General features: G+C 50.5%; 4 protein-coding genes across 5 annotated transcripts; 2 read left to right on the forward strand and 2 right to left on the reverse strand.

Moving 5' to 3' along the window:
• Nucleotides 1-5,577: 5,577 nt before the first annotated feature.
• LOC136535977 (uncharacterized) lies at nucleotides 5,578-24,696 on the forward strand. The gene is made up of 5 exons (XM_066528421.1): nucleotides 5,578-5,768; nucleotides 5,854-6,259; nucleotides 6,440-6,584; nucleotides 7,167-7,558; nucleotides 24,601-24,696. Exons 1-5 carry the CDS (start codon nucleotides 5,578-5,580, stop codon nucleotides 24,694-24,696), a joined length of 1,230 nt encoding a protein of 409 aa, XP_066384518.1.
• A 3,235-nt stretch (nucleotides 24,697-27,931) lies between these two features.
• Nucleotides 27,932-28,288, reverse strand: LOC136535978 (uncharacterized). The gene has a single exon (XM_066528422.1). The coding sequence runs from the start codon at nucleotides 28,286-28,288 to the stop codon at nucleotides 27,932-27,934; it is 357 nt and encodes a 118-aa protein (XP_066384519.1).
• A 13,869-nt stretch (nucleotides 28,289-42,157) lies between these two features.
• LOC136515279 (receptor-like cytoplasmic kinase 176) lies at nucleotides 42,158-46,902 on the forward strand. Of its 2 annotated transcripts, none has more exons than XM_066508920.1 (6): nucleotides 42,158-42,522; nucleotides 44,588-44,913; nucleotides 45,058-45,193; nucleotides 45,307-45,449; nucleotides 45,537-45,660; nucleotides 46,306-46,902. In XM_066508920.1, exons 1-6 carry the CDS (start codon nucleotides 42,459-42,461, stop codon nucleotides 46,767-46,769), a joined length of 1,257 nt encoding a protein of 418 aa, XP_066365017.1. In that variant the 5' UTR covers nucleotides 42,158-42,458; the 3' UTR covers nucleotides 46,770-46,902. The 2 variants fall into 2 exon arrangements, with proteins under 2 accessions (XP_066365017.1, XP_066365021.1); XM_066508924.1 differs by lacking the exon at nucleotides 42,158-42,522 and adding an exon at nucleotides 43,294-43,371 and having other exon boundaries at nucleotides 46,306-46,901.
• Nucleotides 46,903-51,251: 4,349 nt separating this feature from the next.
• On the reverse strand, nucleotides 51,252-55,207 carry LOC136515291 (expansin-A7-like). Its single transcript, XM_066508931.1, has 3 exons — nucleotides 54,946-55,207; nucleotides 54,458-54,782; nucleotides 51,252-52,078 (listed from the first exon to the last, which is right to left on the reverse strand). The coding sequence occupies exons 1-3, from the start codon at nucleotides 55,094-55,096 to the stop codon at nucleotides 51,769-51,771; spliced, it is 786 nt and encodes a 261-aa protein (XP_066365028.1). The 5' UTR covers nucleotides 55,097-55,207; the 3' UTR covers nucleotides 51,252-51,768.
• Between the last annotated feature and the right edge of the window lie 15,142 nt (nucleotides 55,208-70,349).

Raw genomic sequence — 70,349 nt, forward strand, 5'->3', positions numbered from 1 at the left:
GAGGAAAAAATCAAAGGTAGAGAAGGTCCTTCGAAGGTGTCGGGTCTTCCTTTTCCCTTGAGCCTACCCTGCTGTCATGGTAGACAACGCTAGGGATAGCATGCTTCACTGATCCTGATAGGGCCGGGCTCTGGCTTTGTTTCAGCAAGGGGTCATGTCCCATCCTCCCTCGGTGGACGATACGGTGTGTTAGGGTGTCGAGCCATGACTCTACGGGGAGTAGATAGGGAAGTGACTATACGCCCATTACTGTTGATGACATGAGTTCTCTCTTGGACTATAGTGGTTGTCATATGTCTGTGTTAGTATCCACGCCCGAGGGCTGATGACGGTGCCTACAACACTGTAGGATGAAAGTCAGCGCCTACAACACTGTTCGGGCTCTGCCATGTCTAGGAGGGCTTAAAGCGCCTGTCCCATCGTATCCTGATGGTACCTTCTCGTAGGTGCACAAGGCATGGTGTCGGCGTTTTGGAACCAGGGGTCCCTCAACCAACGAGTGAGTTTGTGCTGCGTGCCCCTAATCTCGGATGGTGATGCAAAGAGACACAAGGTTTATATTGGTTCAGGCAATCGAGGCCCTACGTCCAGTCTGAGAGATTGATCTTGTATTCCTTGCACCGGAGTGCTCGTAGTAGGGGGTTACAAGCTAGGTGAGAGAGGGGGCTAGCCCCAGGTCTCGGTGAGGGTGGTGTGAGCTGCTTGAGGCGTTGTTCTCAAGCAGCGTAGTGTCAAGTTCTATCGGTGTGTTTGTCCTCTTCCGGTCGCCCCTAGAAATGGCCCCGGTGCCTCCCTTTTATACTCTAAGGGAGACCTGGGACCGTACATAGATTGCTACATAGCGCTTCTGTAAATGGGGTGGCGTGTCCGAGCCCTGTAGCCGGCCACTGTCGTGGTATGGTCGATGGAGTGGCCCTGTCCTTGTCGTGCAGAAGTGACGCGCCGGTCATACTCGATCTTGTGCGTCGTGGGGCTCCAGTATAGCTTGATGCAGGACATGGCGGGCGACGTGCTGGTCACCGTGCAATGACGTCATAGGGAGCAGCGGCCCTGCAGACGCCGAGGCCGAGCCATCGTGGGGGGCTCGATGGACATGGATCCTCAAGCTGCCGAGGCCTTGGGGGAGTTATTGGACCTGGGTACTGATTCCGAGGCCACAGTAGCCCAGACGTGGCTCCCCATGCTGCGTTGTCCTTGGAACAGGAGTTGGCAGCACAGTGAGGCATGGGCGTCCGCCACGTGCATGGTGGTCAGTACAGTGGCGGGTAACCCCTGCCCAGTCCGGGCGACGTGCGGGTCATCGTGTGATGACGTCGTGGGGAGCTGTGGCTCTGCAGGTGCCGAGGCCAAGCCATCGTGGGAGGCCCCGACGGACGTGGGTCCTCAGGCTGCCGAGCCCCTGAAGCAAACTGCCGAGGCCTTGGAGGGAATTATTGGTCCTGGGTACTGATTCCGAGGCCACAGTAGCCCAGACGTGGCTCCCCATGCTGCGTTGTCCTTAGAGTAGGAGTTGGTAGCTCAGTGAGGCATGGGCGTCAGCCATGTGCATAGTGGTTAGCACAGTGGCGGGTAACCCCTGCCCCGTCCTGCTTCCTGTCCCGTCGGCCACTCTGCTGTACTGTGCCGAGCGTGCGGCCGATGTCAGGGGCAGCAGTTGGCTGAGTTAATGCGACACGACGTTTTGTCAGAGGGACGGGAGAAGGAAGAGGCAGCGGAGTGCTGCCGAGCCCGCCTCGCGCGAGACGGAGGGTCAGTGGCCCGGCCGAGGCCTTTGGCGGGGAGTCGCTCGAGGTCAGTGGTGAGGGGGCCTCGGGCGAGTCGGAGAATCGGCCAAGGCCAGCGGTGAGGGGGCCTCGGGCGAGTCAGAGAACCGGCCGAGGCCAGCGGTGTTTAGCTGGTTTCGATCTTTACGAAGTCTATGCAGTCATTTTTTGGGTCTTGCTTAGGGTACCCCTTCTCACGGCATCCGACAGTAGCCCCTGAGCCTTGGGGGGAGTGAAGGTACTCCCCCTAAGGTTCTAACGAGGATTGGCTCTCGACAGTTCCTGTTGGGATGGTGTTTGTACTCGAGGCTTTGGTGGGTGCGCGCGAGCGCACCCACCGGGTGTTGCCCCCGAGGCCCTGGAGGAGTGATTTCACTTCTTCAGGGGCTTTTTTCTCCTTCGAGTGAGAGATGTTTGCCGGGCCCATGGGTGCGAGTTCGGATCGCAGGGCCTTGACGATGCTGCGGAAAAAGCCCCTCAGCCTCCGCTTGGAGCGAGAGGGCCGTCAGGGGTTCCCTCGGCTTTTTGTACGACCCCCGTACTTCTTTTTCGCTCGGAAGGAGGGGTGGAAGATGCCGCGCTACCCTCGGTGGGCGTGAGCGTCGGCATTTCCGGTGAGCTGTTATCGGGTAAGTCCGAGTGGAGGCCCATACCCCGTTTGCTGGGGGTCGGCTAGCGGTCCGGGGACGCGCTCCAAGAGTACCGGTGGGTTTCTCTAGTGGGTGCCGAGGCCATTCACTGGGCCTCGGTGGCTCGGTGCCTCCCTACGGTGGGATCCCATTCGGAGACCTCCTTGCCGGTCTCGGACACGACACAGGGTGCGCCTGTACAGGCTCGCCCGTAGTCGTCCCTAACTCTTTTGCCCTGGGGCAGCTGTCGAAACCCCCCGGGGGGGGTCCAGCCTTCGAACCCCTGGACCGTAACGGGCTTGGGTCGCTTTTGTCTTTATCTTGGACGTAGAAAGAGCCCCCGAGCCTCCGCATGGGGCGAGAGGGTGGTCAGGGGTCCTCCCGATTGTTTTGTCCGTCCCCCGCACGTCCTTTTCGCTCGGACGGGGGGCTGTTTGCCGAGCCCACTCGTGTGCGAGCTTGAGCCGCTGGGTCTCGGCAAAGTTGCAGGAGGAGCCCTCGAGTCTCTCGCGTGGAGCGAGAGAGCGATCAGAGGTCCCCCTGGCTTTTTGGTTCGCCCCTCGCGCGTGAGGGTCTGTCTGCCGAGCCCCCCTCGGGTGCGAGCCTAGGTCGCGGGGTCTCGGCGTCTTTAGCAGAGGGAGCTCCCTAGCCTCTGCACGGAGCAAGAGGGCCATCAGGAGCTCTTCTGGCTTTTTGAACGACCCTCGCGCTTCCTTTTCGCTCGGAAGGAGGGTTTGTTTTGCCGAGCCCCCTCGGGTGCGAGCCTAAGTCGCTGGGTCTCAGCAATGTTTTTTGCAGGAAGAGTCCCTTAGCCTCTGCGCAGAGCAAGAGGGCCATCAGGGATTCTCCTAACTTTTTATTCGACCCTCGTGCTTCCTTTTCGCTCGGAAGGAGGGGTGGAATGTGCCACGCTACCCTCGGTGGGCGCGAGCGATGGCAGTTCCGGTGAGCTATTATCAGGTAAGTCCGAGTGGAGGCCCGTACCCCGTTCGCTGGGGGTCGGCTAGCGGTCCGGAGACGCGCTCCAAGAGTGCCGGAGGGTTTCTCTAGTGGGTGCCGAGGCCGTTCGCTGGGCCTCGGTGGCTCGGTGCCTCCCTACGGTGGGATCCCATTCGGAGACCTCCCTACCGGTCTCGGACACGACACAGGGCGTCCCAAGCGTTTCGCTTGCTTGGGCCTCGGCCTCGTATAGGCTCGCCCGTAGTCGCCCCTGACTCTGTTGCCCTGGGGTGGCTGTCGAGACCCCTAAGGGCCCAGCCTTTGAACCCCTGGACCGTAGCGGGCTCGGTGCCTAGTTCCTTTGCCTGAAAGGAATCGGGGGGGTTATTTCTCTCCCTATGGCTAACAATGGCAGGCGCGTCTTTTGAGGCGACTTTTTCGGGGTAGCAAAACGGCGCCTGCTGCTGCTGCGGTTGGACACGATGTGGTGTCAGCCGACGGGACGTATCTGCACGCACGATTTAACGAGGGGGGAGTGGGCGCGTGGGCGATAAAACCGGATCTGGATAACCGCGCCGGATCTTTTGGGGAAAACTTCCCCGATTTCGTCGCCCGGCGGTTTCGTCTTGTCCCTGCATAAATATGCAAAGAACCTCGCCCTTCCCTTTCTTACCTTTTCCGCACTCGTCTTTGCTGCCTTCGTGTCGTTGCTGAGAGCTTAGAGCGCCGGGGAGGAGAAGGGGAAAGGCGAGAGACTGAAAGAGAGAGGGAGAGAGATTACCGTCGTAGCAGCGCCCTCCACCGTGCAATGGCTGGTGGTCCCGTCATCCTCCCGGCGGATCCCTGGGAGCGGTCCGACGTCACCAAGGAGAAGCTGCAGTCGCTCGTGGAGGCCGGTCTTCTTCGCCCGATCACCGACCCTGACGAGCCGGAGTGGATTGCTCCGGGGAACGAGTCGGAGCCGAGGCCGCGCGACGGCTACGTGGTGAGCTTCGTCATCTTCCACGAGAGAGGCCTCGGGTCGCCGGTGGACAACTTCATGCGAGCGCTCCCGCACTACTACGGTGTGGAGCTTCACAATTTCAGCCCCAACTCCATCGCGCAGGCGGCCATCTTCGTCGCCGTCTGTGAGGGGTACTTGGGGATCGCTCCCCACTGGGAGTTGTGGCTCCACTTGTTCCGAGCGACGTTCACCACCAAGCCGGGGGGGACGAGGGGGGCTCGGAAGGTGCAGAGGGCCGGCGGCTGCACTCTTCATGTACGCCAAGACTAGCAGTCCCTCTACATCCCGGCCCAGCTGTCCTCGTCCAACCGTCGTTGGTACGACGGCTGGTTCTACCTCCGCAATGACGGCGGAGGACTTCCCCCTTATACCAGGCGGGTTGTAGAGAGTCAACCAGAGAAATGGGGATACGGCGTCGTCAAGGCCGATCAGCCTAGGCTAGAACCGCTCTTGAGGGCCTTGGGGAAGCTGCGTGACCACGGTCTTTCGGCGGCCGTGGTCATGGCGGCTTTTCACCGCCAGAGGGTGTTGCCGCTGATGGCCCGGCGGCGGCGGCTGTTCGAGATGACGTCGGGTGATCCGATCGCTGGTGTCAAGATGTCCGCCTTCGCCCTTACCGACGACGAGACCCTGCGTCGGGTGAGAGAGGCGGCAGACGGGAAGCCGAAGATTGACGATTTGATGCCGTTCCCGATGCGCCCATCGCGGGGGTATGTCTCGCTGGTAAGTTGGATGTTGTCGAGGCTTTCGCGGCCTTCTTGTTTTTCGTTTTCCTTTTTTCTTTTTTGTCTGTTGTCTTACTTCGTTGTTCCCATAGGGGATAAGAGACGTGCGAGGCTCCCCACCGCCCGTTCCCGAGGACGCCCGGCGGCGGTCCGTGAACAGGGCGCGTGCCGAGGAGGAGAAGAAGAAGAAAGATGCCAAGGAGGCAAAGCGCACGAAGAAGCTCCTTGCGCGCGAAAAGCTGGACGCCCGTTGCCGGCGTCAGAAGCTCGACGGTCTCCCGTTGGAGCCGTCTCCCTCGTCGTCGATGTCGGATTCTTCGGGCGACGGCGACGGGCGCGAGGTGGGGACGGCCTGCTTGGAACACCTCCCCGACATTAGGGAGATGGTGCCCGGGGCGCCGGCAAGGAGCCTGACGCTCCCAGGAGGAGGAGGTGTCCCGGGGCCGGTGGCGGCTCGTCCCGGGGCCAAGGCCGACACACCCGAGGCGTGGGTGTTGGAGGAGCGTGCCGTCAGCCCGATGGGTTCGACGGTGGAGGTGGAGCCGGCGACGATGGGGGCGACCCCCTCGTCTCTGCGAAGGGTCGAGGAGGTGCCGGGGCCCGATGGAGGCCAGCTGGCACCGGTGGTCACCGAGGCCGCGCTGCTGCCACCACCGCCGCCGTTGCAGAGGAGGCTGGCGGTGTCGAAGCGGCTGCATCCCCGTTCGCGGTAAGCGTTTTTTCTGGTGGAGTACGTAGTACTTCTTGTTTGCCCCTCGGTCGCGTGCTGACCTTGGGAGTGTCTTTGCTTCCAGCCAGACGCATCTGGTGGAAGATCCTCCCTTGGCGCCCCGTAAGGCGCTCAAGGTGAATGTTAGCTCCTCTGCCCATCAGGCAGCGGAGGCGCAGGCTGGCGTGCAGCGTGGCGCGGCGTCGGGCGGGGCCATTTCGGAGGAGGCGGCTGCCCAGGAAAAGGGTGCCGAGGCAGCCACGGAGCGAGGGGAGGAGGAGGAGCCCACGCCTCGCGATGTCGCGGGTCTTGGGGCGAAGGAGGCCGGGGCGTCCATTATTGCCGAGGCCGTTGAGGGTGAGGCCGGAGCCCCCGAGACCTCTGAAGCCAGGGCGGTGGACGCCGGGGCCACCGAGGTAGAGATGGCAGAGGCCAGAGCCCCTGGGTCCGTCGAGGCTGAGGCGATGGAGGTGGAGACGGAGCAAATTTCGGTGCCGCCCCTAGTTCAGACAATCTCGTCTGATGATTCTTCCTGAGGGAAGGAGGCGACGGACGTCGAGGAGGCCAGTACCACGGAGCAGCCGGTCCCAGATCCCACCGAGGGGAGTTCGACCCTTGCCTGGCTACGGCCCGAGCCCCATGGGTGGAACTTCTCGCGTGTTTTTTGGCAGAACCAGGCTGATCCCGAGGGGGAGCCTGTGTTCGCCCTTGAAGATATCGCAGAGGGGGGGCGGTGGGATACCCTCGAGCAGTACCGCCAACTGGCAGTGCGGTCGCTGCAGACGGCGATGACTATTATGGGACGGGACTTGCCCGGTGTTACCCAGGTAAGTACCTTCCTCTCCCGTGCCGAGTTGTTTTCTCTTCGAGTCCCCTCGCAGTGTTTTGACGCGCGTTTCTTACCTTTATAGGAGCTCGAGACCCGGTCCCTTGGGAAATCGGTGTTCCTACGAAGGGAGAGGGATATCTGGGACCAGCTCCGGTGGTAGAAGGGCCTACTCGCCGACGCCCAGGGGCTTTTGTCAGCGCGGAGTGCAGAAGTGGAGGACCTCCGCCTTCGTTGTGCTGACCTTCAGGCCGAGTTGGTCACGGCTAAGGGGCAGGCTGCCCCCTTGGAGGCGAAGATCAAGGAACTGGAGGAGGAGCGAGACTCCTTCAGGTCTCGGGCCCAAGAAGCGACGGCCTCTACGAAGGCCATAGCCGGGCAGCTGGGTGCGGAGCAGAGCGAGCATCAGGCGACGAGAGTCGCCTTGGCAGAGGTTACCAAGGCGGCCGAGGCCTCTCGGGTCGAGGTCCTAGCCTGGAAGAATAAGGCCGAGGGTAAGTTCCGCTGAACCGTGTTCCTTGTTCCATTTGTTCTGGTTCGCGTTTGACTCCTGACCCCTCGTTGCGACGTAGATCTAAAAAAAGAAGCTTCCCAGGCGGCTGAGGCCTCCGTCACAGCGCAAGCGGCGCTGGATGCTGAGGTCCGGGAGCATGAGGCATTACATAGCGCTGTCCGTACCGCCTGCGAGGCCCTGGACGTCGAGGAGGTCCAATCAGCCAGCTCCCTTGGGAGCCGCCTGATTGCGTTGAGCGGCCGTGTCCGCGAGAGGCTCCAGGGGGCGTTGCACACGGGTGTCAAGCGCGCCCTGGCCGTCGTCTCTTCGCACTACGCCATCAACCTCGAGGCTGTCAGCGACGGCTATGTGTTGCCAAAAGATGATAAGGAGGCTGATGCGGAGGTCGTGAAGCTGTTGGAGGCGGCCGAGGCACCTGGCACGGCGCTGGCTGGTCTGTTTGAAGAAGAGGTGGTCCCTCCCGCGCCGGCCACCGATCCTTGAGCTTTGACCTAGGCCAAAAGGGGCCATGTAACCGGATTGAGTTAGTTGCTGTATCGTGACGTTTTTGTGGCTGTTGAGGCCTTTTAAAGTATTTGCGTATGTGCGTCTTTTAACCGTTTTATGTTCTACTTCCAAGCCTGTGCCCTCTGTCTCGATCTTGGGAACCCGCAAAGAAATCCCTCGGGACTTAAGTCATCCTTCGGCGAAGGGTGGTGAGGGAGCTGCCATAGCCTAGAGGCGTAGGCCGTTCTCACGACTCGACCGGCCCTTTGGCCTCTAGACAAACTTTTGGTCTTTTGGGTTTCTTGTGAAGGTCCCGTCAGAGCGCGAGAGAGTTTGGCGTAGAAGTTTTTTGAAAGACCATTAACAAACGGTGTTCGAGACTTAGGGGGTTTCGGGACTTAGGGGGTTTCCCCTTTTTAGCCCCCGAGGGAGGCTCGGCTTTGCAGAGGCAGAGCCGTGTCTCCCTTATAGCGCTATCGTGACGTCGAGCCCCGCCCTCTGCATAGAGCCTCCTCGGAGCCTACGCTGTCCTTTGGGTGAAAAGGGTAGTGAGGGAGCTGCCGTAGCCCGGAGGCGTAGGCCGTTCTCACGGTTCGGCCTTTTCGCCTTTGAGGCGATCGTAGGGTCCTTAGGTTCTATACAATCGATTTGTCTATAACGGGGGGGGGTTCCTCGAAAGATTATAACAACTAAGAACGCCTCTTTATTGTATTTCGAGGAACAATGTAAACAACGTTTGGAAATTTAAGAGTAGAAATGACGTAGCTGTTCTATGTTCCAAGCATTTGTGAAGATTTCGCCCTTCTCGTTGGCCAACTTGTAGGTCCCGGGCTTCAACACTTGAGCGACGATGTACGGCCCTTCCCAGGGTGGGGTCAGCTTGTGGCGGCCCTTGTTGCTCTGCCTCCGTCTCAGCACCAGGTCGCCCACCTTCAGGTCTCGGCTTTGGATGCGCCGTAGGGCTTGCTGGTACCTGGCTGAGTGTAGCAGCACGATGTCTCGGGCTTCCTCCAGTTGGTCGAGGGCGTCTTCGCGGGCAGTGCGGTTGCTTTGCTCGTTGTACGCCTGTAGCCTCGGGGAACCGTATTCTAAGTCAGTGGGGAGGATGGCCTCGGCTCCATAGACCAGGAAGAACGGTGTGAATCCCATGGCTCGGCTTGGGGTATTTCTTAGGCTCCAGATGACTGACGGGAGTTCGACAAGCCATTTCTTGCCAAACTTCTTCAATTGGTTGAATATTCTTGGCTTAAGGCCTTGTAGGATCATGCCGTTGGCACGCTCTACTTGGCCATTCGTCCTTGGGTGCCCTACGGCCGACCAAGCCACCCGGATGTGGTGGTCGTCGCAGAACGTCAGGAACTTGCGTCCGGTGAATTGTGTCCCATTATCAGTGATGATGGTGTTAGGAACCCCGAACCTGTGGATGATATCGGTAAAGAACAGCACCGCTTGCTCGGATTTGATCTAAGCGATCGGACGAGCCTCGATCCATTTGGAGAATTTGTCGATAGCTACTAGCAGATGGGTATGGCCCCCGGATGCCTTCTGCAGAGGCCCAACCATGTCCAGCCCCCACACAGCGAATGGCCATGTGATGGGGATGGTTTGGAGGGCTTGGGCCAGAAGGTGCGTCTGTCGAGCGTAGTACTGGCATCCCTCGCAGGAGCGTACTAGCTTCGTGGCGTCGGCCATCGCCGTTGGCCAATAGAAACCTTGGCGGAAGGCGTTACCTACGAGCGCCCAAGGCGCCGCGTGGTGCCCGCAGACTCCCGCGTGCAAGTCCCAAAGTAAGGATTGGCCAGCCTCGATGGTGATGCATCGCTGGAGAACACCAGATGGGCTATGCCTATACAACTCGTCGTCGCAGAGGGCGTAAGTCTTGGCGCGTCGCGCAAGCCGTCGGGCTTCGGTTCTATCAGCGAGCAGTTCTCCTCGAACGAGGTGATCAAGGAAGGGGACTCGCCAGTCCGTTCCTTGGTCGACCTTGGGAGGCTCTACGTCAATCGCCATGGCCTCGAGCTCGGCGGGCGAGGTCTCGGTGGCAGAGGGGGCCTCGGGCCCTACGGTGGGCTCGGCCGATGGGCCCTCTTCCATCGCTGAGGCGTAGTCGACGGATGGCTTGTGGGGGTCTCTGGTGAAGACGTTCAGGGGGACCGGGGTCCGTGCAGACGCCATCTTTGCTAGTTCATCCGCGGCCTCGTTGAACTTTCGTGCAACGTGGTTGAGTTCGAGACCGTCGAACTTGTTCTCCAGGCGACGTACCATCGCGCAGTACGCCTTCATTTTGGGGTCATGGCAGCTTGACTCTTTCATCACCTGATCGACGACGAGCTACGAATCACCCCGTACGTCGAGACATCGTACTCCAAGTTCGATGGCAACTTGCAGGCCGTTGATGAGGGCCTCGTATTCGGCGACATTGTTGGAGGCGGCGAAGTGAAGCCGGATCATGTAGCGCATGTGTACTCCAAGGGGCGAGACCAGGAGCAGGCCCGCGCCAGCCCCAGTCTTCATCAGGGACCCATCGAAGTACATGGTCCAGCATTCTGATTGGATCTGAACGGGTGGCAGCTGTGTGTCGGTCCATTCGGCTACAAAGCCGGATAGGACCTGTGATTTGATCGCCTTTCGAGGCGCAAAGGACAAGGTTTCCCCCATGAGTTCAACAGCCCACTTGGCTACTCTACCCGAGGCCTCCCGGTTTTGGATTATTTCTCCCAAAGGAAAAGATGACACCACAGTCACCGGGTGGGACTCGAAGTAGTGACACAGCTTGCGTCGAGCCAAGACTACTACGTAAACCAGCTTCTGGATGTGGGGGTAACGCGTCTTAGTTTCGGAGAGCACTTCGCTGATGAAGTAAACAGGTCGTTGGACGGGTGGAGCATGTCCCTTCTCCTGCCTCTCGACTACTACGGCCGCGCTGACCACTTGGGTTGTCGCGGTGACGTAGAGCAAGAGGTGCTCGCCCTCGGCGGGCGGTACCAGGATGGGGGGGTTGGTCAGCAGTGCTTTGAGCCTGGCGAAGGCTTCCTCGGCCTCGGCGGTCCAAGAAAAGCGCTCGGACTTTCTCAAGAGGCGGTACAGGGGCAGGCCTTTTTCGCCGAGGCGTGAGATGAAGCGACTTAGGGCCGCAAGGCATCCCATGACCCTCTGTACTCCCTTGAGGTCTCTGATTGGTCCCATGCTGGTTATAGCTAAGACCTTCTCTGGGTTGGCCTCAATGCCGCGTTCCGAGACTATGAATCCCAAGAGCATGCCTCGGGGGACCCCGAACACGCACTTCTCGGGGTTGAGCTTGATGCCCCTCTCTCTAAGGCATTTGAAGGTCACCCTCAAGTCATTCACGAGATTTTCGGCCTTTCTGGTTTTGACCACGATGTCATCTACGTAGGCCTCGATGGTCTGCCCAATGTTGTCACCAAAGACCTGGGTCATGCACCGCTGGTACGTGGCACCTGCGTTTCTGAGGCCGAAGGGCATCGTCACGTAGCAGTACATGCCAAATGGTGTGATGAAGGAAGTCGCGAGCTGGTCGGACTCTTTCATCTTGATTTGATGGTATCCGGAGTACGCATCGAGGAAAGACAGGGTCTCGCACCCTGCGGTGGAATCAACGATTTGATCGATTCGAGGTAATGGGAAGGGGACCTTTGGACAGGCTTTATTTAGACCGGTGTAGTCTACACACATCCTCCACTTCCCATTTTTCTTCTTGACTAAAGCGGGGTTAGCCAACCACTCCGGGTGGGATACTTCCTTGATGAACCCGGCCGCCAAGAGCTTCTGTACCTCCTCCCCGATGGCCCTGCGTTTTTCTTCGTCGAAGCGCCGCAGGCGTTGCCTCGCCGGTCTAGATCCAGCCCGGATGTCCAGGGCGTGCTCGGCGACTTCCCTCGGTATGCCCGGCATGTCCGAGGGACTCCATGTGAAAATGTCGGCGTTCGCACGGAGAAAGTCGACGAGCACGGCTTTCTATTTGATGTCGAGGGTGGCGCTGATTTTCAGCGCCCGGTCGTCGGGGCATGCGGGGTCGACTGGGATGAGTTTGACGGTTTCAGCGGGCTCGAATGCCCCCGCGCGACGCTTGGAGTCAGGCACCTCGCCACTGAGCTGGTCTAGGTGGGCGATGAGGGTCTCGGCCTCCGCAAGGGCCTCGGCGTACTCGATGCACTCGATGTCGCAGTCGTATGCATGTTCGTACGTGGATTCGATTGTGATGACCCCATTAGGGCCTGGCATCTTGAGCTTGAGGTAGGTATAATTGGGCACTGCCATGAACTTGGCGTAGCATGGTCGCCCCAGGATGGCGTGGTAGGCTCCCCTGAACCCGACTACTTCGAAGGTGAGGACTTCCTTGCGGTAGTTGGAAGGGGTGCCGAAGCAGACGGGAAGGTCGATGCGCCCGAGGGGTTGTGTGCGCCTCCCTGGCATGATGCCATGGAAGGGTGCAACGTCGCCTCGTAGCCTCGACCGGTCGATCTCTAAGAGCTCCAGGGTGTTGGCGTAGAGGATGTTGAGGCCACTGCCTCCGTCCATCAACACCTTGGAGAGTCAGGTGTTGCCGATGATCGGGTCGACGACCAGCGGGTACTGCCCAGGATTCGGAATACGGTCGGGGTGGTCACCTCGATCGAAGGTGATCGCCTCTCGGGACCAGTCGAGGTACTGGGGGGTGGCCACCTTGACCGAGAAGACTTCTCGGCGCTCCCTCTTGCGCTGCCGCGCCGTAAGGCATGCCGAGGGCCCACCGAAGATCATGAAAGCGTTGCGTACCTCGGGGAACCCGTCGTCCTTGTCCTCGTTCCGACCGCCGGCACCCTTCTGCTTGGCGTCGTCATCGGGGAGCCCGAGCTTGGCGTAGTAGCGCCGCAGCATGGTGCAATCCTCGAGAGCATGCTTTACCGGACCTTGATGGTAAGGGCAGGGCTTCTTCAGCATGTCGTCGAATAGCCCGGGGCCACGGGGGCCTCGAGGATTCCTGCGATCTGTTGTAGCGACATGGATGGCCTCGAGGACCTCCTGCTTCCCTGGGCGACCCTTCTTCTTTTTCTTTGGGAGGTGGGAGGTTGAGGCCACGGGGGCCTCTTCCCTCCGCTTACCCTTGCAATCAGCGTCGGGGAAGATGGCTCCGACAGCCTCTTCCCCTAAGGCGAAGCTGGTGGCGATGTCGAGGAGCATGGCAGCAGAGCGCGGGACGTTGCGTCCTAACTCTCGGACCAAGTCCCGACAAGTGGTGCCGGAGAGGAAAGCCTGGACGATCTCCGAGTCGCCGACGCTGGGTAGCCCGGTGCACTGTTTGGAGAAGCGCCAGATGAAGTCTCGGAGAGACTCGTCCGGCTTCTGGCGGTAGCTCTTAAGATCCCAGGAATTCCCGGGGCGTACGTAAGTGCCCTGGAAGTTCCTGACGAAGATCCTAACTAAGTCGTGCCAGTCGTGGATTTGCGAGGGAGGGAGATGCTCGAGCCAGGCTCGTGCCGAGTCCGACAAGAGCAGAGGGAGATTGCGGATGATGAGCAGGTCATCGTCCGCGCCGCCTAGCTGGCAGGCCAGGCAGTAATCGGCGAGCCATAGCTCTGGGTTGGTCTCGCCGCTGTACTTTGCGAGATTGGCTGGCTATCAGAACTGGGCGGGGAAAGGAGCCGCGCGGATGGCCCTGCTGAAGACCCGAGGGCCTGGCGGCTCAGGGGAAGGACTGCGGTCCTCACCGCTGTCGTAGCGACTGCCTCGGTGCGGGTGGTAGCCCCGGGCAGCTCCGTTGTCGTGGCGTCGTCGCCCGCCAACTACTTCGTGGTCGTCCCGTGCCTCGCGTTGGTCTCTAGGTCGATCGCGTACCGAGGGGGCCCTGTTGACCGTCGGCGTGCGAGCGGCCTCGGGGCGGACCGAGGCATCCTGGCCCCGGCGAGGTTGCGCTGCGGGCTGCTCTGAAGTGCCTTCGCGCCGGTGGGAGGCGGAACTTTCGGCCTACTGCACCACTGCGGTCTCGAGGAGGTCACGGAGCTCTCCGTGGACCCGTCGCCCCTCGGTGGTGGAGGGCTCGGGCATCGCTCGGACCAGCATCGCAGCCGCTGCGACATTCTGGCTAGTGCGATTAAAGATTGGGGGTGGCTCTCCCCCCTCGTTATCGTTGATGCGGTGATGGACGTCGCGGGCCCTCCCTCGGGCTCCTCCGCCCTCACCACGCCCTTGCTGCTCTTGCTCAAGAGTGTCCCAAAGCTGTTGCAGAAGGAGTCGGTCTTGTTCGACCTTGGCTTGAAGCTCGCGGAGCTGCTCCAGGTCTGGGCGTCGATGTCCCCCGCGAATAGGATTCTCGTTCCGTGCTGCCGGGGGTTCGAGACGCGGAGGTGTGGTGCTACTACGCCAAGCTCAGGCTCCCCGACGACGACGCCAAGCAGAAGGGCGCCGGCGGTCGGAACGAGGACAAGGACGACGGGTTCCCCGAGGTACGCAACGCTTTCATGATCTTCGGTGGGCCCTCGGCATGCCTTACGGCGCGGCAGCACAAGAGGGAGCACCGAGAAGTCTTCTCGGTCAAGGTGGCCACCCCCTAGTACCTCGACTGGTCCCGACAGGCGATCACCTTCGATCGAGGTGACCACCCCGACCGTATTCCGAATCCCGGGCAGTACCCGCTGGTTGTCGACCCGATCATCGGCAACACCCGACTCTCCAAGGTGTTGATGGATGGAGGCAGCGGCCTCAACATCCTCTACGCCAACACCCTGGAGCTCTTAGAGATCGATCGGTCGAGGCTATGAGGCGATGTTGCACCCTTCCACGGCATCGTGCTGGGGAGGCGCACGCAACCCCTCGGGCGCATCGACCTTCCCGTCTGCTTCGGCACCCCTTCCAACTACCGCAAGGAAGTCCTCACCTTCGAAGTAGTCGGGTTCGGGGGAGCCTACCACGCCATCCTGGGGCGACCATGCTACGCCAAGTTCATGGCAGTGCCCAATTATACCTACCTCAAGCTCAAGATGCCAGGCCCTAATGGGGTCATCACAATCGAATCCACGTACGAACATGCATACGACTGCGACATCGAGTGCATCGAGTACGCTGAGGCCCTTGCGGAGGCTGAGACCCTCATCGCCCACCTAGACCAGCTCAGTGGCGAGGTGCCTGACTCCAAGCGTCGCGCGGGGGCGTTCGAGCCCGCTAAAACCGTCAAACTCATCCCAGTCGACCCTGCATGCCCCGACGACCGGGCGCTGAAAATCAGCGCCACCCTCGACATCAAATAGGAAGCCGTGCTCGTCGACTTTCTCCATGCGAACGCCGACATTTTCGCATGGAGTCCCTCGGACATGCTGGGCATACCGAGGGAAGTCGCCGAGCACGCCCTGGACATCCAGGCTGGATCTAGACCGGCGAGGCAACGCCTGCGGCGCTTCGACGAAGAAAAACACAGGGCCATCGGGGAGGAGGTACAGAAGCTCTTGGTGGCCGGGTTCATCAAGGAAGTATCCCACCCGGAGTGGTTGGCTAACCCCGTTTTAGTCAAGAAGAAAAATGGGAAGTGGAGGATGTGTGTAGACTACACCGGTCTAAATAAAGCCTGTCCAAAGGTCCCCTTCCCATTACCTCGAATCGATCAAATCGTTGATTCCACCGCAGGGTGCGAGACCCTGTCTTTCCTCGATGCGTACTCCGGATACCATCAAATCAAGATGAAAGAGTCCGACCAGCTCGCGACTTCCTTCATCACACCATTTGGCATGTACTGCTACGTGACGATGCCCTTCGGCCTCAGAAACGCAGGTGCCATGTACCAGCGGTGCATGACCCAGGTCTTTGGTGACAACATTGGGCAGACCATCGAGGCCTACGTAGACGACATCGTGGTCAAAACCAGAAAGGCCGAAAATCTCGTGAATGACTTGAGGGTGACCTTCAAATGCCTTAGAGAGAGGGGCATCAAGCTCAACCCCGAGAAGTGCGTGTTCGGGGTCCCCCGAGGCATGCTCTTGGGATTCATAGTCTCGGAACGCGGCATTGAGGCCAACCCAGAGAAGGTCTCAGCTATAACCAGCATGGGACCAATCAGAGACCTCAAGGGAGTACAGAGGGTCATGGGATGCCTTGCGGCCCTAAGTCGCTTCATCTCACGTGCGAGGGGCGAACCAAAAAGCCAGGGGGACCTCTGATCGCTCTCTCGCTCCGCACGAGAGACTCGGGGGCTCCTCCTGCAACTTTGCCGAGACCCAGCGGCTCAAGCTCGCACATGAGTGGGCTCGGCAAACAGCCCCCCGTCCGAGCGAAAAGGACGTGCGGGGGATGGACAAAACAGTCGGGAGGACCCCTGACCACCCTCTCGCCCTGTGCGGAGGCTCGGGGGCTCTTCCTATGCCCAAGATAAAGACAAAAGCGACCCAAGCCCGTTACGGTCCAGGGGTTCGAAGGCTGGACCCCCTAGGGGTTTCGACAGCTGCCCCAAGGCAAAAGAGTCAGGGACGACTACGGGCGAGCCTGTACGGGCGCACCCTGTGTCGTGTCCGAGGCCGGTAGGGAGGTCTCCGAATGGGATCCCACCGTAGGGAGGCACCGAGCCACCGAGGCCCAGCGAACGGCCTCGGCAGCCACTAGAGAAACCCGCCGGTACTCTTGGAGCGCGTCCCCGGACCGCTAGCCGACCCCCAACAAACGGGGTATGGGCCTCCACTCGGACTTACCCGATAACAGCTCACCGGAAATGCCAACGCTCGCGCCCACCGAGGGTAGCGCGGCATCTTCCACCCCTCCTTCCGAGCGAAAAAGAAGTACAGGGGTCATACAAAAAGCCGGGGGAACCCCTGACGGCCCTCTCGCTCGAGGCGGAGGCTGAGGGGCTTTTTCCGCAGCATCGTCAAGGCCCTGCGATCCGAACTCGCACCCATGGGCCCGGCAAACATCCCTCACTCAAAGGAGAAAAAGCCCCTGAAGAAGTGAAATCACTCCTCCAGGGCCTCGGGGCTACACCCGGCGGGTGCGCTCGCGTGCACCCACCAAAGCCTCGAGTACAAACACCATCCCAACAGGAACTGTCGAGAGCCAATCCTCGTCAGAACCTCAGGGGGAGTACCTTCACTCCCCCCAAGGCTCGGGGGCTACTGTCGGATGCCGTGAGAAGGGGTACCCTAAGCAAGACCCAAAAAACGACTGCGTAGACTTCGTAAAGATCGAAACCAGCTAAACACCGCTGGCCTCGGCCGGTTCTCCGACTCGCCCGAGGCCCCCTCACCGCTGGCCTCGGCCGATTCTCCGACTCGCCCGAGGCCCCCTCACCACTGACCTCGAGCGACTCCCCGCCGAAGGCCTCGGCCGGGCCACTGACCCTCCGTCTCGCGCGAGGCGGGCTCGGCAGCACTCCGCTACCTCTTCCTTCTCCCGTCCCTCTGACAAAACGTCGTGTCGCATTAACTCAGCCAACTGCTGCCCCTGACATCAGCCGCACGCTCGGCACAGTACAGCAGAGTGGCCGACGGGACAGGAAGCAGGACAGGGCAGGGGTTACCCGCCACTGTGCTAACCACTATGCACATGGCTAACGCCCATGCCTCACTGAGCTGCCAACTCCTGCTCCAAGGACAACACAGCATGGGGAGCCACGTCTGGGCTACTGTGGCCTCGGAATCAGTACCCAGGACCAATAATTCCCTCCAAGGGCTCGGCAGTTTGCTTCAGGGGCTCAGTAGCCTGAGGACCCACGTCCGCCGGGGCCCCCCGCGATGGCTTGGCCTCGGCACCTGCAGAGCCACAGCTCCCCATGACGTCATCACATGATGACCCGCACATCGCCCGGACTGGGCAGGGGTTACCCGCCACTGTACTGACCACCATGCACATGGCGGACGCCCATTCCTCACTATGCTGCCAACTCCTGTTCCAAGGACAACGCAGCATGGGGAGCCACGTCTAGGCTACTGTGGCCTCGGAATCAGTACCCAGGTCCAATAACTCCCCCAAGGCCTCGGCAGTTTGCTTTAGGGGCTCGGCAGCCTGAGGATCCATGTCCGCCGAGCCCCCCACGATGGCTCGGCCTCAGCGTCTGCAGGGCCGCTGCTCCCTACGACGTCATTGCACGGTGACCAGCACGTCGCCCGCCATGTCCTGCATCAAGCTATACTGGAGCCCCACGACGCACAAGATCGAGTATGACCGGCGCGTCACTTCTGCACGACAAGGACAGGGCCACTCCATCGACCATACCACGACAGTGGCCGGCTACAGGGCTCGGACACGCCACCCCGTTTATAGAAGCGCTATGTAGCAATCTATGTATGGTCCCAGGTCTCCCTTAGAGTATAAAAGGGAGGCACCGGGGCCATTTCTAGGGGCGACCGGAAGAGGACGAACACACCGATAGAACTTGACACTACGCTGCTTGAGAACAACGCCTCAAGCAGCTCACACCACCCTCACCGAGACCTAGGGCTAGCCCCCTCTCTCACCTAGCTTGTAACCCCCTACTACGAGCACTCCGGTGTAAGGAATACAAGATCAATCTCTCAGACTGGACGTAGGGCCTCGATTGCCTGAACCAGTATAAACCTTGTGTCTCTTTGCATCACCATCCGGGATTAGGGGCACGCAGCACAAACTCACTTGCTGGTTGAGGGACCCCTGGTTCCAAAACGCCGACACATGGTCCTCGGTACTACGGTTGACCTGAGTGTCCTGTCTTACCTCTTGCTTGTCATCATGAAGGAGCAGGGCCCAGTCATCGGACGAGGCAGAGCCTGCCCTCAGCCGTCAGGTGAGGCAGAGCTAGCCCTCGAACATCGGGCGAGGTGGAGCTAGCCCTCGGCCGTCGGGCGAGGCAGAGCCTGCCCTCAAACATTAGGCGAGACGAAGCCAGCCCTCAGATGTTGGGCGAGGCAGAGTCATACCCTCAGACGTTGGGCAAGATAGAGCCTGCCCTCAGCCATCAAGCAAGGCAGAGCCCACCCTCGGACTTTGAGCGGGGCGGAACCAGCCCTGAGACATCAAGCGAGGCGGGCCAGCCCTCAGCTGTCGGGCAAGGTGGAGCCCGTCCTCGGATGTCGAGCGGGGCGGAGCTAGCCCTTAGACATCGGGTGAGGCGGAGTCTAGCCCTCGGGGGTCGGGCGAGGCAGAACCAATCTTCTGTCATTCGGGCAAGAAGCGTAGTAGCGTTCTTGTCTGACCGAAAGCGTCAACATTCGATGGTTATTAGTTCTACCTCATTGGATACCCTAGTATTAGGTCCCCGATAGTAGCCCTCGAGCCCCTAGGTGATTTGGATAGAATCACTCAGGGGGTAATTTAACTTGCCAAAGGGTGCGCTTGAGCGCTCCCGATGGGTGTAGCCCCCGAGCCTCTAGGTGATTTGGGTAGAATTGCCTGGGGGTATCTCGATTCGCCAGAGGATGCGCGTGAGCGCACCCGTCGGGTGTAGCCCCTGAGTCCTCGGGTGATTCGGATAGAATCACCTAGGGGGTAATTTTGGACCCTTCGCGGGTATGACTGTAAGATTTGGTTTTTATCAACTAGACAGTTTAAAGGGAACCCTGATATCCTGTTCATGGGGATTCATCTAGGGTTAGCCCGGTTGAGACTTGTTTTGCGAATTGAGACTCCTTTGAGGTTTGTGTGCCTGAGTTTTAGCCGTTTGTGGGCCCATCCCTTGTTGGGATGACCGTTGAAACTATTGGGCCAGCCCTCAAACTCTCAGGCCTAGGCAGGCCGAAGAAAATGCTTTTTGACTTGTATCCCCTCTACGGGAAAGAGTCCTGGTCTGCTCGGGAAGACAAAACATCCGGTTCGATTTTGGTGGGAAAGGATAGGGATCGTGGGCGCATATCCTGCGATGTGACGTGGTGGTGTATCATGGCAAGCCCAGAGACCTAGGCCTTCTTGCATCCATCGCCCCTGTAAAACCAAGGGGTTCGCCCCTAGGGTTCCGTACTTCACCTCCTCGCCTTTGCATCTGCAACCTCTGCCGCCAATCGCCTAAGCCTCCCACACCCACCTCGTAGCCGCCGTCAAGCTCGCATTTGCATTGTAGCCACCATCAAGCTTGCATCCACCCCCCTTCCAATCGTTCAATGGAGCCATGGTGTAGATCTAATATCACCCCGTAGCGCCTAGAAGGCCTCGTTTGTCGTGGTCTCCTTTGCCCACTGACCGCCACCGGGGAGTGGCGGCTTCCTAGTAATGAGGACGAGTCGTCACCGCCTGAGGGGTATGTCGTGTCCTTCGCTCACTTCCACGAGCGAGGATTCGTCATACCTGCCCACAAGTTCCTTCGTGGGCTATTGGATTACTACAAGGTGGAGTTGCAGCACCTTACCCCTAATGGGGTCCAGCACATTATGATGTTTATCGCCCTACATGAGGGGTTCCTAGGGATTAGTCCCCACTTTGACCTATGGCGGTATCTCTTTGCCGTCAACCTTTTGAAGAGGTGGGTCGAGAAGCAAGAGTTGAGCGTGCTAGTGGGATGCACCGGCATTCATCTCCGCAACAACTGAGTGAACAAATACCTATTGATGCGTCTGTCGTCCTCTAACAAGGGGTGACATTCACATTGGTTTTACATCAAGGATGATGTTGCCGCCCCCTTGCCGGCATTCTCTGGGTGCATCATCGAAGAGGTCCCTAGGTCATGGAAGTGGGGTGTCCTAGACAAAGACAAGAAGATGATCAAGGACCATCTCGTCGCCCTCCAAATTTTGAAGGAGAGGGGCGTAAAGGGATCAGGGATCATCAGCGCCTACCATACATGGAGGGTGGCACCACTGATGAGCCACGCGCTTCTCCTATACCTAATGGGGCCCAGAGCATCGCTTGAAGGGATGTCGCTTGTCGATGAGGCGCTCCCCCCCTCTGAAGTGGCACAATGCATCAAGGAGGCAATGGAGCCTTTGAAGGACAACGCCAGTGTTGTCCTTGATTTTGTGTGTTAGGTGTCGGGGCATCCCCCAATGCGTCCGTAATCGGGGTTCATCAACTTCATAAGTTCTCTTTTTCCATGCCTCCTTTTCACTTGTGTTTACACCAAAATTTGGGAGAAAGAACACGGGAACTCGCAGGCTTTCAAGGTTGTGCTAGTCAAGAAAGATCAATGTTAGCCGATTCAAATACAACTCTAGAATCGAATATATTAGGGTGACGTCAGTAGACCGCAATGATGAACTACGGTTGGCACCAGGAAATTACATGTCGTACTCTACAAAAAGGGAAAAATTAGAGTCCAAGTTATCTTAAATTAGGAATATTTTCATTTTATGCCAAAGGTTGTAACAAATCATGCTCGAGTAGGACTCGTGTTTAGGCTCCGGATATAAATACCAAACCCCGGCTATTGTAATCAATCAAATACAAGTCAATTACTTTTTTCAGCTCTGGCCACCCCTTAGGAGTAGGAGTAGAGTAAATCTCGGCGAGTTCTTCGGCAAGTACGGCTACATTGATCCGGTCGACCTCCACTGCTTGTTGTAAGTATCGTCATGGTTTATACCTCTGTTCATATGGCTGCATCGATCCGGTCGACCCCCACTGTGGCTCTGGTATAAGCTAGTTATCGACTCTTACCTAATTCAGGTATGGCCTGTGTGATTTTGCCTCACACCCCACTGCTTGAATTAGATCAAGGTCAAGTTATCGACTCTATCTTAGAGTAGTAGTCTTTGGTAGATTCATTAAGTTACTGATATTGCTTATTGCTTTCATTGTTTATCTAATTACAGCAATATCACTCTGCACGATTAAGATTGATCTGGATCGGCCTTATATCTTATTTAACTCATCGTTTGCTAATCTAGAACTGATCTAATCTACATCTTAAGCGATGAGTTATGTTTTTATCGGCTGTTTTGTGTCAATCTTAATCGTGCATAGCGTGCGGTTAAGGCATATTCGATCTTGAGTAGATCTATCGATTAGCGAGAACCGTTTCATGGTCTGTCATCACGGCCTATGGGATTGTGCCTCTCACCCCACTGTTGGCACCGTAGAGTGGGGATTGTTGGTTGATAGACCCGTTCCTGAGAAGACATGATCTTAACTGTGAGCTATGTCTGAATCAGCTGTTTAGCCGATATCGAATGCTTTCATAAATAGTTCATATCACGAGATCATTGAAGTAGAGATAAGTTGAAAGATGTGTTAGCCCCATGATCTTGTTATTGTATTACGGCCTGCATGATTCTGCCTCATGCCCCACTAATATTAGTAATGAGTTAGGGTCATCGAGTCTATTGTTGTTTCTATGGCCTGCATGATTCTGCCTCATGCCCCACTGGTCATGGCGATAGATGAAATCTAACACATTCATTAGATTTATCTTTATTAAATGATTAAGTGATGTTGAATTGTTTTTTAATATAAAAAGGAGTTCGGTTACTCGTAATCATTGGCTTAGTATGGACCAATCATCATTGATATCTTATTACCATTGATTAATATTCGTTTAAATGATGTTTATCCTGAATGATAACTGATTCTCCTCATACAACCCCATGAGCTCTAACTGACTTATTCTCATGAATATACTAGAATCGGCTATTTAGCCGATTTCCTTTCATATCGGCTCTCATAGCCGTACATTTGGGACTGTCTGGTAACACCGACAAGTTCCGCCCTTAATTACTGATGAGCTTTCTCTCCTTGTCAATTGTAGGGTCAAATTGACTGGCACGTCTTGGGAGGATTGCGTAGGATCGACCACCCTTGCGCTGAAGCTAGCCAGATCTGCTCCATTGAGCGGACCCTTCTGGCTTGCTGCGTATGACCTCAACACAGAGATGAAAATTTTGTGTCGACACATATTTCTGGCATGCCTAGTGGGACACCATAATCGTCATGGTGGTTCACAACAACGACAGCATCCTTATGGTACATTATGAAGACCTACCTGATGAAGATAAGGATACCATCAACAAAGCTACGAAAGAATTTCAGAAGAAGTGTTTGTTGTCCTACACCAAAACACGTGACAGCACAATTATTCAGAAATTTCCACTACCAAGAGTTCTACTACATGGGCAGATAGATACGGTCAAAGCTAAAGACGAGCGTTTCTTTATGGAAGCCATAGATAAGTCTGTTCGTGATGCCATATTAAGCCACAATGAAGCTTTCGTTGACGCATTTCACAATGCCATGAAAGAGGTGATTCATAGAATTCCAGTTGGTCAGGTTGGATCGACTTGTTATAATATTCCAGATCCATCGACCCAAGGAACTAATTAAGTCGGTACCAGCCATCAAGAAGGAGCACTAGCTGGTAATGGTGACATCCAAACACTTCAAGGTTCATCTAAACAAACTCCGGGTACTGCTACAAATTAGATACAGTACAATCTTGGACCATCAGTACATCATGTGCAGCAGCTGGCGGGGCAAAGTTAAAACCAGATGATCAATTTTGGCACATCAGGCCACATACCGTCGTTGGTTTAGAAGATAGCACCATCTATTCAGAGGATCCATAGAAATATAGATCCTTATGTCTATAATCAGAGACTTCAAGTAGCAAGCCAGCAAAGGACCCAATAGATTAAGATTCCACAAGGCTATCACTATGGCACAGATTATAACACCCTCTATATGATACCAAATCTAGGATATTAAGGCACGCGGGATTTCAATCCATAGATGGGTCAGCAAGTACCGAGAAATCCAAATCCGTAGATTGACGAGTTGCTGCTCAAGGTGACCGAGATGATGAAGAATCAGTTTGATCTAAAATCAAAAGGAATGACTTTTTCGTATAAATGCCCATATCCAGAATGGTATGATTTGGTCGCTCTTCCAGCAAATTACAGGCTTCCAGAGTTCGCCAAGTTCACTAGTCAAGACGGTACAAGCATAATAGAACATATCAGTCGATATCTTACACAATTGGGCAAAGCATCAGTTGAGGATGCCCATTGAGTTTGTTTCTTCTCCTTGTCCCTATTAAGGTCGCCCTCAGCCCTAATGTCGAGGGGCAGCCGCTCGCCCGTGCAGGGTGAGCTGCCGCTCCAGTGGATGGATCCCCGAGACCCAATGTCGACTCTCTTCTCGCTCGACGATGCTACCGAGAGCATAGAGCGAGAGAGTCTCGATGAAGGGATCTTGGCTATGATGGATGTCCTAAACCAGGCCAGGGGCATCTTGTGTGATGTCATCATTCCCAATGGCCGGGTATCCGCTTGATCTCCCATCTCATTTTCTTCTCTCTTCATGTATGTTTGTATTTTTGACACTGGTCCTCTTTTTAGTCCCTTATTGCTCATAGCTAGGAGAAATCCTAGTTCCTCCATGAGCAGAAGATGGAAAGGGACCGCCTCACCGAGGAGGCTTGGCTACATGGAGATGTGAGTGCCTAGCTTGCTGCCGCCCAACAGCGGGAAGTCGAGGCGCGTCGGGAATTAGAGGAGGTCCATGGGATGTTCCAGGATCTATCGGCGAGGGTGCAGCAGGATGAGGAGGCTGCTGCTAGGGTCCAAAAGGAGCGAGACAAGCTGCTCTAGAAGAATGCCAAGGCTAGCCAGTGGGCCATCGACCTCCTAGAAGAGATAGAGAGGGAGCGGGATCTCATGCTGGAAGCCAAGGATAGGTCCGTGGCCCTATAGTAGAGGGTAAATCAGGATGCCGAGGTGATCGCCCAGCTGCGTAGGAAGTGAGACGAGCTACACCAAACTATAGAAAGACTTTGCTCGGAGCATGGCATGGCCCACAAGGAGCGCGACCAGGCCATCCTTTAGGGGATCAGCTCCCTTCAAGCGAATCTTAGAGCCACGGTGACCCAAAGGCTGGAGGCCAAGAACATCTCTACTGAGCTGGGCATGGAGCTTGCCGAGGTGTGGGGGATTCTTCAAGCCGAGAGTGATGAGCATGATCTCCTGCACGTCACCGTCAGGGTGGTTTTCGATGACCTGGGGGTGGCGCGGCTGGAGGAAACATCCTCACTCATGGCCCATGCCATAGATATTATAGCGTGGGTGCGCCAGCTTGAGGAGAATGCCTTTCACGCTAGGATCACCTAAGCCTTTGCTATTGCTCACTCTCATTATGATCAGGAAATCAACTTGGAGGCAATGAGCCTTGGCTTCACGCCTGGCTACGAAAACTCTGAGCTGGATGAGATTGAGAAGGCGGTGACTCCTATTGCGTGAAACCTGGCAAATAGGTTGAAAGACATGGTTCTCCCTCTAAGGAAGTAGTTAATCAAATGAGTCTGATAAACATTTATCTGTAATCTATGGACAAGTGTCGGTACTTTTTGTGTCTGAAAATAGTTTCATAATTTCGTTTTGTAATTTTGTTTTGTTTGTTTGATCTTACTTTCTTCCCTTTTGCAATCAAGAAAAAAGGTTTATATGATCTGACCCTTCCATTCATTAAGACCATAGGGCCCAAGGTGCATAAGGGGGAAATTTCGATTGTGCTGGTGAGCAAAGTTACCAAAGTCGTCGGGGCGTGGGTTTTTTGTAGTCTTACCAGGCATGCTCGTTTATCAGTCCCCACAAACCTTGCTATCAATCTTAACACGAGGAAAAGGTCTGATGCAATGACTGTTTTGAAAAAAGGAGGTATTTATACCTTTATCAGCCCCTGAGTGAGATCCGACCCCTTGTGGTTGCTAGGGCCGGATGTTACTACAGACCGAAGCGAGGGTAGCAAACTTACTCTTGTATTCACATGTACCCCTTACTTAGAATTTTGACGATCATTCCATGACCATGTGTTTGGTCTCATTGCTGGCCTAGCCTTCCCTAAGCCCCCACATGTGGCAGGGATTCGGTCAAGGGTTGGCTCATTTTGTGACTGTCGCCCCATCCATGGTTTTCGCAACTGGAGGGGTTGAGGCGACATCACTTACCTCAACGGCTCAAGTGACGTGCTTGATGAGCTTGCTAACGGGGATGTTCGAATGGAATCTGATCCCATTGCTTTGCGATAGGGTTGGCAAAGCCCCCAAGTGGCGTTCCATTGCTCCTTGACCTGCCTTCCAATAGATTCCCCCTCAATGGGGATTCTATGGGCACAGCTAGAGGTTGGATTAAACTAGAAGGTTGAGATGACCCTATTCGTCTCAATGTGGGTTGGGCAAAGGCCGCTGAGGCTTCATCTGTGTTTTCTCTCCTTGCTCTTATTTGAAGCAAGGCGGCCTTGGACCCTTCGTGGGCTAGCCTTCGAACCTCGGTCTCTTGATCTTGGATCGAGCGGCTCAAGCCTCTGAGCCCCATGGGTCTGATAGGGGTCGACCATGTTTTGCACATGACCTCATCCTCGGTTTTCGCAACCAAAGGGGCTGAGCTGACAACACTTGCCTTGATAGCTTGAGTGTTGTGCTCAATGAGCTCGCTAACGGGCATGTTCATGTGGAATCCGGATCCATCATTCATTGATGGGGTCGGTGGAGCCCTTATGTGGCATTCCACTACTTCTTAACCCACCTCCTGGTAGATGTAAGAGCCGTTCGATAGGCTCAGGTGGCCCGTTGGCCTCTTCTCAATGGAGATTCTGTGGGTTTGGCTCGAGGTTAGAATTAAACGAGAAAGGTTGAGGTGTCCGTGTCCGCTTCTGAGCCGGGTTAGGCAAGGCTATTAGGGCTCATCATGGTTTTTCTCTCCTGGCTCTGTTTGACGTGATGCGGCCTTGAGCCCTTTGTGGATTAGCCTTCTAACCTCGATCAGTTGCCACTCATATCAAATGAGGCAACTGCCGCTTCGTGACGCGACATGAAGCATTGAGATGCAGTGATTGCATATGCAACATTTTGGATGTATGGGATTAATATACGATTTAATTGAAATGAAAGTGGGGGTCGGTAGTGTTACCTTGGTGGCATGAGTGATGAGAAGCTCTTACCAGACATATTCATGTGGGGTTCGAGGTCTGACGTTTGCTACGGGGCTGACATGACCTGCACGAGCATCACAATTTTTTGTTTCTGTCTCTCGGCAGCGATTCAAGCCATTCGATTGATTTAGGTGACCTGACAGCTTCTCCTTGAAGGAGATTCTATAGGAGGACCCCTTCGAACCCTTCTTGAGAAGGTGGATGCTAAAGCTTGGGGTGTGGGGAACTGTGAATTCGATTATGCTGATGAACAAAAACACCATAGCTCCGGGGCGTAGAGTCTAGCGGTTTGTCCAGTTTTACTTAAAGTTTTATACCCGCACCCCATGTCTCTAGTTTTTAATGTAAGGAGGGGTCGGGTGAAGAGAATGTCTAAACAAGTAGACACACTCGGCAGCCCTCAAGCGATGTTCATGCCCCTATCATTGCTAGGGTTGGAAGCTTGGTAATGAAATTAACACACAAAATAAATAAACATAGGTGCTTATCTTTCAACGGTCGTTTATTCGTTGTTTTACCTAGGCCGTTCAATTGACCTAGGAGGCCCATTGGCCCCCCTAGATGGGGGTCCATAGTCAGGTCATTTCGTGGTTCTGCCTGGGGAAGCAGAGAGTCGCCTGCATGTGGGTGCACCCTGATTCTCATGCCCAGTGTGTGGTAGTGGTGGGCCATACCCAAACAATGTCCTATTTGACCGAGTGTCGTCTCGTCGATCAGAGCACGTCTCGTTGGTCTAGGCGCGTCCCTTTAGATTCCCATCAGCATCAATTTCCCATCTGCATTGAATAGGGGAAAGGAGAGGGCTTTTTGTCCTAACATTTCACCTTTCTTCCACTGCTGCATCTCCTCCTTAAATAGGGAGAGGGAGGGGGTTCTCGTCCCCATTCCTTTGCCTATTCTTGAGCCGCTACCTCTCCTCCTTTCTCCTTCTTATCGAGCGCATCCGTATGTCATGACAATTCATAAGTGAGAGAGGGTAATGCGAGGGAGAGAAGAACTCACAGATCCATTTGTGAATCCAGAGTGCAATGTTGAGCTAGAGGTCATCCAACATGGATGAGATGGTGATGGCCACCTTTGTCGAGAAGGGACTGCTGCTGCCAAAGGAGGAGGCACACTGAAGGGTGCTCAGCGTCGTTGACTTTGTCATTGTCCGTGAGGCCTTCATTGGAATGGAGCCGTATAGGGACTTCTTCAAGCGAACCTTCTCTGGGCGAGCCTTGTTGGTGGGGAAGCCACCCAAGACTGCATTGATAGGGGGTCGTGCCCTTGCTGCTGCTCAAATCGGCCAGTTCATGAAGCTTGATGAGATGTCAGAGACATCCATCAGCCATGGCAGCCTTTCTTCGGCGGGGAGCACCCCTTGTCTAGGTGCCATTGTTAGGGTTGCGGCTAATCACAATGGCATAGTCCCTAGATGCCCCAGTGAAGGCACCATGGTCACCGACATGGTGCTCGATGTTGCAGACGATGGCACCCTCGAGGATACTGTGGAGCGGTAGGATATTGCCGATGGAGAGCATGTCACAGTGACCATAGTAGTGCTCATAGTCGAGCTTCTGTCTTGTCCGTCGATAGCATGTCATAGAGGAGGTAGTCGAGGTAGAGTGTTCTCCAGTCATCCAGAGGGTCGAGCTCTGTTGTTGGATCCTCTTCAAGCTCCATGAGCTCGGAGCCAGATGGAGCCATCTGTTGGTTAGGCCCCAGGGCTGGATCGGACGGACCGTCGTCGGTCCATTCTGACCCTTCATAGCGTACTGAGGGCTTGTGTTGGTCGCTGGCGAAGACACCCATTAGCACTGGTTCTCGGCCGAACACCACTTTTGCAAGCGCGTCGGCTGCCTCGTTGAGGCGCCTTGGGATGTGATTGGGTTCGAGGCCATCGAATTTGTCGCCAGCCATCGAGGGTGTTGTGTGCGTCGTAGTCGTGACTAAGACATTGATGTATTAGGATCGCAGCGCGCTGCCTGCCGTCTTGTGGTGCCTAGTGGACTGATGCATCCCTAGTAGGATGCACCGAGGGTGTGCGCTGGTTGGTGTTGAGCTCGTGTCGCCGAGACAACGAGCTTTTCGTCTGTTGCACCGCCGCATGCTCGAGCAGCGTGCGAATTTCATGGTGGGCCCGATAATCCTTGGGCATTGTGGCCTCTGAAGGCTAGGGAGCAAGGCCGATGTAGCAACGATGTTCTAGCTTGCCTAAGTGAAGTGATGAAGGGTTTCATCATCGATGATGATCCTTCGATTTATGTCACGGGCCACGGTGCGTGCGCGCCCACCGTCTCCATGGTGTTTGATCTCCTGATTGACCTCCGCATATTCCCGCACAAGCTATTGTCCGGCTTCATCGATCTCCCACTTTCAGGCTCTCATCTGCTCCACCCCTATGTGGGGTGGGGCCGCTATCTCCCATTCGGTTTTGCCGCCAAGGTTGCCTACCGAGATAGCCTCCTCCATGGAGAGACTTTCGACATGTCCCTCGGGGGTACCCGCCATGAAACATTCTCGAGAGGGGTGATGGTTCCCCCTGCTGGAGTCAGAGCCAGAGTCTGACCCCGGCCCCTCCGTGAGGAGGCTATGGAGGGATTCTATGACGCTTTTGATCATCCCCACGAACTCGTTGTTCGCGGGGGATGGGATCATGTGTTGTGCCACAAGGTGGCTTATGGTCGCCGCGGTGTTGCGGAGACCGAACGAAAGCACCATTGGGGCGCTCCGTGTGGAGTGTTCCAGAGAGAGGGTGAGGTGGCGTATGTCCTCCCTAGATGATTGGGGTCCAAGGGAGACGATGGGCTGGCACTCAAGCCTCCCATAGTTAAAGCTGATGGAGGGGAGAGACTAGATGGCGGCGTGGGACAACGCCAACTCTCCTCCCACCATGATGATGAAGTCTAGGTCACCAAAACACACATGTGTGCCTAGGATCTAGCTGATTGTGTGGCTAGCCATCCAAGGCCTAATTTGGAACACGTAAAGGCCCCTACCTAGCGCACCAACTGTCGATATTTCGAACAAACACCAACTAGTAAATTTATATTTATTACATGTTAGACCCAGATAGTGTACTAAAGGATACAAGGTTTATACTAGTTCGGGTTGAATGTCCCTATGTCTAGTTTGCTGTTGTTGCTCGTGTTATTAGTACCAAAAAAGGTTCATAGTAGGGGGTACAAATGGTCGAGAGAGGGATAGGTCCTAAGTCTCTAATAGAAAGGTCGAAAGGATGTCAAAAGCTTAATTGCTGCTTGGCTATGTGTTATGTGTGGAATCAATCCGTCCCCTTAGTGGGGTGCCCTACCCTCCCTTTTATAGACCAAGGGGGGAGCAGGGGTTATAGATGGGAGAAAAAGGAAAAACCAAAGGTAGAGAAGGTCATTCAAAGGTGTCAGGTCTTCCTTTTCCCTTGATCCTGCTATGCTATCATGGCAGACCACGCCAGGGATAGCATGCTTTGATGATCCTGATAGGGCCAGGCTCTGGCTTTGTTTTAGCAAGTGGTTAGGTCCCATCCTCCCTTGATAGATGGTGTGGTGTGTCAGGGTGCTGAGCCATGACTCTACGAGAAGTAGATAGGGAAGTGACTATACACCTATTACTATTGATGATATGAGTTCTCTCTTGGATTGTAGTGGTTGTCGTATGCCTATGTTAGTATCCGCGCCCGAGGGTCGATGACGGTGCCTACAACACTATAGGACAAAAGTCAGTGCCTACAACACTGTTCAGGCTCTGCCATGCCTGGGAGGGCTTAAAGTGCTCATCCCATTGTATCCTAACGATACCTTCTTGTAGGTGCATAGGGCATGGTCCTTGGTACTGTGGTTGACTTGAGTGTCCTGTCTTACCTCCTGCTCATCATCATGATGGAGCAGGGTGCAGTCGTCGGGCAAGGCGGAGCCTACCCTCAGCCATTGGGTGAGGCGGATCTAGCCCTCGGACGTCGGGCGAGATAGAGCCAGCCCTCAGCTATCGAGCAAGGCAGAGCCAGCCCTCAGACATTGGGTGAGGCGGAGTCAGCCCTTAGACATTGAGTGAGGCGGAGCCTGCCCTCAACCATCGGGCAAGGCGAAGCCCACCCTCATATGTCGGGCGGGGCAAAGCCAGCCCTCAGACATCGGGCGAGGCGAAGCCAGCCCTCAGCTATCGAGCAAGGTGGAGCCCGCCCTTGGACATCGGGCGGGGCGGAGCTAGCCCTCAGACATCGGGCAAGGCGAAGCCAGCCCTTAGCCATTGGGCAAGGCGGAGTCTAGCCCTCGGGGGTCGAGTGAGGTGAAGTCTAGCCCTCAGGGGTTGAGCGAGGCAGAACCAATCTTCCATCATTTTGGTAAGAAGCATAGTAGCGTTCTTGTCTAACCGGAAGCATCAACGTTCGATGGTTATTAGTTCCACCTCATTGGGTACCCCGGTATTAGGTTCCCGACAAGCGGGGTGATGATGGACTACATCATTTCACAAACTAAACACCCTATTAATTAGACTATCCACCCTCTCTATCCATGTAAATCCTTTCACTTGTGCACAATAGAGCTTTCCAATGGTAGCTCCAACGTTAAAAACAACTACTCAATAAAGAAATGTAGTAAATGTGGGGGGCAAGGTTTCATTGTCCACCCCCTGACTAGGATCTAAATCAAAAGGTGGGATAGAAGACCATGGTTAGCCCTCCTCAATAAATATCGCTAGTAGATTTGTGTTAGCTCCTACCATGCACTAAAAGGTGTTTCTGTGGACCCCATCAACAAATGTTGCTATTAATTGCCAAAATTCAAATGACCTTTCACCCACCCCACCCATTAACCCTCTGAAAGTGCAGCTAGCCCTTTAGTATGGCTAAAGATTTGGAAAATCACTTTGCATTTGATTTGATCAAGCTAGAAGTATGAAGATAAATATTGAAGTGAGTGTTAGGAGTGTCAAGCCAAAATGAAGAGGATATAAGGAATCGTGAATTGGCTTTACCATATTGATGTTGATTCATATATGTCTCTATATGAATCAAACTGAAGCTTGATTGATCTCAACATTCCTATCAAGAAGATATTCAAGTAAGGATCACAATATTGAAGAAATGGTTTTTCTATGGATGCTTAGTATGATGTGACTTGAGTATGGCTTGATAAGGTGAAGATAGCAAGGAAAGGGCTTCGAGGGACTAAGTGGAGGTGAAGGACAAGCGATGGCTTGAGGACTGAGGTACCATGGCTAAGGTGAAGAAGAGAGTACCTGCATTGAGTTGAGAAACTAATCAAGCTATGAGGAGTCATATTATATTGAGGATCAAATCATTAGTGGAAGTGACTTGAGGCCATATATTGAACTTACATGTGTTGAAATGGTTCAAGTCACATGCTCAAGGTGAGTTTGCTCAAAGAGATGAGACAAAGGTGATTACAACCCCTCATGCAAGAGATATTGAGAAGAAATGGCATATGAAGACATTGAAGACTCAAGTAGTTGAAATGGTTATATTCTCTTGATCTTGAGTATAGGTATGCCATACTATCAAGAGGGATGCAACACGAATCATTGACAAGTCTCAAGTGCTCAAACTAACCAAACCCAAGTGCTAACATGAGAGAAACAAAATGACACAACACTTGCACTTGTTGGTTTTGGGGCTTGTTCTTTGTTGGGTTGGAAAGCCCTCGAAACAAGCTTTTTGGAAAGTCCAAGATTGCTGAAAATAAAGTTTGGAGTAAAAAGTTATGGCTTTTTCCGTATGATAATCTTCTGGTCATGTTGCTAGCTCCCATTTCACTCCCAACCCATTCCAAGCCATTTATGAGCTCTCTCTAACTCCTCTCTTTGTGAGAGTGAGTAATTAGTGTGTGATTAAGTGATAGAGAGGTTATTAGAGCAAACTAAACATTGAGCACTTGTTGGGCTACATCAAGCATTCATTCCACATTCGTTACTCTTAGAGGTGAAGCCTCCTAGATGGCTAGGCGTCACCTGGTGAGCTCTCGTGCTTGTGGTGAGCCACAGGAAAGTTTGTATTACCCGAAGATCTTAGTGGAACCCTCAAGCTCAACCTCGGTGTTGCACTTGAGAAGAGGATAGGGTTGGAAGAGGCCCAAAGCCTTTTTGGCTTCCTCAAGAACGTGGACATAGGTAAGCTTTGGTGGTGAGATGAACCTTGGGATAAATCATGTGTCTTGTCCCTTATGTTTTGAATTACATTATTTGTGTTCCACTCGATCTACTTGGTTGTGTGTGTTTGTGAGTGCAGGAACTTCATGGAGTTGCCACTGGACATCTCCAAGCACATCATCTAGAAGCTTGGTTTGAGTTTGATGTCTAGGCGTAGCAGCTACTGAGTACTCTATGTTGCTCGGAGGCTCTACGATATCCCCTAGAGGTTCCGTGCAGTTTCCCAAAGGTTTCGTGGTCTGCTAATCCACTGCAAGTTTTATTTGTTGATAATTTTTAGAAACGCCTATTCATCCTCCTCTAGATGACATCAAGGTCCTTTCAATTGGTATTAGAGCTAGGCTCTCAATTTCGGGCTTAACCGCCTTGAGAGACAATGTCGATAAGTGAGGAGGTATCTCTAGAACTTCTCCTTTTAGATAGTTCAAATTATGCATCTTGGTCCACTAGTGTGCTTAATGTTTTTAGGGTCATTAGTCCTCATATCGAGCGGATTGTAGATGTGAGCATTTCACCTCCTAGTGTTGATTTGGCCAACTTATCTAAAAAGGAAGTGAAATGCTTACAACACAATGCTCAAGCTACTAATATCTTATTTAGTACTTTGAGTGAAGATGCTTTTGATACCGTCATATTTGGAGATGGTGAACTGCTTGAGGATGCTCATCTCATTTGGACCACACTCAAAGAAAAATATGACAAGTCCAAATGTGATGAGAAGATGCTCTCATTGGAGGAACCACTTGAGGAGTGCTCAACTTCACCGACAAATGAAGAGCCACAAGTGATTCTTCCAAAAGGCCTAAGTGGTCATGCCACATCCACTTCCTCACCAACATATGACTTAATGGAAGGCAATGAAATGGTTGGTGAGAACAATGCTTTTACATGTGGTACTTCTACTTCCTCTAGTTTTTGTGGGACTAACATTTTGAAGGAAGAAAAAGATTGTGATCAGTGGAGGCCAAATGATGAATCCACCTCACCAAGAAGCTCAACTCTCTATGCCACTTCACATGTGGGTCTTATGGCAAAGAAAGAGAAGAATGTGGCAAGTGAGAGTGAGAGTGATGAGTTCAATCAACACTTTGCACATCTAAGAAAGAAAGACAAGTTGATGGTGAACAAGCTCATAGATAAGATTGATGAGCAACAAGAAACACTTCACAAGCAAGAAGAGTTCATCATAAAAAATATCAAATGCTTGGAGAAGTTGACCAAAGAGCATGAAAGCTTAAGTGCTCTCATGCTAGTGTGGTCAAAAGGTATGCAAACTTATCAATTGAGCAAACTTGTACTATTAACTCTCTTTATTGTGTTGCTCAATTAGAAGATGAGAATTATGTGCTCAAGGACAAAGTGGAAAGGCTCACTAGCAAGAATGAGTTTTTGCAAGAAAATCATGATGAGCTCTTGTGCTCTCATGAGAAGCTTATGGATTCTCATCTCATGCTAGAATTGCTCATGAGGTTGTGGTAACAACGCTAAAATCATATCAACCTCACACACACAAGTGCACATGTACACAAGTTTAATTTATTTTATCATGTGCTAACCATTGTTGCTCTCAAGAAACCAACCTTCTGTTGAGCATGTACTTGTAGAAACTTGTGATGATTCCATAACAAGAGAAAACAAAGAGCTCAAGGAAGAAGCTGAGAGGCTAAGGAGGGACTTGATTCAAATAAAGGGAAGTGCAATGCTCAACCTTCTCAAGATAACTATGAATACATGGTGAAGAAGCTTGAGAAGGGATCAATCGATGCATGCATCAAGCCCCATCAAGAAAGTCACAAGTACAACAATAGCAAGATCAAGGAGCAAAGAAAAATGATGAACAAGACTCCCATCATTTGCTTCAAGTGCAATAGAGAGGGTCATCATGTGAGAAATTGCTCCTTGAAGAAAGAAAAGAAGCACATGAGCAAGATCCAAGAGAAAAAGATGGCTCATGTCAAGTGCTCCAACATAGGACACAATGCCTCTATGTGTTCCAACAAGGTTGATGACCTAGCCACACTTCCAAAGAAGAAGGCAAAAATAAGCAAGAGAAAGTGTTATGGTTGCCATGAGAAGGGACATGAAATTGGCTCATGCCCCAACAAGAAAAGTGAAGGCCCTATGTCATCAAGAAAGAGGCTCAACGACAAGGAAGCAAGCAAGAGGCAAGAAGAGAAGACATCCTACAAGAACAAGCACCGCCTTTGCTATGCTTGCTGAAAAGAGGGACACAAGATTAGTGAGTGTCCCAACAAACACAACATCTCATCAAGGCCAACCCAAGTACAAGTGAGCAAGAAAATACAACATGAGAAGGCTAACAAGATCAAAAGCCACCTATGCTACACTTGTAGAAGAAAGGGACACCTAAGTATGGATTGTCCCATGGGTAACTCTCCTAAGCTCAACTTATCAATAAACGCAAATTTGCTTAGCGAACCCAAAAATGACACTTGTGCTAGGAAGGTGATTGGTTCATCATGTGCTAGCACAAAGGCCATTTGGGTGCCTAAGTCTCTTGTGACTAACCTTAATGGATCCAACATAGCTTGGGTACCAAAGTGTGCTTGATGAGTGTTGTAGGTACTTTAAGGTGATATGAAGCCTTGGGGTGCATGAGCAAGTTTATTGAAAATATCATCTCAAGCTATCAATCTTATTCATATTGTTTATTCTCTAAAGATTGACCCAAGGAGAAATTGATGGATATATTTCTAATTTCATACTCATCTCGGTAACTAGTACCTAACCCTTGCAAGCTAGCCACTTAACTTGTATAGTCTCTAGTAGTTCACAAATATGTGTGTGTTTGTGAATTATTAGGAGTGACTATCAAGGTTAAATGGATCATTTGCCATATGATGCTTTTAATGTCTCTCTAGTAGAGCAAGATCTTGTTAATATTGTAGGAATGATGAGCCACTAGTAGAAGCATTAGATCAAGAAAAAGAGGATCCTTAAATGGTTGCCTCACATAGTTTGTTACTTACTGTTTCCACGGAGGCTCTACGCCAGTACATGGAAGCATCAGGGAGTGGAGGCTCTACGTAAGGGCATGGAAGCTCCACAGACTAGGAGGAAGATCAAACTACACCAAGTATAATTTAGGATCAAGATCAAATAGAAGATAAAACTCATGATGGAGGTGATTCATTGGCAAAGATGAAAATGAAAGGTCAATTCAAGACCAATCTTGATGCCACAACCAAGAGCTCACCAAAACATTGAAAAGAGGTGGCAATCCCTAAAATCTCAAGTGTATGTTATTTTCAAATTTTACTCCTCTATGTCTTCTGTAGCCACTTAGAAAGGGAAAGCACTTGAGGATATGTATATTGGTTGTTGGTCAAGAAAGAAAGGTATGATTGGAATTGAATCGAACATCCACAACAAGCAACATAGATGACTTGGGTTTCCTTGGTGGACTTCAAACCAAGAATTTCAAAGTGAAGCAAGTTTATGTTCATTCATGCATATTGTGAGTTGGTTTGAAGGATTTGGAAACTTGGCTTACATTGGAGGATACAAGTAAATTTCAAGAAGGCTAAGAATGAAGAATCAAGCTCAAGTAAAGTAGAGGCACTTATCACTCACAACTCAAGAAGCCTCTACTTGATGGAATCTTGTCATATTGTAGATTGCCAAATTCTTATTCTCATCTTATATGGCTATCTGCATGCTCAAATGGTTGTAAGTATTTCTTGGCATAGTTCAATTCGGTTATTCTATTGTTGCCATGACCTAGACATAGAGTGAAATCCCAAGTTCTTAAATAAATAAAGTGCTATGTGAGAAATTCAAATACTTAGAGCACTTACCTAAAAGGGAGTTTACTCTATGACTAGTGTTGTGAGACTAACATTTCTCTAAGTGATTTGTGTAGTCTCACTAAATGAGGATGTGCTTCTCAAATGGAGTGTGCTAGCACATGAAGGCCATCAATCCAAAACCATGTGATGTATTCTCTCTAGTTATTTTGGAATTGATTCATCTATGTTAGCCACTCACCATAATATGACTTAAATCTACCCTCTAGACTTAAATGACCAATCATGCATATTCACATTTCCATTCTACTCAAAAGAGTGTGCATGAGACTTTAAGAGAGATTTAATCCATGTTATGAGGTTTCTCTATTTTGATAACCCACTTGCCCTTCCACACATAAAGGGTTACTAAATGAGAAACAAGTACTTGTGTTACTAATGCCCTCCTGTGTTGAGCTTATTTATAGAAAATCAAGAAGAAGATGGTGTGCTTGTCGAACTGAATAAATCATAAGCCTATGGTTTCTCTTCACCTAAAGTAAGATGAGGTTGCTAGAGGCTAAAGAGACCAAATTCTCAAGTATTGGATAAAATCAAGTTTGAGGTTAAGTTGGATAAGCTATATTGGAAGAATTCACAAGATTATAAGTATTGATAAGAGGTCTAAATGGAAACAACATCTTGTAAGTATTGTCAATCAAATTCACCTCAAGATTGGACAAAAAGAAGGGAAGAATGGTGAAATGTCAAATCTATCCAGAAAATTGAAACACTGAGTTGGTTGCCTTCAAGCATGGAATGGAAGTTCTGATACTAATGAATTGGCCTAAAACTTTGTGAGCATGCTATATGCATCTAGTACTTATTGTTGTACAATTGGCATGAAGATTGGTTTAGAAGAATATCAGTTTGGAGTTGAATTCTATCAGCTTCGGTACTGCAGTTTTAGACTCTAGCAGTTTTGGTAGAAAATTGATTTGACTGAACAAATGAAGTCCAAATGAGCTGAAATTTTTATAGTAGTTAGAGGACTCATAGGTGCACATGTCTACCAAGTTTCATGCATATTGGTATAGTAATCTGAGAGATATGAATTATTTTCCAAGGAAGATAGAATCTAAAAACTGTATGGAATTGGATTGCATTGCAGCAACAAGATTAAGTTGGCTCTTAAGTTGGTCATGAATAATCAGTCAATATGAGAAGGATCAGTTTGGTCTAAAGTAGTTGCAACCAATATACAAGCAGCAGCAAGTAGTTGACACTAGTTGGAACTTGTTGAAATCAATTGCAAGCAACTGCAACCAGCTAAAACTAATTGAACCGCAAGAAGCTTGAAGAAGTTTGAATCGGTTGGAATATAGTGTAAACTTCTCCCTTGACGTCATGGTATTGATATGCATGAGCATACTTTGTGTACTCTTGTATGCACAAATTGAGGGGGAGTTTAGCTTATATCTTGTGAGACTAATGGATTCTTTCAAGTTCATATTAAATAGTCTCACACATTGAAGAAAGAAGAACATCAAAGGAGGATCGATGGTTCTAATGGAATCTTTGGGTTCTCCAAAGGTTATTCTTGGGTGTCTTGGTCTTTATAAACTAAGTGCTCTCGATTTAATGTCGGATGCCTAAATCCTTTAGTGGAACTAGATTTGAATGAGTTGGAGAAAAGAATCGAAGAGAGGACTTTCATTGTTATTTCTCCTCTCTAGAGCTCAACAAGTGCACATGGATCCACCCCATTCATCACCCAAGACCTTATCAACAAAGAGTGGTAACTCCTAGTTCACAATTTGCAAATTTCTTGAATTTTACCTTTTGCTCTCTATGTGAGTTGCTTTAGGTAAAGAAAAGAACTAGGAACATAGTATGGATCTTGGATTATCACAAAGAGCTCTAATTCGCCATGAATCAAGTAAGAACTATGGCCATCCAAATCATTGAAGTCTCACTTATGATGATCATATCAATAAAAATCTTTATGGTCATCTATCTACCTTAGTGTTGGTATGTTTTCTTGGCATAATTTCAATTGTTGCAAATTTATCATGCCTTGACCAAGATATAGGATGAACTCCTCTAGACTCTTAAACCGATTCAAGTGCAATACACAAGTAATTCGAGTACTTGATGCACATATTAAGGGAGAGCCCATTCTATGTCTTGTGTTTTTTGGGGACTAATATTTTCTTCTAGTAAATTTGTGTAGTCCCTTGGTGAGAGTAAAATTCTCATGGGTATGCTACATTAACTCAATCCAAATTGGTAAAGTTATCTCTCATATTTATTTGGATTGCATTTTTATCTCTTATGTAGCTGCTCTCCATAATATAGCTTAAATTCCCTTGTTTGGACTTAATTGGCCTAAAAGTGCATATGTTCTTGCGTTCCACATATATACGTATGCACTATCAAAAAGGAGAATTTAGTCTATGTTATGAGGTTTTGCAATTAGTGATCTACTTGCCTTCCTCATCCAAAATGGTCACTAGTTGAGAAACTATAGTTTGTGCAATTTAATGCTATCTCTTGTCTTTATGAGAATTCCCTAGGTGACATTATGAGATACAAGAATCCATTTCAATTGGCATCAACTTGTGAAAACTCTTTGAATTGGTGTCAAATTGTGAAGATCATATTTCAATTGGTGTTGGGGATAATCCTTAAATTTGGTATATCAAGAAATATATCTTCAATTGATATCTCAAAATGGCAACAAGAGCTAGCAATGGGCTTTAAACTAAGATCAAGCACAAGTTTGTGATATCTCCTTGAAGATGATGATGAAGAGAGATGGGCACATGACACTTTTTGCATAAAGGAATGCTAGGCCCATCAAAGCACTAAATTCAACTAATGAAAATCATTATTATGGTGGAGATTATGAGGCTTAGAACAAAGGTATATCGCTCCATGAACTCTTGTATTACCTTTGTGCATCTAGGCCCTTACATGCTAGTGTGTGCAATATTTTGAGTCACACCATAAGTTTGTTATTGTGGCGACGATTAGAGAATTATTTAGATATTTGGTTGATACCTCTTGTGGTGATGGTGTGAATTAGTCTCATGCTAAAAGTGTCATCAAAGTGAGGTATGAGCTAAATATGCTAACTTTTCAAGAATATTGACTTAAATTGTTGCATACTTTATTTGGTAGAAGACTTAGGAGAGAAATCCAATATGCTAAACTTTTACCTACCTCTTGCTCTCACTTGTCTACCATAATTTCTTCCTTTTTGTAGAGAGATCCTTTTTAGATATTAATGCCAAAGGGGGAGATATATTGGGAGAGAGTGTAAGAGGGGAGAGATTGATATATGGATTTGAAGGGGTAAAAGAGAGGCATATAAGTTTTTTCAATTTTTATTGTGTGGTGTGTGCAAAGATAGTTTAGATTGATGCTCTTAATAAGGACCTCGTATGCTAGTGTGTGATGTTCATGCCTTGAATGGTGTATTGTTTATTTTTGCTTCATTAACAATGTGGACATAGGCAAGCCTTGGTGGCGAGCTGAACCATGGGATAAATCATGTGTCTTGTTCCTTATGTTTTGAATTACATTATTTGTGTTCCACTCGATCTACTTGGTTGTGTGTGTTTATGAGTGCATGGACTTGCCACTAGACATCTCCAAGCACATCATCAAGAAGTTTGGTTTGAGTTTGATGTCTATGCGTAGCAGCTACTGAGTACTATGTGGTGCCCAAAGGCTCCACGACATCCCCCGGAGGTTCCGCACCCTAGAGGTTCTGCGTAGTTTCCTAAAGGTTCCGCGGTCTGCTAATCCGCTGCAAGTTTTATTTGTTGATAATTTTTAGAAATGCCTATTCACCCCCTCTAGGCGACATCAAGGTCCTTTCACCCTCGATCACCTCTATGTCCTTCGCGTAGATCCTGACTGAGTGTGAGAAAGTGGATTAAAAGTTACATTAGTACTTGTGTTCACAATGCTTTCTTCTATGGGGTCCACCTCTTGCTATTGCATGTTCTTTTGTGTGGTTGATTGGAAGATGAAAGGGTATGAGACATCAAATGACATCAAGGACAATTAAGGTTATGAGGCATAGGGTGAGTCATGGCTTATCTAGAATTCGCTACAAGTGGCTAGAAGCCCCTTGTGATGAAGGAATGTTAGCCACATGATGTGGTGACCACCCGATCGGGTGGTAGAAATTTTATTTATGGCATTGCCTAATGAAATGCAAGATCTTGAACTCTGGATTCAAAAGTAAGAGATCCTTAGTTTCTAATTAGAAAACTTACTAGTTCAATAGTTCTTAGTATTCTTTTCTTCCATCGAGCAATGTAAGGCATATTTTAGAATGTGAAAGTCACTAAAAGTAATTTTTGACAAAATGATTTCTCTTCCATCATATTATCAATTTTTACAAAAACAACATCCTATCCAATATCTATTGTACATGGACCATACATATCACTAGAAAGATACCCTGCACGTTGTTGCATGACTTTTTAAAAGATAAAACTATTGCATGTATAAGTTAAACCTACATGTTCTTGCATCAGTTCTTATCAAAATTAGGTAAGGCAATGAAAGAATATAATAAAAAGATAATATAATTTGATAGAATTATAAGATGATGGAACAACTAGCAAATATGGATGTCTTGTTATCTTGTATATTTCTTATATATTAAAAATAGTAATTACACTTAGTGGACGTGACGTGGATTGGATGCATTAAGAGGTTGAAAAATAGTGGGACAACATGACATTTAGCAAAAAAAAATATAGATGGTTAGTGGGAGATGACGTTGATGACTTGCATGTTGATATAGAAAGATGTTGAAAGTTAGTGGGGATGGTGTGGCATTTAGTGGGAAATGATGTTGATGTTTAGTGGAAGATGACGCGGATGACTTGAACGTTGAGATAGAAAGATAACAGGGTTTATGTTTATAAAAGATATAGATAGATAGATAGATAGATAGATAGATAGATAGATAGATAGATAGATAGATAGATAGATAGATATAGATTTAACTAATTAATGATCAGAGGTTGTAAAGTATGATTTTTCTATCCAAAATACACATTACACTAATAGACAACTGGATTACATATCATAGGATCTTGCACACAATGAAAGAGAGACGAATTGATTTTCTATACGTGTTTTAGCGGTCGTACTCTTATGATTATTGAAACATAGAAGAGTCGGTACTTTTATGAAATATGCATCCCATAATTCTAACCTTAGGGTGTTTTAAAAATATATTAATATTCACAACAAATATCAAATGAATGGACTATCAAAATATATTTCCTTTGAGTGCAAATTTGATAACCGCACATGTTGGTATTTTTTTATAAACTTGGTTAATTTTAACTAGAACTGAACTACAAAGATCTACATTTTAGTAACGGTATAAAAAAACTCCTCAGGAAATACAACCTTTAGGTAACCTTATAAGCTCTCTTTTTCTTACAAGATCTCTCTCCAACATTGCAAATTTGTAATCCGTACACTACAGTTTGAGACTTTGTGGGGCTACTAACGGGCCATTTATCGTTCATCAGGAACCAGGTTTAACTAAGCCCAACAGCCCCACCACCCAATTTCCCGGGCCGTGGGCCGAACCTGACAGCCCGATCTGTTTGAGCCAGTCTCGACCGTAAAAGGTAAAACACTCGTCCGTTAACCCCGGAGGTGAAACGGTAACATCCGCGGTCCCCAACGTGGGGCCCACTCGGCAGCGTCCCGCCCGGTAACCGTGCCTCTACGGCCGCGCGCACCAGCTGGAGCGCAGGTGGAACCCGCGGCGCCTTGCCCCGTTAACACACGCTTCCCTTGCCCGCCATTAACTGCCTCACGCTCCTCTCCCTCCCTCCCTCCCTCGCTCGCTTGTTCGGCACACTCCCTCCCCAAAGCGGCAGCCTCTCACGCGCTCCACCACGCCACTTCCCTCCACCCCTCTCTATATACTCCACTCCTGCTGTTTTCCGTCCATCCGCCCACCGCTTCGCAGCTCCCATCCCAAAACCCTAGCCCCCTGCGGATCGCGAGGCGCCTCCGGTGCGTGTCCGGTGCCAGCGACGCGGCTCGTTTGATCCGATTGGTTGGTCGGGCACCGCTCTCGCTGCCGCGCTTCGCTCCGGCGGTGCGGCGGGGGCAGCACCGAGCACGCGGAAATGGGGAACTGCTGCTTCTGGGGCGCGCGGATCAAGGATGGGAGCTCTCACCCTGGCGCATCAGGTTCGTCCGTCCTTCTCGCTGCCGTTGCTTGGTACCGTTAGTTCATGGGGCGATTCGAGGAGGGGTTTGGGCGATCCGTGCTTGCTAGTTGCGCTCTCCGGTCAGGCGGAGGGCTTTTGAGATGTGAAAATTCCGGTTCGTTGCTCGCGACACATGTATGTATCTTTTGCGAAATGATGTGTACTCATCTGCGTGATGCGTTTTTTTTGGGCGATTTGATTAGATAAGTTTCCTAGGCTCCTAGCAGCAGAGGGGGAACTTTCATCGAATCAAGTAGGCAATGGCATACTGTGGTTATGTACTCTTGCTTGTTGGTTAGGCTGATTGGGCTATTCCGGTGGGTCTTGTTCTGTTAGATGATTCCAACGTTTCAGCTGTCTTGCCAACCTCAGTGTGTCCAAGGAGCTAGAAGTGAGCCATCGCAATCGCTCTAGAGTGGTTTTTTTTTGCTAAAGCGAGCTTGGAACCTGAGGCGATGTACTTTTGTAGGTGGTTCTGCACTTGTGCAAAAAGAACTGAGCCTTTATTAGATGATAGGTATTACCTCAGGGCCTGTTTAGTTTCCAAAAAATTTTACGCTGTACCCATCCCCTCGAATCTTGCGACACATGTATGGAGTATTAAATGTAGAAAAAAAAACTAATTGCACAATTAGATGAGAAATCGCGAGACGAAACTTTCGAACCTAATTAGTCCATAATTAGACACTAATTGCCAAATACAAACGAAAATCTACCCAAAAATTTTTTGATCTAAGCGCGCCCTTATTTCGTATGGTAATGGATGGGACATGTGCAGTGGTTCTTTCGTTATCCGCTCGGTAGCACTTGTCCTCCTGAGATGACATTGGTAAGTGACATGAGGTTGACTTACTGCAAGAAGTCTTATCACTACCTTATTGGTTCGCGAATTTTGGGAATTTAGCTACTGTACCACTTTCGTTTTTATTTGGCAATTAGTGTTCAATTATAGACTAATTAGGCTCAAAATGTTCGTCTCGCAATTTCCAACCAAACTGTGCAATTAGTTTTTTTTCGTCTACATTTAATGTTCCATGCACGTATCGCAAGATTCGATGTGATGGCTACTGTAGCACTTTTTGGAAAACTTTTTGGGAACTAAACAAGCACTTAGATAATGTTTTGTGTTGATGGTCCACCTGCATGTGTAGTTCCAACTACCCTGAGATTCTGTTTTTGACCTAGGTGATATAGGATCGACGCAGGACCAGTACTGTGGTAGTGTAATAACTAGTATGACTTTTCTTGTAGCATTGTGTGTGTACCCCAGATGACCACTATTTGGCAAGCTTATACTGTTGAGTGTGGACCTTAGCTATTCACATTTTCCCTCTTGTGAAATATATCACACGAACAAAGGAAAAAATATTTTAGGAGTTGACTAATTGTTTCCTGTTGTTATTATATTTTTTATTCATTTGCTTAATGTACGGTGTTGGTACAAAATTAGGAAAAACACCGAAATTCTACCTTGATGTATTTTGATAGTGTCATAACAAAGCTAGTAATGTCTACCAGTTCACATTCGATAGTCGGTTTCTATGACCTATTGATTAAATGTTTTGAGCGGTTAGTCACAGTTACGTTAATGCCGACTTATATTGTTTTTCCTTACAAAAGGCATGTATGTTTACTGCATTATCATATGCCTACATCGGTTGCTCTTGCACTAAAAATGTTTTAGGATCCTCTAGGAAAATTGGTTTCTGGAGCTGATTCTTCGACATCAATCAACCCATTAGTGCTAGAATTTTTGCCAAAGACAGTGATTATTCCTGCCTATAGCTGTCTGCAGGTTCTCTTATCAATCTTTAGAGATGGCCGAGCAATGATTTTCAATATACAGTTCCTTATATTGTACGGTGCTAGTTTCCTATTAAAATATATGTTTAAGTGGATGTGCCTTCTGGATAGTGATGGTTGTTATTTATATGAGCCTCGGATATATCATCACAATCTTATTCACCATTGGAACAATATGAGGCTTTTGTTCGGTGTTTTCTTTTACCCTTGAGTAGAATCTTTACTAAATGCTTGATCTGCAGGAATATTCTCGAAGAGTAGTGGTAAGGATGGGAGTAGGCTTAGCGGCTGTAGTAGTCGAGCCTCTTCAGCTTCCATGCCACCAAGTGCCAAGACTGAATGCGAAATACTGCAATCCGCCAATGTTAAGGTCTTCACCTTCAATAATCTCAAGGCAGCCACAAGGAATTTCCGTCCTGATAGTGTTCTAGGTGAAGGAGGGTTTGGATCTGTCTATAAAGGATGGATCGATGAGAACACATTATCACCTTGCAGGCCTGGCACTGGAATTGCTGTTGCTGTGAAAAAACTCAACCATGAGGGTTTGCAAGGGCACCGAGAGTGGTTGGTGAGTATAATGTATAATGCTATTCTATTTTATGCTATTGCCCTGTGAATACATGATTGTTCATGTTTGTTTGAAATTTCCTCTTGCATCCCACCTTTCTGTGTTGTCTTTGGTTACTAACATAGATAAGTATTCTGTTCATAGGCGGAAGTTAACTACCTAGGTCAGTTCTGTCATCCCAACCTTGTCAAGCTGATTGGATACTGCGTAGAGGATGAGCACCGACTGCTAGTATACGAGTTCATGCCCCGTGGGAGCTTGGAAAATCATCTGTTTAGGAGTAGGTTACCCAGGACCTTGTGTTACTGATCTCTTATTTTTTGTTCATATTATAATATTGCTGTGGTAGTATGTCTTCTGATTTATTAGTTGCTCTATGAACCCTTGATGTAGGAGGCTCATACTTCCAACCCCTGTCATGGAACTTTAGAATGAAGGTTGCACTTGGAGCAGCAAAAGGACTGGCTTACCTTCATAGTGCAGAGGCAAAAGTTATTTACCGAGATTTTAAGACTTCCAACATCCTCCTTGACACAGTAAGTGAAAGTGAATCTGCAATGCAGGATACTTCATTTCAACATTTGTTTGCTCCACTGAAAGAGGTACATTGTATTAATACGCAGGATTATTCTGCGAAGCTTTCTGATTTTGGATTGGCTAAGGATGGTCCTGTTGGTGAGAAGAGCCATGTGTCCACAAGAGTTATGGGAACATATGGTTATGCCGCTCCTGAGTATCTTTCAACAGGTAACATTTGAAGTGCAGCTCTGTGTTTTCCCTCCAAATTTCTGTAGATTTGCTTGCCCTGATCTAGAAACTGCATTTTGTGACAAAAACCTAGCTAATGGCATACATTAATGACACATTCAATATAAATCCTAGACTCTTTAAAAATGGTATAATTGGTCCCCTGCATGGAAATTCCAATTTTGGTGTATCATATGCTATATTGAGTTGACTAGTTAAGTTGCATTTTTGAAAGAAGTTTTAGTGCTATGCATTAGTGGAGTGGGGTTGAAAAAGAAGGCCATGGATGTTGGTGCTTGTTTTCATGGTCTTCTAAATATATCATAAACAGTTGCGTGACGTGGATTAGATTTCATTTTATGAATTCGAATTACAGCACTTCGGGCTTTGGTGCGAAAATGTTGTGATTGTCTTGTAGACAAAGAGCGCCATTTTATTTCGGTAGCCTTGTAAGAACAGCTCAATCATTGCGTGGCTTAGATGCCATTTTATGAATTCAAATTACTGCACTCCTAGCTTTGGTGCGAAAATGTTGTGATTCTGTCTTGTAGGCAAAGAACGCCGTTTTATTTCAGTAGCCTTGTATGAACAGCTCATTCAGTATGTGATATGGATCTCTTTCTTTGAACAACGCTACACTTTCAGGTCACCTAACTACAAAGAGCGACATCTATAGCTTTGGAGTAGTGCTTCTGGAGATGCTGTCAGGCCGTCGTGCCATCGACAAGAACCGCCCCCAGGGTGAGCACAATCTTGTGGAGTGGGCTAGACCTTACCTCACACATAAGCGCAAGATATTCCGCATCCTGGATACAAGGCTGGAAGGTCAATACAATCTCAACAGTGCGCAAACAATTGCTGCCCTTGCTCTTGAATGCCTATCCTACGAAGCTAAGATGAGGCCGACTATGGATGCTGTGGTCACTATTCTACAAGAGATCCAAGACTCCGGTGAAGCCGAGAAGCATCAAGAACCCAAGGCTGGAACCAAACAGGCACCTGCTGCTGTGAATGCTAGCAAGAGCACTCGCAAGCCTCGCCGGAGAAGCCTGGCAGGCACAAAGGAGACTGTTGGTCCAAATCCAAAACCATTGACCCATTCTCGTTAGCAAGGAAAAGCATTGAACTTGGTCAGGTCGTTAGCTAGACTGTAGCTTGTGAATATGCTCTGGTCTGTGTATATTGAGGGTAATCAGGCTTTTGGTAACAAGTCTTTTCGTTTTTTTTTCGCGAGCCCTTTTACCCGTATTTCATTAAGAGGAAGGGGCTAAAGAAGGGCCGGTAACCGGATACAAAGGACTCATAAGTAATCCACGGATTACCCACGAAATCCCCAATACACAAAATAAACAACAAGAAAACATGATAAGGGAGAGGGGAACCTCCACACATCACCCAACTATGCCTACAAAAGAAAATTACATCCACGCAATGGTCGCCAGCAGATTGTGGGTCAAGCCACGGTGGCAAAGCATCCACCGATAACAGCGGCAAAGCATCCGCCAACGAACCAAGCGGCAAAGCATCCGCCAACGAACCAAGCGACCACGGCGGCCAAGCATCCGCCTAGAAATGGGTCCACACAGCCTCGATAGCAAAGCATCTGTACGAGGGGAGACCAACGACAACGACGACGGCAAAGCATCCGTCAAGTAGAGACGACAATGGCGACACCAAGCAAGCTGGACAAACGATGGCGAAGACGAGCATGAGGCACCCAGGCATAGATGCAAAGGAGCGAAACCGGCGATAGTAGGGGATGGGCTGCAGTAGTGCTCCAACGAAGCCTTCATGAAGGAACTTGACATCCGCGGACGCCAACAACAATGGTAAGCACACGAGTAAGGTCACGTGACCTCAGCTACCCCAGCGGACCAAAGCTTCGGCGACGCCTCCAAGAAGAAACATGGCGCGGCTGCGCCATTGCCGCCGGCCTAGACGGGCCAGGCAAGGTTTTCACCCAGCTATTTTACGTCCTCTAGGGCAGGCCACCCAACTGCAGCAACCATGGCACCACGACACCGGCGCCTGCCCGACCGCAGCCACAGCCAGCGCGGTCACCGTAGGCCGGATCGGCCAGCCCCGCCCGCCAGCCGGACTGACACCGGCTAGCCGGCCGCCGCGTAGACCCACCACGGCCGCCCGGAGCCGCCATCGAGCACGGGGCTGAAGGGTCGAGATGGCGACTAGAGGGGGGGTGAATAGTCTTTTCTAAAACTTAATCGCGTCGGCTAACCGATACAAATGCGGAATTAAAACTATCGGTCTAGCCAAGACTATACCCCACTATATATGTTCACTAGCACCTTACAAAGATAACAATTATGCAACAAAGGTGCCGGGCTAGTTAGAGCTCTCCTAAATAATTCTAGGAGCAAGGTTACACAAATCTATGCTACTAGTACTTTAAGTAACAAGGGAGCTCCTACACATGCTAGTAAGCAAAAGCACAAAGCTAACGATGCTCACTAGCAATGCTCAATAACAAGGCAACCAATGCCTAATTAGAGAGCGCAAATACTTAGCTACACAAACTAAGCAATGTGACTAACGAGGTTACTGAAACCAAATTAGCCACGCAAGGGAGCTACTTCTATGCTACACAAGCAAGAAGGTAATTAGCAAGCTACACAAGCTATCTAATTACAAGAGCAACTACACAAGCTTAATATGTATAAAAGTAATTGCAAGCTTATGTAATGGGGATGCAAACCAACGGGAAGAACAAGGTTGACACGATGATTTTTCTCCCGAGGTTCACGTGTTTGCCAACACGCTAGTCCCCGTTGTGTCGACCGCTCACTTGGTGGTTCGGCGGCTAATTAGCATCACCCGCTAAGCCCGCACGTCGGGCGCCGCAAGAACCTACCCCGGAAGTGAGGGTAGCTCAATGACACGCTTTACTAGAGTTGCTCTTCGCGGCTCCCGCGGGGCGAGCACAATGCCCCTCACAAGCACTTCTCCGGAGCGCCGCACAAGCTTCTTGCGCGCTTCGACGGAGACCACCACCAAGCCGTCTAGGAGGTGGCAACCTCCAAGAGTAACAAGCACCACCGGCTTGCAACTCGATCACCTAGTGCCACTCGATGCAACCTCGCGATGCAATCGTACTAGAATCGCTCACTCACATAATCGGGTGATCGCTATCAAGTATGTGTGAGATGGAGGGCTCCTAAACACTCTCAAGCATGGACACAAAGTCCCCAAGGTGCTCCACACCAGCCATGGCCGAAGGCCACTTCTATTTATAGCCCTAAGGGCTAAACTAGCCGTTACCCTTCACTGGGCTACGGTCGGGCCGACCGGACGCTCTGGTCGTGTTGACCGGACGCTGGACCACAGCGTCCGGTCGCCCGCAGACGACCACGTGTCCCGGTTCCAACGGTCACTGACTTGACCGGACGCAGCAGCTTTCAACTGACCGGACGCTGAACCCCCAGCGTCCGGTCATTTCCAGTAAGGTACCGACCTCGACCGGACGCGTCCGGTCACGCTTGATCGGACGCAGCCAGCGTCCGGTCACACTCCAGCTTCTGCGTCATCGTACGTCAGCCTGACCGGACGTAGCCTGCCAGCGTCCGGTGCTTTCAGACCCAGCGTCCGGTCAGTTGACCGACGCCAGCGTCTTCGCGACTCGATCCTAGCGACAATGCAAAGTTAGATCACTCAAGTGGCACTAGATGATCGATATGCAAATAAGTTTGCCCCTCTTGATAGTACGGCCATCTATTCTAAACCCGATCATAAACTTCTCTACACACCTATGACCGGTGAAATGAAATACCCTAGGTTATACCTTTGCCTTACGCATTCCATTCCATCTCCTCCAATGTTGATGCAACACATGCACCAACATGATCAACAATGATATGATCCACTTCATATCATCACATGATCATATTGTTTCATCGATCTTGACTTTACTTGCTCTTCACCGTTGCCATCGTCCATCGGCGCCAAGTCTTGCTCAAGCTTCACCGTCACGCGGTCCATCACTCCAAAGCCTTCGACTTGCCCTTCACGCTTGCAACCGATCCATCAAGCCAAGTCTTGTCTTGATCTTCTCCACCTTGATCACATGACTCAATGTCATGTCTCATGTGCATTTAAGCTCCTTCATCATCACATGTGTGAGCTTTGCAACATCTCCAAGTCATTTTCACCTCCATGGCATATGTTGCTCACACACATATACCTGTGGACTAATCACCTGTGTATCTCACATAAACACAATTAGTCTACCTAAGTTGTCACTCAATTACCAAAACCAAACAAGGACCTTTCAGGGGCGCGGCTGGCCACGGCATCACCGGACGGCTTGGGCGCCACCAGATCCGGCCACAAGGGTACTGGATCGGGCACGCCGGCCGCAATCGCCACCGTTCAGGAGCAGGAGGAGCTCCAGCCTACCACGTGCCGCAACCTAGGCGGATCCAGGACGAGGTGGGGCGGATCCGGCCGGTCATTGGCGCTCACCAGCCCCAGGTGGGGTGGATCTGAGTGGACACTGGAGCTCCACGCCGGAGGTCGTCGCTCATGGCAGTAGACCGTCCCGGCCCAATCCCATCGCGGAGGGATGAGATCCGGCCCCAAAGGAGGCGGATCCGTCCGTCCGCCGCTGCTCCTCGCCGGAGGTGGATGGAGTGGAGGGGGGAGTCAGAGTAGCACGTGGGAGGGAGAGGAAGGTGCGAGCGGTTCCCGTTCGTCGGTGCCGCCGCTGGCCCCCGCCACCGCGCGCCAGTGGGCGGCGACGGCGGCCGGGAGGGAGGCGCTAGGACCGCGGCAAGGTCGCCCCCCGAGTCGCCCTGTAGAGGACGCTCAAGTCTTTTCGTTTTTATCGTGAGCTGCTCGGTTGCAGCTTTCTGATTTGTTGTCGGCGAAAAATACTGTTGGTTGGCCGAAGGGTACTGATGTATCGGTGACATGATGTTGACAGGCGCTTTGCCGATCGAGATCTCCGACGTGAGGGCCGTTGCGATGGGCATCGAAGTGGATGTGGATGGCACTGGCAGTCCCAGCTGCTCAGCTTGCCGGCCATTGCCATCTCCGTTCTCTCCCTCTCTTCACGCCGCTGATCTCGGCCCCACCGCATCCCCTGATGACAGCAACCATGTCCACACCTCAACTGGGTGTCACGGAGGAGTGGGAGTCGCATTTGGCTCCCTCCACGGCGACGTCGACGCGTAACTAGCGCCATCTCCCGATGAACTCACCAAGCCGCACCGGTAGCAGAGCATCATCATGCCGGCGAGCATGCCATGTCCCGAACACGGCGTGGTCGGTGGCGCAGTCGCCGTCACGAGCGCGACCCTATCGTCCGAACTCGAGCAACCAGACAAGACAGAACCGACCGAGGCCATCCCAAAGCAGAAGAAGGCCCTGCCCGGTGCCCGGCTGCCCGCTTTCACTTTCTGCTTTATCCCTTTGTTTCACGTATTTTCATTTCGGCACAACCGGAGGAAGCAGCCCTTGCCAGCATTCACGCAAAGCAGCCGGCACGAATCAATGAATCATCGCGGTCGTCATCATGCGTATATCGCGTAGGTTTACGAGGTTTTCTTAACCAAGCATCACAGCGAGACAGAAGCGAGAGCAGCAAGAAAAGAAACTTTCTTACAACAAGTCCAACCCACCTTACTTACTGGCAATGGAAATCAGGTCCATGATAACAATAAAGAGATAACAAAGGCGTGTCATGGAGACAGATACGGGACGGAAGGACAAGACGAGCAGCTGCGGGCTACGCTCACCACCCCCCAATTTTGAGCTGCAGCTTGGCAGCCACTTCAGCCACTCTTCAGTTTCGACAGATATCCATCACACCCCACAAACACGATCCATAACCACACGCTCATGGAGTAGAGTACTAGGGACCAGCTAGACGGCAATATACCCTAACCGACCCTTTTGCCCCCAATGTTCAGAAGAAAAAACTCCTTTTCAGAGAGGACTTGACCTGGAATTAAGGCGAGAAGGCGTGGTGGCCTTAAACGGGCATTCACGTACATTCCCACCCTAACACGCGCTTAATGACTAGGTATACTAGTAGTGATTATGTATATATAATAAGAAGATTCTCACTCAGCGGTCGAATTTGATATGACCTCATCAGACCCTGAAGTTCTTGCCCTCGAAGGTCTGGCCGAACTGCCAGTTGCGCGGGGCGGCGTTCCAGGAGGTGGAGGTGCGGCGGTCGCTGCCGGTGACGCGGAAGGAGAGCGCCTGGCCGACGAGGATGGAGTTGGACTGCCAGTTCTGGCCCCAGTTCCGGGACATGGGCAGCCACCCGGTGCTGGACGCCTTCACGCTCGCGCGCACGATGTCCCCCGCGCCGGCCACGTTGGTGATCAGCACCAGGTTGAAGTACCGGAAGCCGTTGATGGTGAACCGCACGCCGCCGGACTTCCGGCATGGCACCCTGCAGCGAGAACCAAATCATCATTAGCACGCTTTCTTTTTCTTTTGTATAATGCTAAGCACTCCCAGTAAACACTTTTTTTACAGCATCGCTAGATTTAGGGCTTTTAAATCCAGCCTGTACTACTAGCAGCAGTACACAGGGGCAGAACGGGAAATGCCAAGCGAGTTGTTCTTGCGGCTGTAGTGGAAAAAAGAAAAGCACGACAGGCACCACCGCCAGGAGTTGCAGCTAGCGCAGGCAGAGTGCAGTCCAGGACCACTGCGGCTACACGCGGTAATGGCGGAGCTGCAGGACGGACGGACGGAAAGGCCCCTGGGCTTTACAGGTCACGCGGGGACCGGCTCACGGAGGAACCAAGGGCAAAGGGGGCATTTCAGGTGGTAGGCAGGCCGGTGAAGGTACGGGCCTATGGGGTCATTTTGGAGATGTGATGCGTCAGGCGTGGACGGGGAGAGCCGCAAAAGTCCCGGAGGCTGTGCGGTGGTGCCTGCCTGTGTGCCCCCGGCGGCAAAAGTGAAAAAGGTCAAAGCCTGTGCTGCCCTACCAGTGTCGTCTACTGTTCCTACTGCTGCCACCAAGGTGTTTTTTTAGGCTTCTCTGGGCCTTTCCCTGTGGCCGATGCCCCGGGTGGTCGTCCTTCTCGAAACAGTGTTCCACTACTCGGCCGGACCGCTTGCCTTAGGCTGTCTCCAGCAACCACGCCTAAAATCCGACCCTTATTCGTTTTTTGACTAGCGCTATTGATAAAATGTTTAATATTTATTTGACATCTTCTTCAACAACAAGATTAAAAAAAAATCCTTTCTATAAATAGGTTTCCAGAAGAGAGGATATTCATATTTGGGTTGTGCCTCTCAGAGAACCCAAAATAAGTCTCCCATATAGATATTCTGTTCAAGACTAATTTTGGGTCTCTTACTATTTATTTTGGATTTAGATCTCCTTATTGAAGACAGTTTTATAAAACGTACTTTTTTTTAGTCAACGAACGATATTTTTTTCTAGCAACAAATCAACGTTACTTGGTTACTTTCAGCCATAGCCAAACGAAACATGGCAATGCCACTAAGGGCGCTTTTAGTTCCCAAAATTTTTTGGGTTTGGCTACTGTAGCATTTTTGTTTATATTTAGTAATTAGTATCTAATTATGAACTAATTAGGTTTGAAAGTTTTCTCGTGATTTCTCACCGAACTGTGTAATTAGTTTTTTTCGTTTAAAATTAAACACAACAAAAACAACCACAACTGTACAGATGGCAGATTAGACCCAAATAGAATACTTCCGTTTCTTTCGTCAGGTGTCGACGAGGTACTACTAAACTACTGCAGTGTTCGGCTGGCTTTTTTTTTTTTTGGCTGGCTGGTTGGTTAAGGTTTCAGTCGAAACAGTGTTTTTTTTAAAACGTTCCCGCATAAACAGTATCGACCAGTATGAACAGTATGCCCCAACACTCGTTACTACTAGTAGCACCGGAGTACCGGACGTTCGTCCGTCCGTCCGGCTTCCGTCCCATGTGACCTGCCGGAACGGGCTCGCTCGCTACCATGCTTGTGTTGTCTGTATGGTGTGCACCCCGCGCAATGGCTAAGCTCAAACTCTAGAACTACTACGTTCCAAACTGTACCAAGAAGTGCCAATGGAGACGTGGTGGGCTCGTATGGACGCAGAAAATCACAAATTTCCTCTAGCTCTGTACCAAATCGCCTTGGATTTATCACGTACTACCGCAGAATTTTGCGTTGCGGCTATTACGCCCCGATCCGGTCCCCCATCCCCAGCCCGCCATCGGGGAAAGTAGTAATTGCCCGCCCGCGCCGTGATCGAAGCTAAGGGCGTGCTCTTTTCTCAGTAAGACTAGACACTAAACACTAAGCGACGCGAAATGAATTGCCATGCCGTGCAGGTCCGTGCCGCCAGATCGATCGATCGGCAACGGAACAAGCCACCGGAGCTGACGAAACGGGCAAGGCAGGGGAGGGGAGGGGAGGGAAAAAAAAGGCGGAACGGACGCGGTGCGGGCGTTGGTGGATGGCGGTTGTGTGCCCGGCTGCCGAAGCGTGAGCCTGTGACGGAACGCGTCACGGGCACGGTTTTTTTTTTCTTTTCTTTTCCCACCCACAGGCCACAGCTACAGTGCATCGGGCAGCTAAGAGCAGAGGAGGAGGAGCCCCACTACGCCTCAAAAGACGCGTGGGCAGAGGGAGGAATCTCTGCTATTGCCCTGCAGACGAAACGCCCAGTGGAGTGGAGGGACAAAAGGCGTCAGAGCCCCAGTGCTCCAACCAAGAAGCATGTAATGTCGTTTACTACTACTGGCAGCGTGCCCAATGCTGTTGAAGAGGGAGAGGGGAGAGGAGGGAAAGCGTCGTCGTACCGGCGGTAGGAGACGGGGACGATGCCGGCGCGGTACTCGGCGATGTGGAGGAACATGGGCATGGCGAGGTCGAAGTGCGGGCGTGGCGGGTTGCACCAGCCGCCGTCGTCGGAGGGGAGCGCGTAGTTGGGCGGGCAGAAGTTGGTGGCCGTCACCAGGATGGAGGGGCTCCCGGGGCGGCACCACCGCCACCCGGGCTGGTTCTCGCACTTGATCTCGAAGCACGCGCCGCAGCTCAGCCCCTCGTTGAACAGCGCCGTGCTCAGCGCCGCGTTGTTCACGCCGTACCCCTGGCTGTACAGGTTGCCGTACCCGCACGCGCCGCCTGCAAGACCGCCAGCCGAGAACGGCAAACGTTTCTCTCAGTTAGCCATTCCGTTTCTTCTCATTCATGAGATCGACGACAAGCACGGCGAGGAAGGAAGGAAGAAAACGCTGCGACCAGACCAGACCAGCCAGGCCGGACGTATGTAATGTAACGAACATACCCATGGTGCCCGAGGCGTCGCTGCCGCCGTAGAACGTGGCGTGCGCGCTCTGCCAGCCGCCGCCGCCGTACACGCCGGGAATTCGGGCGTCGGCGGGGGAAAGCATCGTCGCCGCGGTCAGCAGCAGCAGCACCGCCGGCATCGCCGCCATCACTCTCCCTGAGTCCTCTTCCTCGCCTGCCGCTACAGGACGGATACTGTCAGTCAGTGCACTGCACCACGCAGGCGAGCGAGCGGAGTGGAGCGGTGGGTGGCGAGTGGCGAAGGGCGGGGTCGTATTTATGGAGGCACGAGACAGACCAGATAATGGCGCGGGCGGGCGCGGCCTGTGGAGACCGAAGGGCTTGTGTAAATACAGAGCCGCCGCCTGAAGTTACAGGGGTGTCACATCGGGACGAGTGATATTTAGATAATAATAAAAAATTATAAAATCAGTCGGTAATCGACTAGATAAATTTATTAAATTTAATTAATCGGTCATTAACACATGTATTGTGGCAGTATCATATTATTAAATCATAGACTAATTAGACTTAAAAGATTCGACTCATAGATTAATCATAAACTATATAATTAGTTATTTTTAATATATATTTAATATTTTATATATGTATCCAAATAATTGATGCGCGAGTAAACTTTAGGGGATGACCTAAGCACGGCCTGACTGCGTGTGAGGGGGTAGTCTACGCGTCTACTAGGCCATGCCAGCCCACAGCGCGGTGAAAGGAGCAGGCCGCGGGCCGGGGAGGAATTGAGGAAAGCGGAGGAGAATGCGCAGCTGATGCCGGGAGGGTGAGCTGCTGATGGCGTGGTACGTGCAGCTGCTAGGAGTACATCGCTGTGCACTGCTCACCTTGCCTGCATCCTCACGCAAAGGGAGGGCAGTTGGGACCTTTCCTTTTTTTGCAACTTTTTATTTAATTTTTTGAACTGTATTCTTTTTTTTTCTTGTATTGTACTTTCTTTGGCCCTAAATATTTATCGTCACGATTTATGTGCTGATAACTTTGACTCAATTTATACAAAATACGTGCAACATTTCTATCTTCAAATAAATTTATTAAAAATTAGATTCAAATATGTATCCAATGATACTAATTATATATCATAAATATTAATATTTTCTAATATATATTTAGTCAAAATTGTTTCTCGGGAAGTGAAAAACGGCAGTCATTTAGGGACAGAGAGAGTATATGTCGGTGTAGAAAGTGGCCAACACGTAAATATTTGTAGTTTTGTCGTACGTTGTGATCGGATGTGGCCTAGCACTCAATGACAGAGGGTTTATACTGGTTCAGGCAACGTGCCCTACATCCAGTTTGAGTCGGTCGGTGACTTTATTCCTGAGCCCAGGTGCTCAAAGTTGTTGTGGGGTTACAAACGAAAGAGAGAGAAATAGGAGGTACAAGAGATCCGGTCGGACTCTGATATAAAGGGCCGAGAGTGACGAGAGCTCTGCTATGTGCTAAGTGTACGAGTGTGTGCTCAAGGTTTGAACCTGGTGGTTCTATTATGGTGTAATGAATCGATCGTCCTTTTTTGAGAGAGAGCGCATCCCCTTTTATAGATAAAGGGGATGGCTTACAAGTCAGAGAGGGAGAGTATACATATGCCAAGTCTTGTTGCCCACGCCATCAGGTACAAGATGATTATTAGCGCCCATAACACTGTTAATGTCAGACGCATGTAGAAGGTTACGTCGTCTTCTTCGGGTATGGCAGACGTCGGTGCCCGTCATACTGTTGATGTCGAGAGGCATGCAGGGGGTTTTACCATGTTTGCCTGGTACGGTAAATATCGGCGCCCACAACACTGTTGATGCCCAGAGGCATGTGGGGGGAGCCTTACCATGTTTGTCTGGTATGGAAGTTGATGGCGCCCACAACATTATATAGAAAATGTCGGCGTCTACAGCACTGCTTGGAAAAAGGTCCTTGGTATTACGGTTGACTTGAGTGCCCTGTCTTAGTTTCTCCATCCGTTTCCTAGTCCCAGACAGCTCTAATTGCGCCAGTTAGAGAAGAGCTGTGAATAGGGGTCCGGCGCATCCCCGGTCAGGGGACGCGGGTCGGAGTCGGAAGTAGTGTTTGGCCAGACCTTCTGATTGGAGAGGTCATTCGAAGGTGGGATGGAGTTGGAAGCGAGGCCTTCTGGTCAGAGAGGCGGGCCAGAGTTGGAAGCGGGCACCGTTCCTCCTCGGCCAGTCCTTTCGGTCAAAGACTGGATCGCCCTTCTGTCCTGTCGTTTACGTATTTTGGTCGGCCCATGAGTTGCGTGCCGTTCACGACGTTGTCTGCTAGACCGAGCCTTTTGTTGGAAAACCGGTCCATGTGGAACCCCGGGTTTATGAACCCGACAGGAGCCCCGAGCCTCGAACGATTCGAGTAGAATCGTCTGGGCGATTTTTATCTTGACGGCGGGTGCGCGCGAGCGCACCCGCGGGTATAGCCCCTGAGCCTCCGGGTGATTCGGGTAGAATCGTCTGGGGGTTTCGTGCTGTCAGCGGGGGAAGTTTTGTCTCGTCAGCTGGTGCGCGCGAGTGCACCCGCGGGAGTAGCCTCCGAGCCCTCGGGTGATTCGAGCTGAATCACCTGGGGGTTTTGTCAGCGGGTAGTTTTAGGGATCGAGGTAGTTTTCAAGGATCGGGTGAGATGGAGCTCGCGGATCCTGGCGTCGGACATTTTTAGGGATCAGGCGAGACGGAGCTCGTGGATCCTAGCGTCGGACACACGCGTCGGGCGCAGTCGAGATAGTTTAGGGATCAGGCGAGACAGAGCTCACGGATCCTGGCATCGGTCGCACGCGTTGGGCGCAGCCAAGGTAGTTTAGGGATTAGGCGAGATGGAGCTCGTGGATCCTAGCGCACGCGTCGAGCGCAGTCGAGGTAGTTTAGGGATCAGACAAGATGGAGCTCGTAGATCCTGGCATCGGACACAACTGAGGTAGTTTAGGGATCGGACGAGACAGAGCTCGCGGATCCTGGCGTCGGGCGCACGTGTCGGGCACAACTGAGGTAGTTTAGGTATCAGGCGAGACGGAGCTCGTGGATCCTGGCGTCGAGCGTAGTCGAGGCAATTTAGGGATCGGGCGAGATAGAGCTCGCGCATCGTGGTGTCGGGCGCTGGTACTTGGCCTTTTCTTGGCAACTGGTTTTTTGCCTTTTCCTTCCTTCGGCCCACCGGCCTGTCGTAGATGGTGCTTGAGGAGCTCGCAGTCCGACCTATCGCCGGCCAAAGGAAGAAAAAGGTAAAGAACTAGCGGCCAGGAAAAGGCTAAGAACCAACGCCCGATGCCAGGATGTGCGGGCTCCATCTCGCCCAGTCTCTAAACAGCTTCGGCTACGCCCGACGCATGCGCCCGATGCTAGGACCCGCGAGCTCCGTCTCGCCCGATACCTACACTATCTTGGCTATGCCCGAAGTGTGTGTCCGACTCTAGGATCCACGAGTTCCATCTCTCCCGATCCCTAAACTACCTCGGCTACGCTCGATGCGTGCGCCCGACGCCAGGATCCGCGAGCTCCGTCTCGTTCGATCCCTAAAACTACCTCGGCTACGCCCGACGCGTGCGCCCGATGCCAAGATCCACGAGCTCCATCTCGCTCGATTCCTAAACTACCTCGGCTGCACCCGACGCGTGCGCCCGATGTTTGGATCAATGAGCTCCATCTCGCTCGATCCCTAAAATGTCCGACGCTAGGATCCACGAGCTCCGTCTCACTCGATCCTTAAAAACTACCTCGATCCCTAAAACTGCCCGCTGACAAAACCCCTAGGTGATTTGGCCTGAATCACCTAGGGGCTCAGGGGCAACACCCACTGACGATACAAAACTTCCCCAGCTGGCAACACAAAAAAATCCCCAGACGATTCTACCCAAATCGCCTGGGGGCTTAGGGGCTACACCCGTGGGTGCGCTCGCGTGCACCCGCTGTCAAGACAAAAATCCTCAGACAATTCTACCCGAATCGCCTGGGGGCTCGGGGGCTCCTATTGGGTTTATAAACCAATAGTCCCTTATGGACCAGTTTCCCAATAAAAGGCTCGGCCCAGCAAACAACGTCGTGAAAAATGCGCAACTCATGGGCTGGCCCAAATACCTAAACGACTGGATGGTAGGTGATCCAGACTCCGATCAACAAGCCTGATCGAGGAGGAACGGCGCCCGCTTCTGACTCTGGGCTACCTCTTCGACCAGAAGGCCTCGCTTCCGACTTTGGCTCGCCTCCGGACGGCCTCTCCGACCTGAAGTGATATAGATTAGGCCTGATCTTCCGATAGGTATGATAACATCGATTTGTGGAGACTCGACGTTCATGATCTAGGCTTTGAACCAAGATTAATTCAGACCCCCGCAACCGTTACACCACTGCTCTATTGGTTATCAACCACGCGGACACGATTAACCTCACCGAGAGGGCTTTTCTATAAGCGAATCGGGAACACAAGCAAGAACGGGATAAACGCAATCTGAAATTACAAATAAATATGAGGCTTATGATAATGAGAAGGAGTTCAAGTCTTTATTCAAAAGGACTAATCGCCATAGGCGAACAAGATCAAGAACTAGGGCCCTGGTTCACAGCAAGCAGCCTTGGTGGCACAGTTGCAGCAAAACGATGTCTATTTCATGAGAAAATCAATAACTAAATAAAACCCAAACCCTAAAGAGAGCGACAACTACTATTTATAGATTCTTGGGCATCACCCCCTAGACGTGTCCCCTAATGGGCCCAAACATGATACACGGTCCAACGAACCAAAAGACGGTGTCGTAGCACCCTGGCAGATTCTGGATGTTAACTTGTTTTGACGATTCCTATTGATTCTGAATGTCTTTTGACGTGAGATCACTTGGATTGGCTTCCTTAGCAAATTAGGTTTCCAACCATATATGGATCGTCGAAAACGGAGTCCGAATGCGTCCTGGGTGACCAGTTTAAGGCATACTGATACTGGAGGCCGAGGTAGACTCGAACTTGAGTAGCTTTGGGCCTCTATCTCGGGGGACTCAAACCGAATTAGTCTCGGACCTCCTTCTTAACTTGGACATTCTTGCTGGCCTCCTATCCCTCCATACCATACGTCAAACATGGTCATATGCATGGGTGTCATGTCCTCATCATCCTCCCCTTCTTGACGAAAAACCGTCCTCGGCGTCAATTGTGCTTGAAACTGATCCCGCACAACACAAAGGAGAACGGGGTTGTGAAGACAAATAGAACTGAAATAATTGTTAGAAGGAACATGACCATGTTTCTAAGTTTCTAGCTTGTCATCTCGCATAAAAATTTTAGCAAGCATGTAGACTCCATGATCCGAACGCACATGTATGTCAACACTATCCTGCAAAAGATTAGAACTAACCAAAGACAATGCAGGAATAAATGGTCTAGAAGATATAGGTAGTAACCAACAATGCTCCCCTTCTTGGAAGTGAACTTGTTTCTTTGAGGAACATGAGAAAATGTTTGTATTATTATGGCTACCCTCTAAATGATCATAATCTTGTACAACAAAAGAAGAATTCATATTACTATGAACGTATACTCGATGTTTCATATATTGTCATTTGTTATTATATTTACCAATAACATGATATGTGTTTAGAAAACTAAGGCAGATCAGCATATTTAAAAAGGCTCTCCTCCAAACAATCTAGGTTACACAAAACATCAAATTCAATGTAACCCAAAGTATATAAAGAAGACAACAGTTTGAGCTCATTAGTTTTAGTAGCAATATGAATACCATATTTATTTTTAGCACAAATGGTTGGGTCCAAAATATGTAAAACTGAAGCATCATCGACCAATTCATCTTTATCATAAGGAACATCAAGCAAATTATCATGGGATAAAGATAAATCAAGAGAGGGTTCCACTAATAATTGATATATAATAGCATGGTTTGTGGAAAAATTTAGTACATTAAAACAATTCTCACCTTCCGTGAGTGTAGCACCATGGGCATTAACTATGTTTCCAGCAGGAGTAATCGGTGCATTATGAAGTGATGGTTCTGAATTTGCATATGAGGTTGTGGGCTCCTTATTTTCTTCCATCTCATCCTCTCGCTTATGTATATTATCCTGCAAAAGGTTAGTCATAGCAAGGGAAATAACAACATACTCTTCATCTAAATAGTGCACCTCAGCATATGAAGTCAAAACAGGAGATGGATTAACAAAGGTTTCTCGCATAAGGAGTTTCATATCATTTTAAGTTTGAGGTTTATCAGAAGGATCTAAAGACTCCCGCCAAGATAAAGCAGAATGTCGCAAAACACTAGCTGTATTTTTTACCTTCCTCCTTGGACACATAAAGCGAGTAGCAAATATATTATCTATGATAATTTTCCACTTCATGTACTCATCAGCACCTATACCATCATAAGTCGGTTGATACGAACAACCTGTCATTGGTAGAATCAAACAAAAAAATATACAAGTATGTATTTTCCTATCAGCTACTATAGGATGTGGTCAAGGACTAAAGTCACACACTCTCAAACATTTTACCACGGTCTTACAAGTGTTCTTACCAAAGCAACAGGCGGTGCAATCGGTCGGTGATTGTGATACCATTGTAGCTTGAGTGTAACAGTTACAAGACGAACCTGTACTTGGTTAGAAGAAAGTAGAGCCTGGACAGACATAATATAGTAGCAAGGAATAACAATAATTTAATTTAGAAATTGCAAGATTGAAAAGTAGTCCCAAGCTAGTCTATGTCGCTGGCCTAAACTCGTCCTGGACCTAGTTCAAGCAAGCTACAATACAACTCAGCACAAAGACTCAAAAGAATGCAAGCACTTCTGAATTTTTCTTTACTTTTTTTCACTTTCTATTTTTTTCTTGTTCTTTCTTTTTTTGGTGCAGTTTTTTCTCTCTTTTTTGCACCTTCTGCCTTTTCCTTTCCTTTCTTTTGTTTCTTAGAATAACGCTGCAATACAAATTATTTGAACACACAACTTGATATGCTCAAAGCTAGGCTAATAGAGTTATAGATGCACGAGCAGCACAGCTCAAAACCACTCAATTCTATGTGGTCGATCAAGGAAAATTCTTGAGCTCTCAATGACAAGTAGGGAAAGCAGCTCAGTTTTATGGAAACAAAAGATATCACTTGATGCACTAGGAGCAAACCACAGCATAGCATGATAAGTTTTGTTTGGCGCGAACTAGCAAGGCAGCAACATGTTCGAAGGACACAATAAAAAAGGATTGACCTTTTTGCCTTTCTAGCGCTTTGAAAGGAAACCAAAATATTTTATTACTCAAATACAACTCTCACTTTCCTTCTCTGATGTGGATTAGCATATGCAAATTCACTATCTGCACTTTGCATAAAATAGATGCGCAACCACCCGACGATCAGATTCACACGACAACAAGGATACTAGATTAAGACTCAAATAAACCAACGAACACAAGGACACACAAGGGATGATCGTTCAATAAAGCAAACTGGATTAAAAATATTGCAAGGCACAAAGGGGTTGTAGGATATGGAATATATGGTAGTGTATATTTTTTTGGCTTTTTTGGACTATAGGTAATGCAAAAATAGTAACAATCTAAAGAGAAAAACAAAGTTATACCTAACAAGGTCTCTAATATCACTTGATGTAGACTAGGCCCGATCTTCCGATAGGTATGATAACATTGATTAGTGGAGACTCGATGTTCATGATCTAGGCTTTGAACCAAGATTGATTTGAACCCCCATAACCGTTACATCACTGCTCCGTTGGTTATCAACCACGCAAATGCGATTGACCTCGCCGAGATGGCTTTCCTGCAAGCGAATAGGAAACACAAGCAAAAATGGGATGAACATAATATAAAATTGCAAATAAATATGAGGCTTACGATAATGAGAAGGAGTTCAAGTCTTTATTCGAAATGACTAATTGCCATAGGCAAACAAGATCAAGAACCGAGGCCCTGGTTCACAACAAGCAGCCTTGACGGCACAGTTGCAACAAAATGATGTATGTTTCACGAGGAAATCAAGAACGAAATAAAACACAAACCCTAAGGAGAGCGACGACTGCTATTTATAGATTCTTGGGCATCACCTCCCAGGACGCGCCCTCTAATGGGTCCAAACATGATACACGGTCCAACGGACCAAAAGACGGTGTCGCAACACCCTGGCAGATTCTGGATGTTGACTTATTTTGATGATTTCCATTGATTCCGAAGGTCTTTTGATGTGAGACCACTTGGATTGACTTCCTTAGCAAATTAGCTTTCCAACCATATATGGATCGTCAAAAACGGAGTCCGGATGCGTTCTGGGTGACCAATTTAAGACAGACTGATCCTAAAGACCGAGGCAGACTTGAACTTGAGTAGCTTTGGGCCTCCACCTCGGGGACTCGAACCAAATTAGTCTTGGACCCCCTTCTTGACTTGGACACCCTTGCTGGCCTCCTATCCATCCATTCCATGCATCAAACATGGTCATATGCATGGGTGGCATGTCCTCATCATCCTCCTCTTCTTGACGAAAAGCCATCATCAGCGTCGATTGTGTTTGAAACTAATCCCGCACAACACAAAGGAGAATGAGGTTGCGAAGATAAAAGGAACTAAAATAATTGTTAGAAGGAACGTGACCATGTTTCCAAGTTTCTACCTTGTCATCTCGCATAAAAATTTCAGCAAGCATGTAGACTCCATGATCTGAACGCACACGATGTATGTCAACACTATCCTACAAAAGATTAGAACTAACCAAAGACAATGCAGGAATAAATGGTCTAGCAGACATAGGTAGCAACCAACAATGCTCCCCTTCTTGAAAGTGAACTTATTTCTTTGATGAACATAAAAAAATGTTTGTATTATTATGGCTGCCCTCTAAAGGATCATAATCTTATACAACAAAAGAAGAATTCATATGACTACGAACGTATACTCGATGTATCATATATTGTTCTTTGTTGTTATATTTATCAATAACATGATATGTGTGTTTAGAAAACTAAGGCAGATCAGCATATTTAAAAAGGCTCTCCTCCAAACAATCTAGGTTACACAAAACATCATATTCAATGTAACCCAAAGTATGTAAAGAAGATAACAGTTTGAGCTCATCAGTTTTAGTAGCAATATGAATAACATGTTTATTTTCAGCACAAGTGGTTGGTTCCAAAATATGTAAAACTGAAGCATCATCAACTAATTCATCTTTATCACAAGAAACATCAAGCAAATTATCATAGAACAAAGATAAATCAAGAGATGGTTCCACTAACTATTGCTCTATGATACCATGGTTTGTGAAAAAATTTAGTACATTAAAATAATTCTCACCTTCCATGAGTGTAGCACCATGGGCATTACCTATTTTCCTAGCAGGAGTAATCCGTGCATTGTGAAGTGATGGTTCTGAATTTTCATACGAGGTTGTAGGCTCCTCATTTTTTTCCATGTCATCCTCTCGCTTATGTATATTATCCTGCAGAAGGTTAGTCATAGCAAGAGAAATAACAACAAACTCTTTCTCTAAATTGTGCACCTCAGCATATGAAGTCAAAACAGGAGGTGAATTAATAAAAGTCCTGGAGGCCGAGACAGACTCGAACTTGAGTTGGTTTGGACCTCCACCTTGGAGACTCGAACCGAATTAGGCTCGGACCTCCTTCTTAACTTGGACACCATTGCTGGCCTCCTAGGTCTCCATACCATGCACCAAATATAGTCATATGCATGGGTGTCATATTCTCATCAGGAAGGCTTGGCCAAACACCACTTTCTACTTCGATCCACGTCCCTCGACCAGGGATACGTCGAACCCCTACTCAAAGCTCTTTTCCAATTTGCGTAATCAGAGCCGACTTGGATCAACCGACCGGGGACGCCCGCTCAGTAAGGACCAGAAAACAGACGGAGACTAAGACAGGGCACTCAAATCAACTGCAATACCAAAGACTGTACCCTATACACCTGTAGGATAGTACCCTACGACCTTCCCAAGCAGTGTTATAGGCGCTGATATTTTTCCTATAGTGTTGTGGGCGCCATGAACTCCCATACCAGACAAACACGGTAAGGCTCCCTCCATATGCCTCTGAACATCAACAGTGTTGTTGACGCTGGTATTTACCATACCAGGCGAACATGGTAAAACCCTCTGCATGCCTCTCGACATCAACGGTATGGCGGGCACCGACGTCTACCATACCAGAAGAAGACGACGCAACCTCTCATATGCTTCTGACATTAATAGTATTATGGGCACCTGCAATCATCTTGTACCCGACGGTGTGGGCAACAAGACTTGGCATACGTATACTCTCTCTCACTTGTAAGGTCACCCCTTCATCTATAAAAGGGGATGCGCTCTCTTCCAAAAAAGGACAATCGATTCATTACACCACAACAGAACCACCAGGTTCAAACCTCGAGTACACACTCGAACACTTAGCACATAGCGGACGTGGTAGGTTCAAACCTCTTGTACATCTTATTTTTCTCTCTTCCGTTTATAACCCCACAGCAATCTTCGAGCACGTGGGCTCAGGAATAAAGTCATCGACCGACTCAGACTGGACGTAGGGCACGTTGTCTGAATCAGTATAAACCTTGTGTCATTAGAGTGGTAGGCCACATCCGATAACAACATACAGCAAACTACGGGCCTGTTTAGTTTCCACAAGTCAGGTGACTTATTAAGTCAGGTGACTGAAAACCAGTGACTTATAAGTCATGCATGTTTGATTGTAGATAACTTATAAGCTGTGGGCCCCACACAGAAAAGGGTAGCTTATAAGTTTTAAGTAGGGGTGAACCAACTTAAAACTTATAAGCAGGGGTGACTTATAAGTTGGTGGTGTTTGGTAAAATAAGTCACTTATTTCACTTTTTAACTTATAAGTAGGTGATTTATTTAGAACCAAACAGGCCCTACAAATATTTACGTGTTGTCACTTTCTGCACCATACGATACTGTTCGGATTCGATCATGGGTCAGGTCGTCAGAGTAGCAGCGGTACACCGTACACACTACTCGATGGCGTTTGCCGCGGCGCTGTCGAGTGGAAACCGTCACGCGTACAGTGGCCTGTGACCTTGCCAGTGAGGTTTAATAAATGCCCATTTCGGCAATTCTACTGTTATGAACTGCACGGATCATAGCTACGGTACGTGAAGAAAATGGAATGGATCGTTGTGGATCAGTGGATGAATGTGCGGGGTTAGTGAGAAGCAACAAAGTTATTGGCATTATTGGTGTCATATATGCGCGTTGGGACGCGGCCCACAGATAATCTGGTTAATTTACAACGATCCTTTTTTATTTTTCTATACCAGGGTTCATTTGGAGTTTCACATGAATCAGTTAAACGGAGAAAAATAATGCCGTGTTCTAAACACGGCGTGATACAATTCCCTGCGACATCCGGGGGGCCGTTTTTACTAAACCATTCCCATAACAAATGCTGTTGAGTGTTGACCTCTCACAGTCACAGCGTCTGCGCCGCTGCCCGAGCCCATGATTTGGCCCATCATTTGGTCCTGTCTTTTTTCCTCTTGCCGTGCCGGGGGCTCCATGAATCGAACGGAGGCACCATGATTCGGGGCTCCGGACCAGGAGGCACGCTGCAGCTGCAGGCTGCACGCAGGCGGACGGCCTGGCCGGTGGCGACTGGCGAGGCCTAAGCATATCAGTATATCACGGTCGCGGAGGCACGCTCTCGCTCACGGCTCGATGGCGCCAGTGCGCCGCGCCCGCCGCGGCGGGGAGACCAAAAGGGGCTGGGCCATCCGCGCGACCGTACGAACGCTATCCGTGGACCGTCGGTTGGGTGGCCGGCTGGCCGCACGCCGCGCTTTGCGTCCATCGCAAGTTGTGCGCCGGCCGCTGCGCTCTGTCTCAGCCTCTGCTCTCCTGGCCGGTGGCCATCCATTCCCGTTTCCCGCTACCTCCTCTGAAGGCGCGAGTGAATTCGACCGGTCCGCTTTTGGTAGTACGCCGTGTTCCTTTTTCCACATTGTTCTTGGAGGGTCCCTTGTCTGCCGCCTGCCGACGGCCGGAGGGTCTCTTTTCGTCGGCGGCCAGTGCTTTTGCCGTTTCTGTGTGCTTCGCCTTCGCGCGTACTACACCCGGGCTACGGTGGACGGTGGTGTGGCAATGCGGCAGTGCCATGCGAGTTCGAATAAAAGGCGACTTCAAATGTGGAGGGAAGCTATGGCGCGCGCCCTTTCGCCGCCGGCTCGAACGCGAAGGCGCGAAACGTCCGTCTCCAGCACGTGTACACCGTCTGCCAAAAGCGGCAAAGCAACTGTCTGCAAACTAAGCAGTTCGTCTGATAGTTTTTGCGGCTAATATGTCAGCTGATGATATTTTATTATGAGAGAAAAATACTGTATCCGATAAGTTAAGCGAACAGCTATAAAGAGCGCACAACGTTGTATTGTCACGGGCATTTGCATCGCTACAAGTATGTATGTCGCGCATGCCTCCGGCGGCCTCCCCATCGGCAATGATTGGAAAACAGTGTCGCTGCGAGTTGCAACTTGCAACCTCAACACGTGCCACGTAGCTAGAGTGGACCTGGTCACCCGCAGAGACACAGACACAGGGTTGGTGTGTGAACTAATAAATCATGGCAGCAGCAGCTGCTGCTGCTGCGATTCATTTGTTGGGTCATGGACGGCTCGTGGTAGATGCGGAGCGCAGTGGTAGGCCGGGCTCCAACTTCATCTCTGCATGCGCAGCGCAGGGGACGTCGTACACTCGTACGTGCTAGTAATGCCGTGACACGTCACGTGCTTACTGGCTGCACGTACGCGCTGATCAATCGCCTAGCTACCAAATGACACTGCCTTAGCTCTCACGGTGGTTGCGCCGGTACTAGGAGTGAAGTGTCGTGTGTTTGTTAGCGTCACGGGGGCGTTTCGCACGACGCCACGCACAAAAACAGTTTTTGGCCGTGGACCGTGTGGTATGCAGTATCGTTTTCTGATGCCAGTTTCCAAAGGGCTCGGTGGTTCACGAGCGCAACCAAGAACGAGAAGGCGCGTGGATTTTCGATCGCCGCCGAAGAAATGCTCGGTGGCCCGCGGCCCCGTCCGTCCGGCGCCAGGCCTCGGATCCGTGTGTGGCGAGCGACATCCGCGACGGCGCGCCACCATTACTCTACTCGCCGTACGACTCGCCCACGGCCGAGGCCGTGATAGATGTCCCCACCACCTCGGCCTCGAGCAGATCGCCTGGAGGAAACCGCAACCGCGCGCACCGAACTGATCGCATACATGGCGCGCCCGCGGCGGTGCCAGTGCAATGCTACGCTACACTATGCATGCCCCGTTGCAGGCTTGCAGCGTCGCTCACACGCTCCGGTCGGACGTGGTCGTGGCTGGTCCCGCACCCGCGCTTCAAAGCACCTCGCCGGAATTCAAGCCTCCTTTGCCTTCTCGCGTCCACGCCAGGCTCCCTCCGTCCCCCTGCCCCATCCCTCTTCACTGCTCTCGCGCGAGTGCATGCCGGGCACACGCCAAGTTCAATCGGGATACGCCTCCTGCCGGCTGCCGGTGCTGCCTGGCGTTGAATCGATCGGCACGGCGGACGTACAGGATTTACCGGCCGGACGACGGTTATTAGCTCAACTGGTCAGAGTTCAGCACACGACGTGAATGCGACTGCGACACCCCCACGCGCGCCGAGCGGCCACGGACTGACGCGCGCGACTACGGGTTAAACGAAAGCGCCCACAACGCCCCGGCGCGACGGGCGGGACAGGACGCGGCTGGCCCAGTGGCCCACCCGCCCGGGCCAGCGCGCGCTTCCGGCTTTTCCGGAGGAAATCGCACGGTGACCGGTCTGTTGGCTTTGGTTTGCTTCGATTGGGGGATTTCGCTGTTCTGGTGGGTGCCGCCTGCCGCGGCCGCGCCCCCCGGGCCGTGAATGCGATGGCGACGGCCGGCTCGGGGCGGCCTTTAGCTCGTCGCGCGGTAGGCTTGCCGGCCGCGGCCACCGCGCGCCATGCCCACGCACGTATGTGGGTCTGGGTGGTGGGTGAGCGAGGCGAGGTCGCGTCCCGTGCCCGTGCCACCCGTCGCATGGCTAACGGTTTCCTTGGACGCACCCGCGCGCGCGTTAACTCTCCAGCGGGGCGTGCGTTAACTCGTGTCTTGGCTTCCACGTCTCCCCGCTGGTCCGGTCTGGTTCTCGCCGATTCATTCGCCCTCGCCGCGAGGGCACACGACGCTGGCATGGCTGCGCTACTTCGGTCCACACCTGCCTCTGCTCTTTCACCGGCGGTTCGGGGTACAGAGGTCATGTCAACTATGGCCTTGTTTAGCCCTTGTTTAGTTGCACCCCAATTTTCAAAAAGGTTGCTACAGTACCTGTCACATCGAATGTTTGTGGCCCGTGCATGGAGCATTAAATGTAGATGAAAAGAAAAACTAATTGCACAGTTTGATGAGAAATTGCGAGACGAACGTTTTGAGCCTAATTAGTCCATGTTTGAACACTATTTGCCAAATAAAAACGAACGTGCTACAGTAGACCCAAAATCCAAATTTCTCCAACTAAACACGGCCTTAGATTGAAGATTTTTTCAATCCGATGAATAGTAGCACTTTCGTCTTATTTGGTAAATATTGTCCAATCGTGGACCAACTAAGCTCAAAAGATTCATCTCGTGATTTTCAACTAAACTGTGCAATTAGTTATTTTTTTAACCTACATTTAATGCTCCATGCAAGCGGCTAAAAATTGATGTGATGGAGAGAGAGTGAAAAAACTTGGAATTTGGGGTAATCTAAACAAGGCCTATGATTACTTGCACTCTCACTTTGCTAGTGTCACTGCTTCAATCATTTGCGAGGTTGGTCAGCTCTATCGTGGACCCCGGAGTAGGTAACCAGGGTTGTTGCAGCCTCGTAAAGGAAAACGGGACAGGGTAGTAGACCATATCTCCATATAGGAGTATCCTCCAACAGTCCAATTAGCCAGTCCCATAGCCATGTGAGTTTTCGTCGTTGCGTATAGCAAGCAGCAGCCAGCGGCCAAACAAAGAGGCACACAGACAATTGTGTGAGGACTGCGGAACCTGCCGACGCCCAGATCTTGGAATTTCCCTGCGCCGCTGTAACGATTTGACCTGACGCTGGCCTGTGCTAGGCTCGTAGCCGTACGGAATCACCGTGCGCTAGTAGGAGTACTTCCACTACCTGTGCAGTCGTGCACTGCTCCACTGGGCCTGTTCGCGTGTCTTTAAATCTGGTTTGATCTGCTTTTTTTTTTTATTTATAATCATATTTTTCTCTCATAAATTTCTCCAGATTCCTCCCAGCTAAGCGGCATAGGTGTAGAGCTACGTACGGATCTAGTGCTGCGGCACGATCCCATTCCCATGGCGTACGCGGCAGCTGCTGCT

Source organism: Miscanthus floridulus, chromosome 2 (genome assembly GCF_019320115.1).
Source record: "Miscanthus floridulus cultivar M001 chromosome 2, ASM1932011v1, whole genome shotgun sequence".
NCBI classification, from domain to species: Eukaryota; Viridiplantae; Streptophyta; class Magnoliopsida; order Poales; family Poaceae; genus Miscanthus; species Miscanthus floridulus.

Coding starts and splice junctions, on each gene's coding strand:
- LOC136535977 (XM_066528421.1), top strand. CDS start 5,578: ATGGGTTCGACGGTGGAGGTGGAGCCGGCGACGATGGGGGCGACCCCC. Junction 6,260..6,439: donor TGGAGACGGAGCAAATTTCG/GTGCCGCCCCTA, acceptor GTTTTTTGGCAG/AACCAGGCTGATCCCGAGGG. Junction 7,559..24,600: donor CTGGTCTGTTTGAAGAAGAG/GTGGTCCCTCCC, acceptor CATTATGATCAG/GAAATCAACTTGGAGGCAAT.
- LOC136535978 (XM_066528422.1), bottom strand. CDS start 28,288: ATGGCTGGCGACAAATTCGATGGCCTCGAACCCAATCACATCCCAAGG.
- LOC136515279 (XM_066508920.1), top strand. CDS start 42,459: ATGGGGAACTGCTGCTTCTGGGGCGCGCGGATCAAGGATGGGAGCTCT. Junction 42,523..44,587: donor CTCTCACCCTGGCGCATCAG/GTTCGTCCGTCC, acceptor CTTGATCTGCAG/GAATATTCTCGAAGAGTAGT. Junction 45,194..45,306: donor GGAAAATCATCTGTTTAGGA/GTAGGTTACCCA, acceptor CCCTTGATGTAG/GAGGCTCATACTTCCAACCC.
- LOC136515291 (XM_066508931.1), bottom strand. CDS start 55,096: ATGGCGGCGATGCCGGCGGTGCTGCTGCTGCTGACCGCGGCGACGATG. Junction 54,783..54,945: donor CGACGCCTCGGGCACCATGG/GTATGTTCGTTA, acceptor GCGGTCTTGCAG/GCGGCGCGTGCGGGTACGGC. Junction 52,079..54,457: donor GTCCCCGTCTCCTACCGCCG/GTACGACGACGC, acceptor TTCTCGCTGCAG/GGTGCCATGCCGGAAGTCCG.